Below are 72,089 nucleotides of genomic sequence, written 5' to 3'. Positions count from 1 at the left end.
GTGGGCATGAACAAACGAGCATCGTAAAAGGGTAATCCTTGCTTGATTGATCTTTTCGGATCTGCTTGGGCCCACGCCTGCCATTTTTCAACAGTGAATGAATTGCGGATGTCTTCAAAGAAATCTTCTGTTTTTATGATACATAGGACCTAGTCAGGAGCAATGATAGCTCTGGAGGTTTGAACTGCAGGCAATGTGGTAGACTCTTGGCGGGACAAGGCGTCAGCTTTGCAATTATCTTTACCAGGCCGGAAGGTTACCACAAAATCAAACTCGGCAAAAAACAGCATCCAGCGTAATTGCCGAGGAGTCAAAAGTCTGGCAGAACTCATGAATTGAAGATTGCGATGATCAGTATATACTGTGACAGTATATTTAGCTCCCAACAAATGATGTCTCCATTCTTTAAAGGCGTCACGAATTGCCAGAAGCTCTTTTTCAGCAATGACATAGTTCTGTTCGGATTCGTTCAACTTCCGAGACATGTAAGCTACAGGATGAAGCTGACCAGTGTCTTTGTTTCATTGTGACAAGACTGCTCCTATCGCCACATCTGAAGCATCAGCTTCCACTATGAAAGGTCGATCCGCATCTGGATGAGTCAAGACTGGGGCAGTGGAGAAAGATTCTTTCAAAGTTGAAAAGGCTTGGTCTGCTTCTGGGGACCACACACATTTTTCTTTCTTTCTTAATAACTTAGTAATTGAAGTTACTGTCTGGGAGAAATGATTGATGAACCTCCGGTAAAAATTTGCAAAGCCCAGGAAACATTGTACATCACGAACAGTCTTTGGGATGGGCCATTCAGATACGGCTTCTACTTTCCTTTCTGCCATCACCATACCTTGAGGGGTAAGGATAACCCCTAAAAACTCAACTGTGGTAACATGAAACTCACACTTGGTTAGCTTGCAATATAAATGGTGTTTACGAAGGGCTGTCAAAATTTTCTTGACATGTTGAACATGTTCATTCTCATTGTCTGAGTAGATCAAAATGTCATCACTGTAAACTATGGCAAAGATATCGAGGTACTCTCTAAGAACGTCATTTAAGAAAAATTGAAATGCTGCTGGAGCATTGCACAGACCAAAAGGCATGACGGTGTATTCAAAAAGGCCATATCTTGTTTTGAATGCCGTTTTCCATTCGTCACCCTCTCTCATTCTGACCAAATGGTAAGCACCTCGAAGATCAAGCTTCGTGTAGATTTTTGCTTTCTTTACTTGTTCCAGTAAGACCGGAATTAGAGGCAAAGGATATTTGTTCTTGATGGTGATTTAATTCAAGCCCCTATAGTCGATACAAGTTCAAAGCTTTCCGTTCGCTTTTGGAACAAAAAACAAAAGAGAAGCTGTGGGAGACTTAGAGGGGCGGATAAAATCATTCTCTATGAATTTATCCAAGTATTTTCGTAAATGTTGATTTTCAAATTCTGACAGGGCATACACACGACAGTTGGGAAGTATCCCCCTGGGACTAGATCAATTTGACAGTCATAAGATCTATGAGGAGGTAAGTTCTCTGCTTCCTTCTCATCAAATACATCTTTATAAGACGAATACTGTTTGGGCAACTGAACTTCTTTCTCTGTGGCGGTAGCTATGTAAGAATGGCGAACTTCCGATTCTTGAGTCCTTTGGAGACAATGTTCTTTACATAGCATTGATGAGAACATGATCTTTTGTTCAGCCCAATTAATCTCTGGATTGTGATGAGTTAACCATGGCAAGCCAAGGATGATCCCATACTGGGGAGCATGGATCACGTCAAGGATGAGTTCCTCTTTATGTTTCTTTCTTTGATTTTTACCTTCACAAATTATTATCAAGGGGACAGTCTGAAGAGTTATCAGACCTCCAGTAAAGAGTTTTCCATCAACTGCCTGGATGGTTTCTGGAGTCTTCTTTTCAATACATGAGATCCCCCATGCACGAACCAATTGGGCGTCAACAAAGTTTCCGGTAGCCCCGGAGTCGACTACAGCCTTCTTGAAATAGGTCTTTTTCTTGACCTGAACTCTTATTCCCAATTTTAGATGTTTGGATTGTGAAGGATCCACGGTGAGACCCAAGAGCAACCCTTCTCTGCAACTTGGGTGCTTTAGATTTTCCAACTCGACTGATGCATTGGTTGCAACTTTCTGAACTGGGCTTCACTTGCTCTTTGTTTTGATTGGACAATCTTTGGCGAAATGACCTTTCCACCCACAATAGAGACATTGCCCATTTTTTCTGAGTAGGTCCTTTTCGTCTTTGGTCAAAGGTCTCCTGATGGTTCCAATTTCCATCGGTTCTGGCGTTCTTTCTCTCGGAGTTCTTGAGTCTTTGATATCATGAGCATGCCAAGAATGTTTTTCAGTCTTTTTACGCGTTCCTTTTCGTTCATTTAAATGATGATCAAGCCTCAAGACAAGGTTTATTAAATCTTGACAGTTTGCATGTTGTGGGTCGATTTGCGCTAAGATGTCTTTTAGCTCCTCTTTGAGTCCCCTGTAAAACAAGGCCGCTTGTTTTTCTTCAGGCCACGATGTCTCAGCGACCAGCCGATTAAAGTTGGCTAAATATGACACTAAGGGGGTGATTCTGACCTCAGCGGTAAAATGCCCTTACCACCGGTCAGAAGACCGCCATAACACCGCCGCGGCCGCGGTCAACCGCCACGGTCATTCTGACCCACAACGGCCAAACCTCCAAAAATCCGTCCTCCACTGCAGCCCGCCACATCGGCGGGCAGCGATAAACTGGAGATGACCAAACCTCCACCGTCACGCCAACAGAAATACGCCCATGCCATTACGACCCACGAATCCACACGGCGGTCATTCAAACGCGGTATTCCATTGGCGCTACACACCGCCGCGGTCAGAATACATACACATCACCAAAACACAGCCACATTGGACAATTTGAAAAACACACACCTGATACACATACACACACCACTCCCACACAATCAACCAACTATAAAACACACACCCACATCACCCACAAACCCCTGCGACCCCAATTACTGAGAGAAGGAGAGAGAGGCACAGCAGACAATCCAAAGCAAGACACACTGAGGCACACTACACCATCACACACACCACATAGTAGCACAAAGCACCACTCACCAACACACTCCTCATCACATATACCACCCCACACCTCACCCACACCACCCCATGGCACCCCAAAGGCATCCACGATTTTCGGACCAAGAACTCCGGGTCATGGTGGAGGAAATCCTAAGAGTGGAACCCCAGCTCTTCGGCTCGCAGGTGCAGCACACCAGTATAGCCAGGAAGGCGGAGCTATGGCAGCGGATCGTGGACAGGGTCAACGCGGTGGGACAGCATCCCAGGAATAGGGAGGACATCCGCAAAAGATGGAACGACCTACGGGGGAAGGTCCGGTCGATGGTCTCCAGGCACAACATCGCGGTCCAGAAGACTGGCGGCGGACCCCCACCCACCCCTCCCGAATTTACATCGTGGGAGCAAGAGGTCTTGACCATCCTGCATCCTCAGGGCCTCGCAGGAGTAGCCGGAGGAATGGACTCTGGTAAGTCCCATCTCAACTACTATATCCATCCCAACCCAACAGCATGCCAACCCACACCCCCACCCTCACCCCCAACCCCCCAGCACACATCCTTCCTGACAATGTCTCACCAGCACAACCCACCCATCCCAACACCAACTCCTGCATGCCAACACAAACCATGGGCACCCATCACCTAAGCATGACCACTGCACTAACCCCTCCCCCCCACTAAATACCCTCACAACACCTCCCTCCAGGGAATGCCTGCACTGGGGGACAAGGGCACCCACAACACGCATGCTATTGCACACACAGAAACAATAACCAAACTCTCTTACCCCATGCAGGACCCGAACGACAACACACCAGCCAGGAGGGTCCAGAAGTGTCCATCCCACCACCGGAACAGGCCCACACTGAGGATAGCAGCTCTGTCGACAGTGAACCTGATGACCAGCCCGGACCATCGGGGACCTCTGGGCAGTCGGTTCCCCTCACCCAGACACAGGCCACACCAGACCCGACCCCCTCTGCCGACACCAGCACAGCTCCCACCCAGCGGGCCCATGCCTCTGTCTCTAGGACAGCTCAATCAGCGGTGTGTCTGCCACTACAGGGCACCCAGGCTAACCCGACACCCCAACAATAACAGGGACCTGGGGGCAGTGGGAGCGGGCACACCGGCCAGGGGACAGAGGCCGGGGGAAACCGGGCAGCTCGGAGGGCTGCTGTGTGACAGGGGGGGGAGGAGAGGCCCATGGAACCCACTCTCCGAGAGGCCCTCACCACCCTCATGGGGGCCTACCACCACTCCCAAGAAACGATGGCAACGGTACTGGCCAGGTTCACTGAGATCCAGGCACAGCAGGAGGAACGCTACATGGGGTTCAGGGAGGAGCTGAGAATCATCGGGACCGCAATGGGGACCATCGTCCTGGCCCTCCACAGGATAGAGGACGCGTTGCGGGACCATGGTGCACCACACAGGGCCCCTGTCACTAGGCCGGACCAGGAACAGCCTACCACCTCCGCCGGCGCTAGTGGACAGGAGGTCCCAACACCTCGACAGCCCCCCAGAACCCCACCTCCTGCTGAAGAACAACCACCCCGTAAGAGGAGCCTGAGACCAAAGAAAAAGACAGAGTAGGATGTCAAGACCCCCGCCAGCAGGACATACCCCCTCAAGTCTTCCCACTGTCCCACATTGCCACCCTGTCCAACCATGAACTGCCTATGCTCCATCCTTCCACAGGCAAAAGAACAATGCACCTGTGAGACTGAGAACTGGACTCTGCCATGGATATTCCTCCACCCCCACCCATCACCCTTAGAGTCACATGTACCGGTATCTAGCACTGTAAATAAATAACATTTTGCACACAAACCTGTTTTGAGTCATGCTGTATTATTAACAAAGGGATAACATATTACTGTTCAATTTCTGTTCTGTCAATTAGTCATGACAACATACCAATGTCAATACGCTGTATTTCATGGGCGAACCAAGCAGAAGTCAGGTACTGAGTCAGACAGCACTGAGAAGGGAAGGGAAAGGCATAAATTAATAAAAAACATCTGTGGGGAACTACAGAAAGTACAGATGCAGGAGGCTAGAAGCAATTGTGAAATGGCGTGGGTGATTCTTACCTGGGTGTTACTGGAAATACTGTTGTATCACTCTGTCCCTATTGTCTGTGTCGTCCTCAGAGTCTTCCTCCTCTTCACTCTCCACAGGCTCCACGGCTTCTACAACACCACCATCTGGACCATCCTCCTGCAGGAAAGGCACCTGGCGTCGCAAAGCCAGGTTGTGAAGCATACAGCACGCCACGATGATATGGCACACCTTCTTTGGTGAGTACATTAGGGATCCACCAGTCATATGCAGGCACCTAAACCTGGCCTTCAGGAGGCCAAAGGTTTGCTCAATCACCCTCCTTGTACGCCCATGGGCCTCATTGTAGCGTTCCTCTGCCCTTGTCCGGGGATTCCTTACTGTGGTCAGTAGCCACGGCAGGTTGGGGTAACCAGAGTCACCTATTAGCCACACACGTTGTCTCTGTAGCTGCTCCATCACATAGGGGATGCTGCTATTTCGCATCACATACGCGTCATGCACTGACCCTGGGAACTTGGCATTTACATGGGAGATGTACTGGTCAGCCAAACAGACCACCTGGACATTCATCGAATGATAATTCTTTCTGTTTCGGTACACCTGCTCATCGTCTTTTGGGGGTACCAAAGCCACATGGGTCCCATCAATGGCACCAATGATGTTGGGGATATGTCCATGGGCATAGAAATCACCCTTCAGTGTGGGCAAGTCACCCTCCCCGGGGAAAATGATGTAGCTCCGCATGAGTTTCATCAGGGCAGACAACACTCTGCTCAAAATCATTGAAAACATAGGCTGAGACATTCCAGATGACATGGCCACTGTGGTCTGGAATGACCCACTGGCCAAAAAATGGAGGACTGACAAAACCTGCACCAGAGGGGGAATCCCTGTGGGTTGGCAGATGGGGGACATCAGGGCTGGCTCCAGCTGGGCACACAGTTCATGGATAGTGGCACGGTCAAGTCGGTATCGAAGGATTATATGGCATTCTTCCATTGTCGACAGGTCCACCAGCGGTCGGTACACGCGAGGATTCCTCCTTCTCATCCCAAGTCCCAGCGGACGGTGCCTAGGAAGGACAACATGGAGCACAGAGTCAGCCAAACCACAGGTACGTACAGACAGCTTGCACAGTTAAAGAATGGCAATGGGTTGAAAGGCGTGTATGTGTGGCAATGCAAGGCCTAGGCCTGTGTGTCGCAGTCTAAATTAAGCCATGTGGGCCCTTGAAATGGCGGCTGCCTGACCTGTGAAGTGGGACAATGGGATGTGAGGTCACTGCGCTGGCGGGGCACACCGTGGCGGTAGGCGGTCGAAGACCGCGGCGCAAAGCCGCATTGGTTAACATTGAAGCCTATGGGTTTCAGGAGCCAATAACGAAGTGCGCCGGCGGTCGCGGTACGCACCGCCACGGTACGCACCGCCGCGGACGTGACCGCCATTTTCTATCTGCTTAATCACTCGAGACCTGATCATCCACAGGAGAGGACCTATACTGCAAGTGCTGCTGTGACCTCGGTCTGGAAGATACAATGGCTGCTGTGACTGGGGAAAGGGCCCCTGCCTTCACGTCTGAAGAATTGGACAAGCTCGTGGATGGGGTCCTCCCCCAGTATGCGCTACTCTACGGTCCTCCAGACCAACAAGTGAGTACCCCGGGTGCTAATGGAATGGGCTATGCCTGTGTGGATTGGGGTGGATGTAAGTTGGTGGGGTGGGGGGCGAATGAGGAGTGCAACGCCCGACAGATGAGAGCATGTGCCATATGGCAAAGTGGGTGGGGGGGGGCCAATTACATCTAACATGCAGGCCATTGATGATTTCCTCCTTTCCACCCTGTACATGTCTAATAGGTCAGCGCCCATCAGAAGATCGAGATATGGCGTGCCATCGCCAAGGAAGTCCGGACCTTGGGGGTCCACAACAGACGGGGCACCCACTGCCGCAAGAGGTGGGAGGACATCCGCCGCGGAACAAGGAAGACCGCAGAAACACTGCTGGGGATGGCCTCCCAACCTAGGAGGGGTGCCAGTCGCACCATGACCCCCCTGATGTCCCGGATCCTGGCGGTGGCCTACCCTGAATTGGATGGGCGCTTTAAGACATCACAGCAGACACAAGGGGGTGAGTATCAGCACATTCTCCTATCTTTCTGCGCAGTGGAGGCGTCTGGGTGGGGGAGGAGGGCTGTGGGTGACATTAGGCCAGGGCGCTTTCTGTAGTGTAGTCCTCTCCCTTAGGCAAGGCCCTGTGCCCCCGGCCCCCACCTCTGTAGGGTGACAAGTACAGCCATTGAAGGTCCAGCATCTCCCATGTGCGCGTTTGACGTCTCTTGGCCTGTTGTCTTAGTCAGTAGTACTGAGTAGTGTACCCCGAATGCGCGGCTTAGTGCATTAGGCACCTGTGTCTGTCCTGTCCGCCAACGGTGTTGACATTGCATGCACTCAACCTGGTCTTCTTTTTTCTCCCCCCACCCTTTCTCTTCATCTTCTTGTGCATGTGTGCATTAGCATCATCAGGCGGAGGAGATATGGCATCGGAGCACGAGGGAGCTGCAGGACACAAGGCCCCGGTGGGCCCAGGAACAGACACCGAGGGCACCAGTGATCCGGAGGGCGAGGGGAGCACCACGACGGGGACCGCTGGTGAGAGCAGCGAAAGCGACACGTCCTCGGATGGGAGCTCCCTAGGGGTGGCGGCAACATCCGTGCCCCCCGCCTCTACAGGTACAGCCGCCACCCAGCGCACCAGCCCCGCCCTCCCAGCAGCCCCTCAGTCTTCGCTCCGTGCCGGTTCGCCCAGGAAGGCGTGCGTCTCCTTCGCCCCAGGCACCTCAGCCCCTGCCCCTGTTGCCCCTGCTGCCCTCAGTGCGGAGCTCATTGACCTGGTAAGGACGCTCATTGTTGGGCAGACGACCCTTCTGAATGCCATCCAGGGTGTGCAAAGGGAGGTGCAACAGAGCAATGCGTACCTGGAGGGCATTCATTCGGGTCAGGCTGCCCATCAACGAGCGTTCACTGCTCTGGCCTCAGCACTGACAGCAGCCATTGTCCCTGTTTCCAGCCTCCCTCTTCTGACTGCCTCCAGCCTGTCTCTGTCTCCTGTTCCTCAGCCTATCCCATCCACACCATCAGACCAGCCTGCACACACCTCAACACCCAAGAGCAGCTCATCCAAACACAAGCACCACAGATCCCGCAAACACTCACCCGAGCAACACCCAGATGCAGACATGCCAACCGCCACTGCCACCCCTGTGTCCCCCTCCTCCTCGTCTCCCTCCTCCCTCCCTGTGACGTCTACACTCACACCTGCATGCACCCCAACATCAGCCAGTGCTTCCATCACCACCTCACCCTCCAGTACAGTCCACACTCGTGCAGTCACCACCCCCACTGCCATGTACACGTCCCCTGTGTCCTCTTCCACTGTGTCTGTCACCCCCTCTTCCAAGACACACAAACGCAGGCAGCCACCCACCCAACAGCCATCCACCTCACGACAGCCTACAGCACCAGCACCTTCACCCAATGACAGCACACCTGACTCTCCTACAACCACCTCCTCTACCTCCACTTCTCCTACCCTTTACCTTGGCCCTAAAAAACTTTTCCTGGCTAACGTTAACCTCTTTCCCCCCGATGACCTCCCCCATCCATCTTCAAAGAGTCCCAAGAGCACCGCAGCCACCACCAGCCTAGCTTCGGGTGTCACTGTTGTGCCTGGGTTCTGGAGCCCACCCTTTGCCAGCAGTGACACATCGATCAGCAGCAAGGACACGTCCAGCCCCCCCCCCTGGCAAGAGGACCCGCAAAACCAAGGACCGCCGTGCGAGGACCGACAGGGCTGCCCCCAAGGAGCAATGTGCGGCCACTTCACCACCCACACCATCTGGGGGAGGCAAGGGCCCGAGAGCCCCATCAAAGGAGCGGAAGGGTAGCAGGAGCGCGGAGAAGGTGGACCCCACATGCCACATCCCAGCTGGGAAGGAGGACACTAAGGAGGCCAGGAGTCCGTCCCCGAAGGGTCCAGAAACGTCACGGTCCGAGGACGACTGAACAGGGAGTCCAGGCCAGGTCTGGCTCCCTTGACCTGCTGGATGGGCACCGCTGAACAGGGCCCGCGGTGCAGAAGAGCACCGCTGAACAGGGCCCCGCCGTGGAGATAGGCACCGCTGAACAGGGCCCGCGGTGCAGAAGACCACCGCTGAACAGGGCCCCGCCGTGGAGATAGGCACCGCTGAACAGGGCCCGCGGTGCAGAAGAGCACCGCTGAACAGGGCCCCGCCGTGGAGATAGGCACCGCTGAACAGGGCCCGCGGTGCAGAAGAGCACCGCTGAACAGGGCCTGCGGTGCAGAAGAGTACCGCTGAACAGGACCCCGCCGTCTCAAGCACCGCTCCGCTGGGCCCTTCCTGTCAAGCACCGCTCCGCTGGGACCCGCCGTCTCAAGCACCGCTCCGCTGGGCCCTTCCTGTCAAGCACCGCTCCGCTGGGCCCTTCCTGTCAAGCACCGCTCCGCTGGGCCCTTCCTGTCAAGCACCGCTCCGCTGGGCCCCGCCGTCTCAAGCACCGCTCCGCTGGGCCCTTCCTCTCAAGCACCGCTCCACTGGGCCCTTCCTCTCAAGCACCGCTCCGCTGGGCCCTTCCTCTCAAGCACCACTCCGCTGGGCCCTTCCTGTCAAGCACCGCTCCGCTGGGCCCTTCCTCTCAAGCACCGCTCCGCTGGGCCCCGCCGTCTCAAGCACCGCTCCGCTGGGCCCTTCCTCTCAAGCACCGCTCCGCTGGGCCCTTCCTCTCAAGCACCGCTCCGCTGGGCCCTTCCTCTCAAGCACCGCTCCGCTGGGCCCCGCCGTCTCAAGCACCGCTCCGCTGGGCCCTTCCTCTCAAGCACCGCTCCGCTGGGCCCTTCCTCTCAAGCACCGCTCCGCTGGGCCCTTCCTGTCAAGCACCGCTCCGCTGGGCCCTTCCTCTCAAGCACCGCTCCGCTGGGCCCTTCCTCTCAAGCACCGCTCCGCTGGGCCCTTCCTGTCAAGCACCGCTCCGCTGGGCCCTTCCTCTCAAGCACCGCTCCGCTGGGCCCCGCCGTCTCAAGCACCGCTCCGCTGGGCCCTTCCTCTCAAGCACCGCTCCGCTGTGCCCTTCCTGTCAAGCACTGCTCCGCTGGGCCATTCCTCTCAAGCACCGCTCCGCTGGGCCCCGCCGTCTCAAGCACCGCTCCGCTGGGTCCTTCCTCTCAAGCACCGCTCCGCTGGGCCCTTCCTCTCAAGCACCGCTCCGCTGGGCCCTTCCTCTCAAGCACCGCTCCGCTGGGCCCCGCCGCCTCAAGCACCGCTCCGCTGGGCCCTATCTCTCAAGCACCGCTCCGCTGGGCCCTTCCTGTCAAGCACCGCTCCGCTGGGCCCTTCCTCTCAAGCACCGCTCCGCTGGGCCCCGCCGTCTCAAGCACCGCTCCGCTGGGCCCTTCCTCTCAAGCGCCGCTCCGCTGGGCCCTTCCTGTCAAGCACCGCTCCGCTGGGCCCTTCCTCTCAAGCACCGCTCCGCTGGGCCCTTCCTCTCAAGCACCGCTCCGCTGGGCCCTTCCTGTCAAGCACCGCTCCGCTGGGCCCTTCCTCTCAAGCACCGCTCCGCTGGGCCCCGCCGTCTCAAGCACCGCTCCGCTGGGCCCTTCCTCTCAAGCACCGCTCCGCTGGGCCCTTCCTCTCAAGCACCGCTCCGCTGGGCCCTTCCTCTCAAGCACCGCTCCGCTGGGCCCCGCCGTCTCAAGCACCGCTCCGCTGGTCCCTTCCTCTCAAGCACCGCTCCGCTGGGCCCTTCTTCTCAAGCACCGCTCCGCTGGGCCCTTCCTGTCAAGCACCGCTCCGCTGGGCCCTTCCTCTCAAGCACCGCTCCGCTGGGCCCTTCCTCTCAAACACCGCTCCGCTGGGCCCTTCCTGTCAAGCACCGCTCCGCTGGGCCCTTCCTCTCAAGCACCGCTCCGCTGGGCCCCGCCGTCTCAAGCACCGCTCCGCTGGGCCCTTCCTCTCAAGCACCGCTCCGCTGGGCCCTTCCTGTCAAGCACCGCTCCGCTGGGCCCTTCCTCTCAAGCACCGCTCCGCTGGTCCCCGCCGTCTCAAGCACCGCTCCGCTGGGCCCTTCCTCTCAAGCACCGCTCCGCTGGGCCCTTCCTCTCAAGCACCGCTCCGCTGGGCCCTTCCTCTCAAGCACCGCTCCGCTGGGCCCCGCCGTCTCAAGCACCGCTCCGCTGGGCCCTTCCTGTCAAGCACGGCTCCGCTGGGCCCTTCCTCTCAAGCACCGCTCCGCTGGGCCCTTCCTGTCAAGCACCGCTCCACTGGGCCCTTCCTCTCAAGCACCGCTCCGCTGGGCCCCGCCGTCTCAAGCACCGCTCCGCTGGGCCCTTCCTCTCAAGCACCGCTCCGCTGGGCCCTTCCTCTCAAGCACCGCTCCGCTGGGCCCTTCCTCTCAAGCACCGCTCCGCTGGGCCCTTCCTCTCAAGCACCGCTCCACTGGGCCCCGCCGTCTCAAGCACCGCTCCGCTGGGCCCTTCCTCTCAAGCACCGCTCCGCTGGGCCCTTCCTCTCAAGCACCGCTCCGCTGGGCCCTTCCTCTCAAGCACCGCTCCGCTGGGCCCTTCCTCTCAAGCACCGCTCCGCTGGGCCCCGCCGTCTAAAGCACCGCTGAACAGGGCACCGCCGTCTCAAGCACCGTTGATGGTTCATTGTGCCCACCATGCCTCCTCCTTGACCAGTGGAGACTGTCATCCACCTGATGGACTGTGGCTTTGCACTCCCCAGGATGGTCCAGTGGGCAATCCACCCACTGCAGAGACTTGAGAGACTGTGGCTTTGCACTCCCCAGGATGGCCCAGTGGGCTGCCCACCCACTGTAGAGACATTGAGAGACTGTGGCTTTGCACTCCCCAGGATGGCCCAGTGGGCAGCCCACCCACTGTAGAGACATTGAGAGACTGTGGCTTTGCACTCCCCAGGATGGCCCAGTGGGCAGCCCACCCACTGTAGAGACATTGAGAGACTGTGGCTTTGCACTCCCCAGGATGGTCCAGTGGGCAATCCACCCACTGCAGAGACTTGAGAGACTGTGGCTTTGCACTCCCCAGGATGGTCCCGTGGGCATGGTGGCTCCTCGTGGATCTGGCGCCGTGGACTCATGTGGCTGTGGTGCCCCCCCCTTCCCTTCCCCCTGAGGTGCCTGTAGTTTTTACATCTGATGCCCCTGCAGTGTTCTCTCCAAAGGACTCAGGTCTCCTGTGTGGGCTTTGCCCTTGTTTCTCAAGACTTTGGCCCACGGACATGCTGAATTCGTAGGATGTGCAGGACTTGGTACTTCAGTTATACACTGATGTGTATGTCATTTGTTTTGTTGTGGATATCTTTCATGGTTGTACGCTAATTTTCTGGAGCTTTTTGGTACATAAATATTTATTCCAAATATGATTATGTCCTAGCATTTTTCAGGGGTGTTTGGGTGGTGTCACTGTGACTTGGTGCTCTGCATTGGTGAGTACATGATTGGGGGGGGGGGGGGGTCGCATATGTGTGTGCCCGTAACCTTTCGTCCTCCCCCTCCCGTGTGTCGTAGGTGCAGTACTCACCGTTGTCGTCTGCGCCGGACTTCGTACTCGTGGTAGATGAGAAGGTAAACGAGAGCAGGTAGGATGTTTAATTCGGGTTCCATGCTGTCCTCCGTACTCGTGGAGTGTGTTTTGGTGAGCGTTTTCCCGTTCGTAGTCTGTTTCCGCCGTGTTTTTATCGGCGGTGCTCCCGCCCCGGAAAAGGTGGCGGATTGGTGAGTTATGATAGCGTGGGCGGTACATTGTCTGCCGCCTGCCTGTTGGCGGTGACCGCCGTGCTGTTTGTCTGTACCGCCGCGGCGGTCGGAGTGTTAAGTTGGCGGGCTGTGTTGGCGGTTCCTGCCAGGGTCAGAATTCCATTTTTTGGACCGCCAGCCTGTTGGCGGGTTGGCCGCCACTTTAACACCAACCGCCAGGGTTAGAATCACCCCCTAAGTCCTGATTCCCTTGGCGTAAGTCTAATAATTCACGATCTGCTGACTGTGTTACAGTTCTACGATCGAAAACTCTGTCAAATTCCCGAACAAAATTTTTCCAGTTGTACAACAGGGGACTATTTTTATGCACAAGAGGAATAGCCTAGGAAGCTGCATCTCCAGACAGATATGACAACAAGAAAGCTACTTTAGACTGGGCATCGGGGAAAGTATGTGGTCTGCAGGTGAAGTGAAGTTCCACTTGAACCAGAAACGATTGCGCTTTCAAGGGATCACCTGAGAAGCGTTCTGGGGGAGCTAAAGGAATGGCTGAAGGAACATTGAGGGAAATGTTAGTCGGACTACATCCAGAAGTCTGAGAAGAAGTACCTGGCCAAGACACACCTGTGGGACTTTGTTCCTTCTTCTCAACCTTATTCTGGAACTGACTCACCCTCTCAGCTAGACTATTTGTCAAATCCTTTGATGATACCACTTCTGACTGGAGCTGGGTGATAGCCTTGACTAGCTCGTCCAGTGTGGCCATGCTGAGAACATACACAAACCAGGATAATAATTCGTGGGCTCACTATTCTGTCAGAGTCACCAGATCCTCGGGGTCCGTGCACGTTCCCAACACTTCCACCACAAGACAGCTCCAATACTCTGATTAGATTTATCACAGAGTCTAAGAGAGTCCAAGTGGGGAAAAGGGAATTAGGATGGGAACAGCTGGGAAGGAGACCTGTAGGAAGCAAAAGGTTAAAACACAACAGCAAAATTACATCTCATGAAATCAGTACCATGCTACAACTCTAAGCTTGGTCTTTTCCGAAAAACATGAACAACCCTGGAATAATCCTAAAACTGACTAGGCTTTAGATGACCGAATACCTGAGGAGGAAACAGGAAAAGTTAAATAGGACTTTCAGATTCAAGTACTTTCTTTAGCATGAGAATCAGGAAACACTCTGAGCAATTTCTAAACAACCATATGAATCTCCTTTTATGAATACATATCAGGAACACACAGCATTACATCTAGAACTCTGGTATTGTTGTGTTCATCTCAGAAAAAACATTTGGAAGTAAATTGCGCACATTGCAGATTTTTATATGAGTATTAAACACCATAAAGGTTTGTGCACCATGAAATCACACAACGTAGATTCAAGGAATAAATCATGCGACGTGTCAACTTGAAATGCTACGAAGATAATGTCTTAGAATGGTAGCGCACAGTAACTTACATTATTTATACACGAGGAAAGAATTGCGCGTCTTACCGATTCAAATGCCACCATACAAATGCCAAGAAATAGTAGCACACATTAAACAACATGAAAAGCACTCAGGGAAAGAATTGCGCGTCTTGTCGATTCAAATGCCACCATACAAATGCCATGAAATTGTAGCGCACAATGAATAACATGAAAAAACACTCAAGGAAAGAATCGCGCGTGTTGCAAATTCGAATGCCACCATGTAAATGCCAGAAAATGGTAGCGCACAATGAACAGCATGAATTACACACGAGAAGTGAATCGCGCGTTTCGCCGATTCGAATTCCACCATGTAAATGTCAAGAAAAGGTAGCGCGCAATGAACAACAAAGTTAAATGCTCATGAAACGAGTTGCACGTCTTGCCAACTCGTAAAACATCATGTAAATGTCAAGAAATATCAGCGCGCAATGAACAATAATGTAATAACGAAGTCAAATCTTTATGGAATAAATTGCGCGTCCTCCCTATTTGCAAAGCACTATACAAATGTCAAAAAATGGCAGCGCACAAGTAATCTGTTATTCATTTAAGAATTAAAAGCAAGAATATGAAGATTCTCAATTACGGTGTTGGGAAATGTCCAAACACCGTCTTACCGACTGGAAACAGTGATCACCAATGAGAGATGAGTGCAGAAGACTGGAAAATCCAAATAGGCCGCCGGGACAGGAGCTCAGAAAGAAGCTGCTGCTCTCCACCGGGACCTCTGAATAGTGAGCACTGGAAGTTGGGCTGACTCTCTTTTATAGAGTCTTGGCCCAGCCTAGAACCACGCCCAGGCATGTTGCAGGGAAAGTCTCCAGAAGGCCCTCGAAAAGGACCACACCCTAACACACTCTGAATGTCTGCAGCAATACATTGTAAATGTTCAGTATTTATAAGCACCTTACAAATGAATCTTTTGGATGGAATTCTGCAATGCAAAAGGTTAAACAATAACATATCATCACAATGCATAAATTACTTTATCTTGCAAGTGTTGGGTTTTTGCATTCTAGATGCCCGTAGAGTGCGCACTGCCCTGGTGTTGACACCTTCTCAGTTCCCGCATACGCAAGCAGAATTCGACCCGCAAATCCTACTCTCGACTTGTCAATGGTTTATTCTAGTGCACTATAGAACTTGCCAGATCTCCATCGAAGGTTTCACACACACAATTTTGACTCAAACTCGACTTGTCAACCACACCCGATTGACTAAATAAACTGCACAAATTACAACATAAACCCAAGTGTCTCCTACACTTGTCAATATACTCCGGAGTCTTAGACTACGCCGGGTCCGTACATCACCAACCAACCACGTGGATAATTTTTTAGCACAAAGCGCCACACTCATATGAAGTTCGCCGACTTCCCTACTCTCATACTGCGGAGTAGGCCCACTCCTATTAAAACATCATTACCTGGCCTATATTCACACAAACTTCACAAATCACCTGCAATATGCATAAGCTGAGCAAGCACAAATTCTATACCACACATGCTAAGACGCCGAGAACATTACCAACTCACTTAGGCAGGCTTCCGAGGTCCCAGGAAAGTCATGGGGAATTTAGAAACGCATCATACCTCTAATTTGCATTATCTCAGAAAAACAATTAAACAATAATTCTCCGTCCTAGGGCCCCTAAGGGCCTAAACCATCGCTCTGCTACCAGAACTGCTAACGCGTCCCTTTATGATAAATTATTACACATTGGGACTCGTTTTAGGCCAATGGATCTTTTGACACTGTTGAGAGACACCTTAGGACGAGATAGCTAATCAACATGTCAATTAATATGTCAATAATGTCATCAATATTTATCACAACAATGCATTTCACCTTAGTCAAAGACATTAATCAAACTCAAGACACCACCATGACCTTGCAGTCATGAATAACCACACCAGTTTAGTATGAATTTAGTGATATTTATTCCCTATTGATTACAATACTACTAGCAAGTTTATTAGTCTCAAAACCAAGAAGCACAATAGCATAGTCACAATATGGCAACTCTGATAAGATTTCATCAAAGCAAGAGTCACAAACATTAGAATATAGCACGGCGTGAACATAGACTATCATTAGCAGAGTATAATCAGCGCATTGTTCAACAAAGCATAGATTCAGTCATTTGTCTATTGGCGTCCGCTTAATGACCCCCTCTCAACTAACGTCTAATTAGCATTGGCATGTTGGGCTTCATGCAAAACAATCTAGTAACATCAATTTGGAAAACATCTAACTATGGCTCCTGTCAAAACAAAAGTAGTTGGTACCTAGAAAGGAAAAGCAAACAGACAATCACAATTTCATTGTCATATAGTTACCCTCCAAGTTTGGTCAGCACTCAGGTTCTGTCTTCGTCTTCAGGACATCAGTTGATTCGCAATCAAAAGGGATTCAGCTCCAGCAAAAGGGGAAAAGGGGCACATCCCTCATAAGGAGGTAAAGTGTAAATGGGCAATCTAAGGACAGTATGGTTTTAAGAACCAAACAGCAAAGTCTCTATGCAGAGTGACAAAGGGGGTCATTCCAACCCTGGCGGTCGGTGTTAAAGCGTCGGCCAACCCGCCAACAGGCAGGCGGTGCAAAAAATGGAATTCTGACCCTGGCGGAAATCGCCAACACAGACTGCCACTTTAACACTCCGACCGCCACGGCGGGACAAACAAACAGCGCGGCGGTCACCGCCAACAGACAGGCGGGAGACAATGTACCGCCCACCCTATCACAACCCACCAATCCACCACCTTTTCCGGGGCGGGAGCCCTGCCGATAAAAACACGGCGGAAACAGACTACGAACGGGAAAACGCTCACCTCTACACACTCCACAAGGAATGTGGACAGCATGGAACCAGAACTACACATCCTACCAGCTATTGTCTACCTGCTCCTCTACCAGGAGCACGAACGCCGGCGCAGAAGACAATGGTGAGTACTGCACCTACGACACAGGGGAGGGGGGAGGAGAAAAGATTACGGGCACACACATACGCGACACACCCACCCTCACCCACAACTACCTACACATCAATGCAGAGCAACAACTCAGAGTGACACCCCCAAACCCCCCGGAAGAATGCAAAGACAAAATAAAATGATCATGAAATTCAAATATATTGTAAGGCTACGTAAAACTTTTTTTTCAAACATCTATAACTATATACACATATGTAAATTGTCCTGTCCAAATCGGGTTTTAGTCATTGTACGTGGGCCGATGGGCCTCAACACATGGGGAAAGCCCACACAGGAGACCCGAAGCCATTGGAGAGAACACTGCAGGGGCATCAGATAGAAAAACTACAGGCACCTCAGGGGGAAGGGGAGGCACCTCAGCCACATGAGTCCACAACGCCAGATCCACGAGGGGCCTCCATGCCCACTGTGCCATCCTGGGGAGTGCAAAGCCACAGTCTCACAAGTCTCTACAGTGGGTGGCTTGCCCACTGTGCCATCCTGGGGAGTGCAAAGCCACAGTCTCACAAGTCTCTACAGTGGGTGGCTTGCCCACTGTGCCATCCTGGGGAGTGCAAAGCCACAGTCTCACAAGTCTCTACAGTGGGTGGCTTGCCCACTGTGACATCCAGGGGTGTGCAAAGCCACAGTCTCACTAGTCTCTACAGTGGGTGGCTTGCCCACTGTGCCATCCTGGGGAGTTCAAAGCCACAGTCTCTCAAGTGGATTACAGACTCCACTGGTACTGGAGGAGGCATGGTGCCCAAAGTGCATCGTGCAGCCCTGCCCGACACAGATCCGGCCCTGCCCCTTCTGCCAATGGGCCAGAGGTGCTTGAGACGGCGGTGCCCACCGGAGCTGTGCTTGAGACGGCGGTGCCCAGCGGAGCTGTGCTTGAGATGAAGGGCCCAGCGGAGCGGTGCTTGAGATGAAGGGCCCAGCGGAGCGGTGCATGAGATGAAGGGCCCAGCGGAGCTGTGCTTGAGATGAAGGGCCCAGCGGAGCGGTGCTTGAGATGAAGGGCCCAGCGGAGCGGTGCTTGAGATGAAGGGCCCTGTTCAGCGGTGCCTGTCTTGAAGGGCCCTGTTCAGCGGTTCTTGAGACGGCGGTGCCCTATTCAGCGGTGCCTGTCTTGAAGGGCCCTGTTCAGCGGTGCTTGTCTTGAAGGGCCCTGTTCAGCGGTTCTTGAGACGGCGGTGCCCTGTTCAGCGGTGCCTGTCTTGAAGGGCCCTGTTCAGCGGTTCTTGAGACGGCGGTGCCCTGTTCAGCGGTGCCTGTCTTGAAGGGCCCTGTTCAGCGGTTCTTGAGACGACGGTGCCCTGTTCAGCGGTGCCTGTCTTGAAGGGCCATGTTCAGCGGTTCTTGAGACGGCGGTGCCCTGTTCAGCGGTGCCTGTCTTGAAGGGCCTTGTTCAGCGGTGCTTGTCTTGAAGGGCCCTGTTCAGCGGTGCCTGTCTTGAAGGGCCCTGTTCAGCGCTGCTTGTCTTGAAGGGCCCTGTTCAGCGGTTCTTGACACGGCGGTGCCCTGTTCAGCGGTGCTTGTCTTGAAGGGCCCTGTTCAGCGGTTCTTGACACGGCGGTGCCCTGTTCAGCGGTGCCTGTCTTGAAGGGCCCTGTTCAGCGGTTCTTGACATGTGTCTCCAGTGCACCATATCCGGCCAATATATGGAGTTCACTCGCCATCCGACTTCTCGCTTCCGGGGCCCTCCTGTGCTGGAGTCCCGGGCCCGTGGGTGTCCTCCTTCACACCCGGAATGGGGCTGGTGGGGCCCGCCTGGGCAGCTCGCCTGCTGCCAGACGTGTCAGCCGTGCTGCCCTTGCCATCCTTCCATGGTTCCCTGTGGCCCTTGCCTCCCTTTGTAGATGTGCCAGGTGGCACCCCACATCCTGACGGTGCCAGGGTAGTGCCTTTGGAGGCTGCCGTCTCTGGCCTCTCGTGCCGGGCCTTGCCTTTCTTGGTTTTCTTCCCAGGGGGTGGGCTGGCTGTCCCTTTACTGCTGGCCGATGTTGCTGCCCTTGAAGGTGGTGGACTCCAATATCACTGTACTATTGACCTTGTAGGTCCAGGGGTTGTGGTGGCTGAGGTGCTGATTGGACTCTTACGAGATGGAGGGGGTGGGTCAGGTGATGGAAAGAGGTTAATTTTGGACAGGAAAAACTTTTTAGGAGCAGTGGGAAGGGTAGGTGCAGTGGGTATGGGAGTGGAGGAAGAGGATGTGGTTGTAGGAGAGTCAAGTGTGGTGTCTTTGGGTGCAGGTGCTTGTGACGGAGGCTGTCGTGAGGTGGATGGCTGTTGGGTGGGTGGCTGCCTGCGTTTGTGTGGTTTGTAAGAGGGGGTGACAGACACACTGGGAGAGGACACAGGGGACGTGTAAATGGCAGTGGGGGTGGTGACTGCACGTGTGCGTAGTGTTCTGGTGGGTGTGCTGGTGATGGACGTAGTGGCTGATGATGTTGTGCATGCAAGTGTGAGTGGAGACGTCACAGGGAGGGAGGAGGGAGACGAGGAGGAGGGGGACACAGAGGAGGCAGTGGCTGTTGGTATGTCTGCATGTGGCTGTTGCTTGTGTGAATGCTTGTGTGATGTGTGGTGCTTATGTCTGGATGAGCTGCCCTTGGGTGTTGAGGTGTGTGCAGGCTGGTCTGTAGGTGTGTCTGGGATAGGCAGAGGAACAGGGGAGTGGGACTGGGTGGAGGGAGTTGGAGGAGGGAGGCAGGAGACAGGGACAATGGCTGCCGTCAGTGCTGAGGCCAGAGCGTTGAACGATCGCTGATGGGCAGCCTGACCCGAATGAATGCCCTCCAGGTATGCATTGCTCCCGTGCACCTCCCTTTCTACCCCCTGGATGGCATTCAAAAGGGTAGACTGCCCAACAATGAGCGTGCTGAGGAGGTCAATGACCTCCTCACTGAGGGCAGCAGGGGTAACTGGGGCAGGGCCTGAGGTGCCTGGGGCGAAGGAGATGCCCGCCTTCATGTGCGAGCGGGCACGGGGCGATCGCAGAGAGGCTGCTGGGAAGGCGGAGCTGGTGCGCTGGGTTTGCGGCTGTACCTGTTGTTGCGGTGGGCACGGATGTTGCCGCCACAACAAGGGAGCTCCCTTCCGAGGACGTGTCTGTGTCGCTGATGTCTCCACGTGTCCCCGTTGTGGAGCTCCCCTCGCTCTCCGTCTCACTGGTGAACTCCGAGTCGGTTGCATGGCCCTCCAGGGCCATGTGAGATGCAGCTCCCTCGTGCTCCAATGCCACTTCTCCTCCGCCTGATGATGCTAATGCACACATGAACAGGAAGAGCAGCAAAAAAGGGGGGGGGAAATGAAGACATGTTAAGTGCATCCATTGGCAACACAGTTGGCGGAGAGGACAGACACAGAAGCCCCCTGCACTACGCCGCGCACTTGGGGTACACTACTCAATCATTGGGACTTGGCCTACAAGCCTATGGACGACTACTGCACACATAGGTGACACAGGGCCATGGATAGCTGTACTTGGCACCCTACAGAGGTGGGGGGCGGGGGCACAGGGCCATGCCTTACGGAGGGGCCTAGCCAATAGAAATCGCCCTTGCCTAGGGATACCCACAGCCCTCCTCCCCCACCCAGGCGCCTCCACTGCACGCAAAGTCAGCAGAATGTGTTTGTACTCACCCCCTTGTGTCTGCTGTGATGTCCTCACGCGCCCATCCAAATCGGGGTAGGCCACCACCAGGATCCGGGACATCAGGGGGGTCAATTGTCGACTGGCACCCCTCCTACGTTGGGAGGCCATCCCCAGCAGAGCCTCCGCGGTCTTCCTGCTCCCGCGGTGGATGTCCTCCCACCTCTTGCGGCAGTGGGTGCCCCGTCTGTTGTGGACCCCCAGGGTCCGGACGTCCTTGGCGATGGCACACCAAATGTCGATTTTCTGGTGCGCGCTGACCTACGTGACATGTACAGGGAGAGAAGAATAATCATCACCTTCTGCATGCTCGATGTGAGTGGCCCCCCATCCCCACCCTTGCCATGTGGCACATGCTCTCATCCGTCGTTTGATGCATGCCTCAATCGCTCCCCTCCCCACCATCTTTCATCCACCCGACTCAACACAGGCATTGCCCCCAAAGCATGCTCCCAGTGTACTTACCTGTTAGTCTGGAGGACCGTAGAGTAGCGCATACTGGGGAGGACCCCATTAACGAGTTTCTCCAATTCTTCAGAAGTGAAGGCAGGGGCCCTTTCCCCAGTCGCAGCAGCCATTGTATCTTCCAGACCGAGGTCACAGCATCACTTGCAGTATAGGTCCTCTCCTGTGGATGATCAGGTCTCGAGTGATTAAGCAGATAGAAAATGGCGGTCACGTCCGCGGCGGTGCGTACCGCGGCGGTGCGTACCACGACCGCCGGCGCACTTCGTCATTGGCTCCTGAAACGCATAGGGTTCAATGTTAACCAATGCGGCTTAGCGCAGCGGTCTTCGACCGCCTACCGCCACGGTGTGCCACGCCAGCGCATTGACCTCACATCCCATTGTCGCACTTCACAGGTCAGGCAGCCGCCATTTCAAGGGCCCACATAGCTTAATTTCTGCTGCCTTCACACATGCCTAGGCCTTGCATCGACACTCATACAAGCCATTCAATGCATATAGAATCGTGTACTGTGCAAGCTGTGGGAACTTACCTGTGGGCTGATTGACTCTGTGCTTGCTGTTGTCCTTCCTAGGCACCGTCCGCTGGGACTTGCGAGGAGATGGAGGAATGTTCCCGTGTACAGACCGCTGGTGGACCTGTCGACAATGGAGGAACGACATGTCATTCTGACATACAGGCTTGACCGAGCCACTATACATGAACTGTGTGCCCAGCTGGAGGCAGACCTGATGTCACCCATCCGCCAACCCACAGGGATACCCCCTCTAGTGCAGGTGCTGTTAGTACTCCATTTCTTAGCAAGTGGGTCATTTCAAACAACAATGGCCATTTCATCAGGGATGTCTCAGCCTCTGTTTTCCAAGGTGTTGTCCAGAGTGTTGTCTGCCCTGCTCAAACACATGCGGAGATACATCGTTTTCCCTGAGGTGGGGGATTTGCCTACAGGGAAGGGTGATTTCTATGCCCTTGGACATATTCCCAACATCATTGGTGCAATTGATGGGACACATGTGGCTTTGGTACCCCCCAGTGAAAGTGAACAGGTGTACAGGAACAGAAAAAGTTATCATTCCATGAATGTCCAGGTGGTCTGTTTGGCTGACCAGTACATCTCCCATGTAAATGCCAAGTTCCCTAGGTCAGTGCATGACGCGTACATCATGCGAAATAGCAGCATCCCTTATGTGATGGAACAACTACGGAGACACCGTGTGTGGCTAATTGGTGACTCAGGTTACCCCAACCTGTCGTGGTTACTGACCCCAGTGAGGAATCCCAGGACAAGGGCAGAGGAACGTAACAATGAGGCCCATGGGTGAACAAGGAGGATTATAGAAAGAACCTTCGGCCTCCTGAAGGCCAGGTTTAGGTGCCTGCATATGACAGGTGGATCCCTAATATACTCACCAAAGAAGGTGTGCCAGATCATCGTGGCCTGCTGTATGCTTCACAACCTGGCATTGCGACGCCAGGTGCCTTTTCTGCAGGAGGATGGTCCAGATGGTGGTGTTGTAGCAGCTGTGGAGCCTGCGGAGAGTGAAGAGGAGGAAGACGAAGAGGACGACACAGACAACAGGGACACAGTGATACAGCAGTATTTTCAATAACACACAGGTAAGAATCAACACCTGCATTTTACATTTACTTACAGTCTCCTGCCTCTCTACTGTCTGTCCTCTTCACCCAGTGGATGCTAACAGAGTTGTGACTTTCCCTTCCAATTTCAGAGATGTGGGCCCCACTGCGTGACCTCTGCTTTGTTTGCCCATGGACTACAGCTGTGTGACAGTGGTATGTTGCCATCACAATGTAACTGGTCATTTTTGCACGTTTATGTCTAATACATATTTTCAAAAAAACAGGCAGACTCCAGATTATTTGTGTGCAATAAGTGTGTTTATTAAAGTGCTCAATTTTGGGACATGGTTGAAAATCGGTGATGGGTGATGGTGGAGGAATGTCCATGGCAGAGTCCAGATTCTCAGTCTCACAGGTGCATTGTCCATATGCCTGTGGAAGGTGGAGCAGGGGCAGTTTAAGGTTGGACAGGGTGACAATGTGGGACAGTGGGATGACATCAGGGGGTATCCTTTCCTGGCGGGGGTCTTGGCATCCTACTCTGTCTTCTTCCTAGATCTCAGGCCCCGCTTGCGGGTGGTTCTTCTTCTGCAGGAGGTGGGGTTCTGGTGGCAGGTTGTTGCTGTGTCGGGGCCTCCTGTCCACTAGCGCCGGCGGAGGTGGTAGGCTGTTCCTGGTCCATGCTAGTGACAGGGGCCCTTTGTGGTGCCACATGGTCCCGCAATGTGGTGACAATCTGGTTGAGAGCCACAACGATGGTGCCCATTGCGGAACTAATGTTTCTCAGTTCTTCCCTGAACCCCATAAACTGTTCCTCCTGCAGTACCTGGATCTCCTGGAACCTGGCCAGGACCGTCGCCATCGTCTCCTGGGAGTGGTGGTATGCTCCCATGATGGAGGTGAGGGCCTCGTGGAGAGTGGGTTCCCTGGGCCTGTCCCCCCCTGTCGCACAGCAGCCCTCCCAGTTCCCCTGTTTCCCTGGGCCTCTGTCCCCTGGACCGTGTGCCCACTACCACTGCCCCCAGGTCCCTGTTGTTGTTGGGGTGGTGGGTTCAGCTGGGTGCCCTGTAATGGTGGACACACCGCTGATTGACGTGTCCTGGAGACAGAGGTATGGGCCCGCTGGGTGGGTGCTGTGCTGGTGTTCCCAGAGGGGGGTAGGTCTTCTGTAGCCTGTGGCTGTCTGAGGGGAACCAACTGTCCCGAGGTCCCCGATGGGCCGGGCTGGTCATCTGGGTCCAGGGAGACAGAGCTGCTGTCATCACTGGGGGCCTCTTCTGGGGGTGGGATGGACATTTCTGGACCCTCCTGGGCGGTGTGGTGGCGTTTGGGTCCTGCAGGGGTATAAGAGTATGGTTATTGCTTCTGTGTGTGCCATAGTGTGCAATGGGTGGGTGCCCCGTGTACCCCAGTGCTGGCATTCCTTTGTGGGGGCTGTTGTGACGGCGGTTTGTGGGGGAGATGTGTATGTGCAGTGGGCATGCTTAGGTGATGGCTGTCGATGGTTTGTGGTGGCATGCTGGGTTTGGTGTTGGGATGGGTGGGTTGTGATGGTGAGACATTAGCAAAGAGGATGTGTTATGGTGGTGGGGGGGAAAGTGGGGGTATGAGTTGGCATGCTGGTGGGGTGGGGGGGATGAAGTAGTGGAGATGAGACTTACCAGAGTCCATTCCTCCGCCTACTCCTGCGAGGCCCTCAGGATGCAGGATGTTCAAGACCTGTTCCTCCCATGTTGTAAATTCTGGGGGTTGAGGTGGGGGTCTGCCGCCAGTCCGCTGCACCGCGATGTTGTGCCTGGATACCATGGAACGCACCTTCCCCCGTAGGTCGTTCCACCGCTTCCTGATGTCATCCCGATTTCGTGGATGCTGTCCCACAGCATTGACCCTGTCCACTATTCTTTGCCATAGCTCCATCTTCCTGGCAATGGTGGTGTGCTGCACCTGTGTCCCGAAAAGCTGGGGCTCTACCCGAACTATTTCCTCCACCATGACCTTGAGTTCTGCGTCTGAGAACCTGGGGTGTCTTTGGGGTGCCATGGGGTGGTGTGGATGAGGTGTGGGGTGGTGTTTGCGGGGATGAGTGTGGTGAGTGTAGTGGTGTGTGGTATTTTGTGCGTGGTTGTTGTGTGGGTGATGGTGTAGTGTGCCTCTGTGTGATGGTGTTCTCTATTCTGTGCTGTCTCTCTCTGGGCTTCTTCTCTGATTTGTGGTCGTAGGGGTTTGTGGGTGATGTGGGTGTGTGTTTTATAGTTAATTGGGTGTGTGGGAGTGTTGTGTGTATGTGTCTCAGGTGTGTGTATTTCAAATTGTTCAATGTGGCTGTGTTTTGGAGCTGTATGTGTAATTTGAGCGCAGCGGTGTGTAACGCCAATGGAATACCGCGGTTGAAAGACCGCCGCGTGGATTCGTGGGTCGTAATGGTATGGGCGTTTTTCTGTTGGCGTGACGGTGGAGGTTTGGTCTTCGCCAGTTTAACGCTGACCGTTGGTGTGGCGGACTTTTGTTGATGTCGGGTTTTTGTCGGTTTGCCTCTTGAGGGTCAGAATGACCGTGGCGGTATACCGCGACCGCGGCGGTGTTGTGGCGGCCTTCTGACCAGCGGTAAGCGCCTTTTACCGCCGAGATCAGAGTGACCCCCAAAGTGTCTGGGTCATAGCAAATAAAATCAGCATCTCCCCCTCTCTTAGTCTCCTGCTCCCTAATTCTAATTTACTTCCTGGTGACAAGGGTTTGTGTCCCCTTTTCGTGGTACATTCCCCTAAAATCTAATTGGACGAGGGGTTGCACCCCATTATCTTCAACCAATTAAAAACACATTAGCTCATCAAATTTGTTATCCCATAACAGTTCTCACGTATTTTATTGGTGCTTGTGATTGACGTCTTTAATGGGTGGAATGTCCGGTATGATTTCATCGTCTTGTGGTCTTTTGCACATCTTCGGTCAGTGGCTCCATTGTCCGTACTGGTTTAGGCGACCTTGTACATAATGTTAATCTACACTGTTGCATTCAGCTAAAAATGTTACTACAGGCAGGGTGAATTTCATGAGAACGGATCTACTACAGTTACATTCAGCTTCTAACGTTTGGAAAAACAAGAGTTCATGTCCTTTAGCAAGTCAGCACACTGCAGGTTAGAAAAATACATTTAATATGAGAGTCAGGCAGCTAGGCCTCGACTCATGCTAACTAAGGCCTACTGTTTTATTAGCAAGAACTTAATACATTTAGGGGGTCATTCTGACCCTAGTGGTAAAATCTGCCAGGGCCAACGACTGCGGGAGCACCGCCAACAGGCTGGCGGTGCTCCCATGGGCATTCTGACCGCAGCGGTACAGCCGCGGTCAGAAACGGAAAACCGGCGATGTACCGCCGGTTTCCCGCTGCCCTGGGGAATCCTCCATGGCGGCGCAGCTTGATGCGCCGCCATGGGGATTCCGACCCCCATACCGCCATCCTGTTCCTGGTGGTTTTGGCCGCCAGGAACAGGATGGCGGTAAGGGGTGTTGTGTGGCCCCTGGGGGCCCCTGCAGTGCCCATGCCAATGGCATGGGCACTGCAGGGGCCCCCGTAACAGGGCCCCACCAAGATTTTCAGTGTCTGCCATGCAGACACTGAAAATCGCGACGGGTGCAACTGCACCCGTCGCACCCCTTCCACTCCGCCGGCTCCATTCGGAGCCGGCATCCTCATGGAAGGTTGTTTCCCGCTGGGCTGGCGGGCGGCCTTCTGGCGGTCGCCCGCCAGCCCAGCGGGAAACCCAGAATACCCGCGGCGGTCTTTTGACCGCGCAGCGGTATTCTGGCGGTTCCAGCTAGGCCGGCGGCTTCCGCCTCCGGCCGGGGTCAGAATGACCCCCTTAGACTTTCAACATTAATGTAAAAGCACAATTTTAATAAAACATTTCACCATTATTAGTCAGTTTCATTAGTCCCCGTATACATTGACGGCCACTCCCCGTGGGCACATTTCAAGTGCACGTTTTAGCAAAACATGTTAATACAGTTTCTATGCGGCATCGTTATACATTAGTTCATAAACATTTCATGTTAATATAGATTATATAAGCTACGCTCTCTCACAGCAATCACACTGTACTTACACCACTCACCATGCACTGATGCCTGTCACTCTCCTCTTACCCTGCACTCACACAAGCACACCATTTACCCTGCACACACATAACACTCCACTCACTGCTCATCCTGAACTCCCAGCGATCACACTGTACTTACACAGCTCACCATGCACACTCTGTTCACCCTCCACTTACCTTGCAAACACATGACACTCCACTCACTTGCCACTCTCACCACTCAGACTGCACTCACAGTGATCACACTGCACTTATACAGCTTACCATGGGCTTGTTCCATTCACCCTTCTCTTACTCTGCAGTTACATGAACACATGACTCAGTCACTTGACACTCCACTCACTGTCACTCTCATTGCTCACCCTGCAGCCTCACCCCTCACCCTGCACTCAATCTAAAAAAAGGACATTATCACCATGCATTCAATTTTCCCACTCTGCACTTTAATCCTCACCCAAACCTAAATGGGCATACCACTTACCCTGCACTCACTCCTCTTGCCCTACTTCACATGGACACATGGGTAAGGCACTCCGTTCACTCACACAGTTCACCCTTTACTCACATTGGCACACCACTCACTCTGCACTTTGTCCGCTCACCCTGCACACTCAGGCAGTCTGTTCACCCATCACTCACATTGCTCCCCCTGCTTGCACACAGGCTTAGTAGTCTGCCAGAACTCACTGGGACACAACACTCACTGTGCACTAAACAAACTCATCTCATCATGGCTCACCAGTCACTTCCGTAGCTCACTACGCACTCACGCAGGCACAAAGGTCACTCATCATTCACACAGGAAAACCAATCATCCTGCAATTACCCCATTCACGCCACTGACCCTGCACTCATTCCTCTAAAGCTATACACACTTCTCTCACCCGGCACGCACATGGGCCCTCCATTTACCTTGGACTCATGCAGGTCAACCTGCACACACACCGGCACACCATTCAACCTACATTTGTTTTACTTACGCTGCATTCACTCACAATATTCACCATCACCCAGCACACCTCTTATCCTGCACACATCAAGCATTAGCAAAGTACCTTGTTATTTACACAAGTCTCACAAGAAGTGCATGTGCGAGCAGCACATGCGCTGTCATGGGCAAGAACTAAAAATTTGCTAACTCTCATGAATATATACATTTCTACAAAGGCACCTACAAAATACCTGCTCTTTCTATAGCAGCAGATATATACCTAGTCAGTTCCATCTGCAACTATGTGGTCGGTGCAGGAGGGTAGAGTGGACTGAGGATGTGGGATGGTCAGAGGAGGGAGACCAGGGCTGAGGCTTTGGAGAATAGTGCAGAATTGAGGATTGGCCTAAGGCTGTGGGGATGAGCTGGGAGTGAGGGTTAAGGAGAAAGCAGTCAAAGGCTGCAGAAGGGGGAAGCAGACTTAACAGACTAAAGATGAAGAAATTTGACTGATGTGTGCTGATTAGGGAATCGAATTGGTACTTTAGGCATATGGTGCGTTGTGTGTGGGGGACGCAGCACTGGCTGCAGAATTACTTTTTAATCCTTCACCTAGGCCATCCCCTTGACCTACATAGGGGCCTGGTGTTTTTGTTGCTGCTGATGCCGTGACATAGGTCAGTGTTTGGGCCCTATTGGCCTGCATGATGGCACTGCTCTGTGGAAGCAGGTGGCACAGTGGAAAGCCATCTCAGGATGTGGGCAGGGGCAGAAGCTTCTTTATTACACTGGGGTTCAAGCCCTAATGATATTTTGGCTGACAGCCTGGGACTCATGAAAGCACACCAAAGCCTGGGCTCTGCATGGGAACACAGCATTGAGGTTTACTGTCCATTTTCTCAATTCAAATGACTAGTTGCTTCTGTTACTCAGCATGACCAAAGGAGGGGCAGGGGCTGCAGGTGGTGCTGTAACATTGGCTCTACAGTCCCTTGGGCTGTCATTGTGGTAGGCAGTCATATTTTTAGTAAACTGTAATGTTTTAAAGGAGTTTGAATATGTGACAGTTATTGCTTGAAGTCTAATATCTGCACATGGAATGCAATGTTCGTCCTTTCAACTCTTCATTGATTGTTTATTGTTTGCAAAATGATAGGCTGAAAATCAAATTGAAACTTTATAAACTTTTTACATAGTTGCCCATTGTATTGTGTGACACCTTCAGCCAGTTCTGACTTTTCATTCACCACAATGCTTCGTTTTGGGATGTTTATTTTTTTACATTATAAGTTAGGTCTGACAATCCCAACATGCATGTGACGTGTTACTGGATAAAAACATGTTTGCCAAAGGAGTCATGCATTTCATCAGATCAATTGGATGCTATGATATTCATTTAAAAAAAGTGGATATGTTAACTTCCAATACTGTTGTTGCTGGATTCACATGTGGAACCAAATATAAGCACTATACAGCTATTTCAAGGAAGCACACTTTTTTACTCCCATCATACTTGTCATCAGAGAGACACATTGTACTCATTTTACTGGTGGTGCTGATGACAAAATTCTGACTCTTGTGTACAGAGGTAATTTTAAAAGGTACCCATGACTGTTGAGTGGAGTATCCATGAATCCAGGGCTACATTCTGGCACACTGTACTTAATCCTTGGCAAAAGGGGCTTACAAAGAATGCTGACCTTGGCATATTGAAAGTAATTTGTGACTTATGACATTTGAAATAAGCATTGGCAAAATCAATATGTCTCGCCAATGCAGAGCTATTGGTTTTGCAAGATTGTTTTAGCCATGTTTTACACCAGAGTAAAGTAAACAAGCCCCCTTGGGAAACAGTGCCTGACATTTGACCTTGGTCTCTGAATGTACAGCAAATGTGACAAGAAAAGACCAAGATTCATAGGCCCATTTACAGAAAGGGAGCACTCAGAAAGATACTGTAAATAAGATTTTGGCAAGTGAAGCTACAAACTCAAGCTTGACAACCTCAAACAAAGAGAGCCAGCAAATGGAAAGGAAGAAAACACGTTACAAACCGCAGAGCCAATGGCAAGCAATATGCATAATGCATTCCTAGGTCAATTTTCTGAATGTCCCCAAGTTTCTTTAGACAACCACACAGCTGTTCTGTCCTGGTAGGCGGCGACCTAAAAATGGGAACTACTCATAGGAAAGACCAGGCTTTTTTCACACACCATGAAGTACTGGAATGTTTCATAAATGCCATTTCAGTCATTACGACCCTGGCGGTGAGTAATAAAGTGACAGTAATACCGTCAACAGGCTGGTGGTAAGTTCCGCTAAATTATGGCCATGCAGTGATAACTCCCATAGCCAGCTCATGTACCACACTAACCGCCAGGGCGGAAACAACACTCACCATGGCGGTAGCCACTAACAGCCAGGGGGAAGACAAAGTACCGCCCACCATATTAAGAGACTGCAAACCGCCAACTTTTCTGGGGCAGTACCAACACCATCAAAAGCCTGGCGGAAACAGAGCTCAGAAGTGAAAGGACTCACCATTGGAGACACAGGGAAGAACTACGCCACCATGGAACCCAAACTGCAATTCTTCCCGATTATTTTCTACGTTATGCTCCGCCTGAAACACCAAAGCCGATAAAGACGACGACGGTGAGTACAGCCACCTAGCACACAAGGGAGGGAGGAACACGACAGTGACACACACACGCACAACACACACCATTCACACACACACACCATACACACAACCAGCTGCATACGTAAACCAATGGCACATGACACACGGCATAATAAAACAAGGGCCAGATTTCAGATGTACTGACAATGTATTAGCATAGCAAAACCCACCACACGAACCAAATATATACAAATGTTCATAAAGGGCCAATGCCCAGTTCAAAGTCATAAGGGCACACAAGGCCATAGGGCACAGTCCAAGGACCAACTTGTATCCTGACACATCCGGAGAGAACACTGCAGAGGCATCAGTTTTCAAGTGGGCAGGCACCTCAGGGAGATGGAGGGGCACCTCAGCCGAATACGGGAACTTCCCCACTGGTTCTCGAGGGGGCTCCATGCCCATTTCTCTTTGCTGGGGAGTGCATGGTTACAGTCTCTGAGCTGGGGAACATTCCCACTGGTTCTGGAGGGCGCTTCATGCCCATTTCCCTTTGCTGGGGAGTGCAAGGTTACAGTGTCTGAGCTGGGGAACATGCCCACTGGTTCTGGAGGGGGCTCCATGCCCATTTCTCTTTGCTGGGGAGTGCAAGGTTACAGTCTCTGAGCTGGGGAACATGCCCACCGGTTCTGGAGGGGGCTCCATGCCCATTTCTCTTTGCTGGCAAGTACAAGGTCACAGTCTCTCAGGTGGGGAACATGCCCACTGCCTCTGGAGCGGGACCCTTGTGCAGCAGTTCGTGGCGGGTGGCCTACATGTCCTCTGCTGGCAGTGATAGCTGCACTGCCTCAACTGGTGGGGAGTGTTGCTCCTTGGCAACAGATGACGGTGCCTCCTGGCCTGCCTCTGCTGGTGGTGATATCTGCACTGCCTCAGCTGCTGTAGAGTGCTGCTCTGTGGCAACAGGTGATGGTGCCTCCTGGCCTGCCTCTGCTGGCAGTGATAGCTGCACTGCCTCAGCTGGTGTGGAGTGCTGCTTTGTGGCAACAGATGATGGTGCCTCCTGAGCTGCCTCTGCTGGTGGTGAGGGCTCTGTGACCACAGGTGGTGGCGGTGGTGTTGGTGGTTTCACCCTCCCAGCCTCTGATGGAGTTGAGGGCTTCATTCCCTCCATGGCAGAAGGGGAGGACTCCTTCCCCTTCCTGGCTGTAGTTGTTGTGGACTCCTTTCCCTTTCTGGCTGTAGTTGTTGTGGACTCCTTCCCCTTACTGGCTACAGTAGTTGTGGACTCCTTCCCCTTCCTTGCTGGAGTTGTTGTGGACTCCTTCCCCTTCCTGGCTGTAGTTGTTGTGGGCTCCTTTCCCTTCCTGACTGTGGGTGTTGTGGGCTCCTTTCCCTTCCTGGCTGTCGGTGTTGCGGGCTCTTTTTCCTTCCTGGCTATAGGTGTTGCGGGCTCCTTTCCCTTCCTGGCTGTAGGTGTTGTGGGCTCCTTCTCCTTTCTGGCTGTTGGAGTGGAATCCCTCACAGTACTGCCGCCACGACTAGAAGGTGCCTCCACTGTCCCGTGGACTGTTTGGCTGAGGTGCTGGGCTGGCTGGTTGGCACCCTGGTTCTATGGGCAGGACCTGGGGGAGAGGTCAAGTTGGGCAAGGAAAAGCTTTTTAGGGCCGTTAGGGTGGGAGGAGGGAGAAGGGATGGGAGTGGAGGTGGAGGGAGTGGTTGTTGGAGGTGTACGTCTGCTGGACTTGGCTGCAGGTGCATGGGTAGTGTGCGTGTGTGAGGTGGATGGCTGCTGGGTGTTTGAGTGCTTTTGTTTGTGTCCTTTAGGAGGGGGGACAGACACGGTGGGAGAGGGCACAGGGGACAAGTGGATGGATGTTGTGGAGATGTCTGCTAGTGAGGTGTGTGCACTGCTTGGTGTGGTGATGCTGGTGGTGAATGTTGAGGCAGTGCATGCAGGTGTGAGTGTGGACGTGACTGGGAGGGAGTGTATGTAGTTGTGTCTGCAACTGTCTGGTGTTTGTGTGAGTGCTTATGGGATGAAGTGTGGTGCTTGTGTCTGCCTGTGACACTCTTTGGTGTTGTCGTGTGTGCATGCTCATCTGTATGTGTGCCTGGGATGGGTTGGGGTTGAGGAGAGTGGGACTGGGAAATGGTAGTTGGAGGGGGGATGGTAGGACCAGGGACAATGGTTGCGATCAGTCAGGAGGCCAAAGCCTGAATCGATCTCTGTTGGGCCGCCAATCCACCGTGAATTCCCTCCAGGAATGCATTTCATTCCTCAATCTGAGATGCCAGCCCCTGGTTGGCATTCAAAATGGTTGATTGCAATAGAGGGATGGGTCTCAGGAGGTCAATAGTCTCCTCACTCAGGGCAGTAGGGCTCACTGGGGTAGGGCCTGAGGTGCCTGGGGCGAAGGAGATGCCCACCCTCCTGAACGGGTGGGCATGGGCAACTCGATGAGGGGCTACTGTGAGGGCAGTGCTGGTACGGGGTTGATGGCTGTACCTGCAGCTGGGGTGGTCACAGATATGTCTGCCACCATCAGGAAGCTCCTATCGGAGGAGGCATCTCAGTCTGTGTTGTCTCCTCCAGTCTCCGCCGTGGTGCTCCCCTCGCCCTCTGTCCCACTGGTTCCCTCGGCGTCAGTGGACTCTGCCTCCAGGGTCCTGTGGGATGCAGCTCCCTCTGTCGTCGGTGCCCCTGCTCCTCCGCCAGATGATGCTAATGCACACAAGGACAGGATGACAAAACAAGAAAGGGGGGAGACAAATGATACACTTGGTCAATGACTACACCAACACCATTATTGGCATGCACATCCCCGTCACACACAGGGAACAGGCTTAAGCACTATGCATTGTACTACCAGTGATATGGCTAGTCACTAAGGCAAGATGAGGACCACACACTTCCAACTGCAGCACACCCGGGACCCACAATGCCTTGCCTGAAATAGACTGCTTACAAGCTAGGTTACCTGTATTTGCCATGCACCCATTACACTTCAGTTGACCCACGCTCCAATGTCTGGCCCGGCCTTAGGACTTAGGGGCACCCACTAACACACATCCACCACCCGGATACCACCCCACCAGCCAAAATATGTGATGATATGCACTGTGCTCAACCCTTTGTGGCTGCTGTGATTCCCTCAAGTGCCCATCCAGCTCAGGGTAGGCCACCACCAGTATGCAGGCCATCTGGGGGGTCAGGGTCCGACGGGCACCCCTTCCTCATTGGGATGCCATCCCCAACTGGGCCTCTGCAGTCTTCCGTGCCCAGCATCACAGGTCCTCCCACCGTTTTCAACAGTGGGTGCTCCGCCTGCCATAGACCCCCAGGATCCACACGTTCTTGGCGATGGCACATCATAATCCCTTCCTTTGATGGGCACTGACCTGCAGGGATAAGACAGACAGGAGAACACCATTAAACAAACAGTCCAGCCTGTCACACAATTGGCCCACCATACCTGAATCCATCACCATTGGCACACACATAGGTCAGCGCACAACATGTACACCGCCAACAGACAATCTCCCCACCCACCCTTACACTATGCTTTCACACACATCTCCATGCATCCGTGCCACATGTATTGTGGCCAAAGTGTACTCACCTGTTGGTCTGGAGGCCCATACAGCTGCCTGTACTGGGGTAGGACCCCATCCACCAGTCGCTCCAACTCCTCCGAAGTGTAGGCTGGGGCTCTTTCGAGACACAGGTCACAGCAGCACACACAGTGTAGGCATTCTCCTGTTGAAGGTTAGGAAACAAGTGAGGTATCAGATAGAAAATGGTGGTCACATCCGCGGCGGTGTACACCGTCACCTCCGGCGTAGATCCCCATTGGCTACTGTACTCCATAGAGCCCCATATTATCCAATGAGGAATTGTACGGCGGTGCAAAACCGCCTTCCGCCACAATGGCGAATGTCGGCAGAATTACCTTACTTCCATCTGTCCCTCCATCGAGGCCAGGCAGTCGCCATTTCTGGGGGGGAAACAGGCATATCAACAATTACTGCATCACAGATTAGATTGGCACATACTTCACCATTTACAGTGTCCCAATACATAAGTGCACCATGTGGACTGCAGTTGTGGTTCTGTTGTTCCAATTGTGACAGCCTGCTCACTCTTGTGTCCCTTAGATACTTACCGCTGCGGATGAATAGGAGTTGGAGACATAAGCCTGTGTACAGACCTCTGGTAGACTTGGCTACACTGGAGGAAAGGCACATAATACTGACCTATAGACTGGACAAGGCCATAATTCTTCAGCCTCCTGAAGGCCAGGTTCAGGTGCCTCCATCTGACAGGTGGATCCCTGTGCTACTCACCTGAGAATTTCTGCCAGATAGTAGTGGCATGCTGCATGTTGCATAACCTGGCCCTCAAACACCATGTACCTTTTCTGCAGGAAGAGGAGACTGGAGATGCCCTTTTGGTAGCAGTGGACCCTGAGGACAGTCAGGATGAAGATGCTGAGGATGAGGATGAAGAGGACATCAGCAATCCGTCAGTACTTCCAATGACACACAGGTGAGACAGTGTAGATTAATATTTCTATGACTGTTGGTGTCTTTTGTGTGCCTGTGGCAAGATGGCATTCACTTCCTTTTACCTCTACTTACTGTCACCTATTGTTTGCCATATTGCAGATGTTGGTGACAAAACAACTGTGTACTGATGTGCTGACTATAGCCAGCTACAGGTCATTATTTCTATGCTCTCACAATGTACTGTACATATGCAATGGATGTAACTGTTTCCATGAATACACATTTTCAACACATGACATACAAGTAGTTGAGTTGTGTCCAAGGGTGTTCATTGTAGTGCTAAAAATTGAGAGGAAAGTGCAATGGAATGGGGTGATGATGGAGGAAAGTCCAGGGTATTGTTCCAGCTGTTTGTAGCACAGGTGCAGTGTCCAAGTGGCCATAGGAAGGGGAGCAAAGGCAGTTCGAAGTGGACAAGGTGACAGTGTGGGACACAAGGAGGGCCATCAAGGGAGTCTCATTTCCAGGCAGTGGTCTTAGCAAGTGTCTCTGGCTACTGTCTAGGTTGCAGGGAACTTTGCAGGGTGGTTCACCTTCTGCAGGGAGAGGGATGATGGTGGCCTGTGGGTCCTGTGGCAGGGCCTCCTGCCCACTAGCAGAAGTGGAGGGCTGGTTAATTGACTGGCTAGTGGTAGGGTCCCGCTGGTGTGCTGTTGCCTCCCTCATGATGTTGGCCATGTCTGCCAGTACCCCTGCTATGAAGATCAAGGTGGTGTTGATGGCCTGACAGTCCTCCCTGATCCCCTGATACTGTCCCTCCTGCAGCCGCCTGTTCTCCTGCACGTTGTCAAGGATCTGGCCCGTCGTGTCCTGGGAATGTTGGTAGGCTCCCAGGATCTTGGAGAGTGCCTCCTGGAGAGACCCCCTGTCCTCCCCCTGGCGCACAGCAGTCCTCCCAGTTTCCCTGTTGGCCTGTGCCTCTGTACCCTGAACAGAGTGCCCACTGCCACTGACCCCAGGTCCCTGATTGTCTTGGGGGCGAGGTGTGGCCTGGGGTCCCTGTACAGGTGAGCACACTGCTGATTGATATGTCCTGGGGACAGAGGTGTGGGTACACTGGGTGGGTGATGTGGTGTTGTATCCAGATGGGGAGGCTCTGTGGTGGTCTGTGAGTGGGCTTGGGTGGCCGGCTGTCCAGTGGTCCCTGATGGGCCAGGTAGGTCATCCAGATCCAGAAGACCAGAGTTACTGTCATCACTGGGGGCATTTTCTGTTGGGAGACTGGATAGTTATGGCACCTTCTCTCCACTGACATTGGCTGGGGTACCTGTGGGGATGTAAGTGATGTATTATGCTTCATGTGTATAACATATGGTACATCTGTATCCTCCCCTCTATGGTTGCTGTTGCCCTGCCACCTTTTGTTTGTGTATGGTGATGTATTGTGAGATTGTTTGTTTCCCTAAGCTTTGCAAGCTTTGGTGATGGGTGTCCATGCATTGGTATTGTATGCAGGATTTGGCATTAGGGTTAGTCATATGTGTAGGTGCTGCACGTGGGTTGTAGTGGAGTGAGGACGAGGGTGTGAGATGGCATGTAGGTATGGGGGGTGATAAGTGTTAAATGTTGACTTACCAGTGCCCAGTTCTCCGGCTACTCCAGCGAGTCCCTCAGGATGCAGTAATGCCAGTACTTGCTCCTCCCATGTTATGAGCTGTGGGAGAGGAGGTGGGGTCCACCGCCAGTCCTCTGTATGGTGAGGTGGTGCCTTGTAGCTATGGAACGTACCTTCCCCCGTAGGTCGTTCCACCTCTTCCTGATGTTGTCTCTTGTTCTTGAGTACTGTCCCACGGCTTTCACCCTTTTCACGATTCTCTGCCATAGCTCCATCTTCTGGCAATGGAAATCTGCTGTACCTGTGCTCCAAACAGTTGTGGCTCTACCCTGATAATTTCCTCCACCATGACCCTTAACTCCTCCTCAGTGAAACAGGGGTGTCTTTGTGGTGCCATGGATGTTGTATGTTGTGTGTTGGTGAGAGTGTGTCCAGTGATGTGGGGGTGTGTGTGATGTGGGCTGCATGAGGGATGTATGGGTGTCAGTGATGTGTTTGTAGTTGTCTCTCTGATATCAGTGATTAACTGTTGCAGTCTGTTGGTGTTGGCAAAGGGTTGTGGGTACTGTGGTGTGTGTTTTATAGTGGTGTGGGTGTGATGTGTGTATGGATGTCAGGTGTGTGTCTTTGGTATTGGACAATGTGGTGTTGTTTTGTATGTGGGTGTCCATTCTGAGCGCAGTGGTATGTACTGCTAAAGGTTTACTGCGTTGAATATCCGCTGTGGTGATTCGGGGGTTGTTTTGTTGGCGTAACGTATGGATCTTGGTACCGCCACTTTAGCACTGACCTTTGGGCTGGCGGATTTGTGTGTGTGGCAGTATTCTGTCAGATTGGTGTGTGTGTGTCATAATATGGTTAACGGATATCCACCACCGCGGCGGTATGTTGGCAGCCGTCAGCCACGGGATTTACCGCCAGTGTCAAAATGAGGGTCGTAGTGTTTTAGCAAATTTGACCCAAAATATTTTAAAACATTCTTGGGAGAGGTGCCCACTGTCCCCAAAATCACCAACAAGAAGACTGTTTACTTGTTTTGCTTGCTGAAATTCGGGGGAAATATCACATCCTACCACTTACAAAGATCTTCAGCCAACACTAGTGAGCGGAATCAGCAGGGTGCAGATGTGGCAGTTTAAGAGTAGAGTGCATACCTTGTCTGCAGAAAAGACAGGAGCTGAGATTTCTCAATGAAATAACAGCATTGTCTAATCATAAAAAAGATATAGGGGGTCATTCCGACTCCCGCCGGCGGCGGTAACCGCACGCCCGGCGGGAGCCGCCAAATGACCGCACTGCGGTCAAATGACCGCGGCGGCCATTCTGGCTTTCCCGCTGGGCTGGCGGGCGACCGCCAGAAGGCCGCCCGCCGGCCCAGCGGGAAAGCACCTTCAACGAGGAAGCCGGCTCCGAATGGAGCCGGCGGACTTGAAGGCGTGCTACGGGTGCAGTGGCACCCGTCGCGATTTTCAGTGTCTGCTTGGCAGACACTGAAAATCAATGTGGGGCCCCACGACACCCGTTACCGCCATCCTGTTCCTGGCGGATGGCGGTAAGGGGGTCGGAATCCCCATGGCGGCGCTGCAAGCAGCGCCACCGTGGAGGATTCCCCTGGGGCAGCGGGAAACCGGCGGGACACCGCCGGTTTCCCATTTCTGACCGCGGCTTGTTGCTAAGCTTGTTGCTCTCGTTCCCAACCAGTATTTCTTCCTGTTTTATAGTCAAAACTGGGCCATGTGTTTCAGGCTATCCCAAGAACTCTGAATCGGGCTCGCATGGCTGAGGGAGCTGGCCATGTGAATGCTGCAGCAGATGGGGAGGGAGAACTGAGACATTGTTTTGGTGCAGGAGGAAGGATCAGCATGAGACTGTTGAGGCTACAGCAACTGGCATGTCGATCAGAGTGATTAGATGGGAGGGCAGAATAAACTGCTTATTCTGCACAGCACAAACATAAACATGATAGAAAAACATGCACAAATGCCTTTGCAGCATTTTTGTAGCTGCTACTGCCATTGTGAAAGATGGAACATCCTTTTTAAGAAGCTCTATTTGCCAACAGGATTAGCCTATCAATAAAAACATGGCCCACACTGTAGGTAATGCACACAGTGAGCATGTCATGGCACTCTAGCAATATTATTGGCCAATACTATAGCATGGTAGATGACTCTTTCCACTGCAAACTGCAGAAGCAAGGAGCCTACTGGAGGACGACAGGCAATGTTTCTCAGTATCAGCACACACTCTCTGCCTAATCAAATACTGGACTCAAGGTAACCAATGTGTGGGAGGAGACAAGCCTGCATCACAGCACTATACAAGTATCTTAACTTTTCCAGAATACCACATGGATTTACGTCATAGGTTGCCATGAGACAACTTATTGTCCAGAAGAAGTATGGTGGTTTTATAACACTCATTTTTTTTCAAAATCACATGGTTTACATTTCTTTCAAGCATTCATTGACAATAATCTCACACAATTCCTATCTGAACCAAATGCGCCTTTGACACCCCTTACAATCTTAGTAAGTGAATGACAGTGAATTCATGAAATTAGGTAGTGCACAATTGTCTGGACAGAAAACGTATCCTTTCGAGTAGAGTATATATTTATGCCACAAAATATTTTTCCTAAATTAATATAGGCTCTCTTATGGTGTTTTCACTCCGTACGTGTGCAGTGGACTCCGCTAAATGCATCATTGCAGGGATACTAAGCTGATGTGCTTCAAAGTTTAATTATTAATGAATAAGCAAATTCAATACATATTCTTTCCAATAATCGTCAGTGTTATACAGTACACACCTACACAACTAGCCACTGTTTAACCTTTATATGTGAGCAGAATGGATGTTTCATTTTCTTTTCTCCTGAAGAACAGCACAGGGGTAGGTGGCAGGGAAAGCTGACTGGAGCCAAAATTTCTAAATCCTGCCTCACTTCAGAGGAACCTGCCCTGAAGAGATGACCTATGGCTGAAGGGCAGACCCTACTCAAGAGCCCTGAACACGAGACAGGAGATCTAAATAGGAAGATCTGACAATTAGCCTCAAAAGCAGAAGAATAGATAATCTAGATGAGTTTGCATGAAAAAGGGCTCTCTAACACACAACCTGAAAAAGAAGTACCTTAGGACATACTGATGCTTTGGAGGCATTTGACTGTGCCTTAGAAGCACAGTCAAATGCCTCAAAGGCCTGTACTGTGAGCCTTCCACAGCAGAATTACTTCCAATGCTCCAAATGATTTTAGAACCCTGCTTCACTCTCTATTGCTCAATCATTGCTCAGGTACAATTTCTGCAGTGCTGCACAGTTCACTAAAAAACAAATCATGAAAAAAACTAATCACCTTTAACCTCCTGATCACACAGGACTTTATCAAGGCTGTGAAATCTTGTAGACAAGCATAATGACTGGCAGACCCATGTTGTACACATATATGCAGGAATATACTCATTAATAGCACTGCAGCTAATCTAGTCAGAGGTAGCAACAACTCCTTGGATAAATATCTCTTCTCAAAATAACTCCCTAAAACAAAGAGTTCTTCAAACACGGACTCCTTCTAATCGCAATAACCAACTGTTTCTAGGCAAAACAGCTGAAATATCAGCTTCAAGACAAATAGATACATTCGCTGAAGAAAGCAGCCTTCTCATAGATTCCCAAAACAGATTCAGATATCACTGTGGTACAAAAGCAACACTGACTTTCACAAGGGCTGATTTAAGCACTACAATTGTGTACTGACATGCCTTTTTACTTGACTGCTGCCTTGCCTTTGATTCTGTTGATCTCTACAGGGTCCTGTAAGAGGACAAATCTTCTACAAAAAATAACTTTGTATCTCTAGTTAGCTAGACCTCGAACATTGAGACTGATAACTCTCCCTATAATACTCCCTACAAGGCAATTATTTTTTCCAGCTCATCAATACCAGCCGGGTGCTTTCCTGCATAGATGTGATCAATATGCTACATATGAGCATGGGTCATTGTGGCGTGCTAAAAATAGCTATTGGTTTTTTTTTTTTTTAGTTAGCATAGGTGAGTGGCAGTGCATTTACAGGCAACAATATTACCAACTCTTTGGCACACAATTAACTCAGGAAGAAGGAATGGTATTTTTTTTCAATTAAACCTGTGACTTACCAGTCACATACCCTGACTAAACGTATGGTAGCACACTAAGCAGTCCTAATTTGTAAAATAATAAATGCTGGGCCCAAAGTTTTGCTCAGAAGCCGAAGCCTGGCAATGTCGAGTGTCGGGAGAGCTGAATACCAAGACTGCCTAGTTGTGATTCTACTGTCTGCTGCTTTCATCCACCGCAATGATATTGCATGTGGCCTAAGTTCTAAACAAATAAAAACTTAAAAATGTTGTTACATTAATGATCAATTCTATCTCAATAACATATTCTATCTCTCACTATTCTAGGAATTAAACTGACATTCTGTCTCCCTAGATAGCGACATTAAATAGATTAAGTGGGCTTGTTCACATTGTACACTTGTCGGGCAAAACGAGTCATGTAAGCAATAAATGCTATATTGGCACCCACTTGAGGGAGCGTCACGGATTCTTTGGTCGACTGTGTTATGAATTGATTGCCAGGTTGCTCTGGCAGTGGAGCCGCACCACCCCCCCATGGGTACAAAAATGAATAGGAAAAATGCATTTTGAGACCCTCCCATTTTCTCAGCCCCCGCTTAATGGATCATGCTGAAACTTTCAAGAAAGCAGCTGAACCAAGTAAAGTATCAGCTTTGAAAATGATGTGAATCATTGCATTGCATTGTGAGCAAGATGGGGGGATAAAGCTTTTACGGTGGCTGCTGCTAAAGGCTGGAATTCATTATCGTTGAATATTAGGCAAGAACCAGCCTATTTAAGGTTCAGGAAACTGGCCAAAACTTGACTCTTTCCTCGATAGCCTGCTTTCTACTTGGCCTACTTTTTCCTTAGCAGTATTTCGGTATAACTGATTGGGGCGGGAAGGGGGCTTGATTTGTTTTCGGATTTCTCTCTCACCTTTTACTTTTAGCGCTTCAATGCTCCCTGTGAGTCAGAATGCGCTTTATAAATACCACATACATACATACATACATACATTGTCATGTGGCGCCAAAGATATTAGCAAAACAAACAATACTCTTCCTATGAAATAAAGGTCCTATATATAACTAACTATAGAAACACACAAATAATTTAAAAGTAAAAATTTACTATTCCCACTCCACTCTGTGCAACAGTAGGGAAAGAGTTGGACTGTGAAAGGGTAAAGTTTACAATTCTCACTCCAGTCCGTGCAACCATAGGAAAAGTGTTAGATTTCGGTGGGATTAAATTACTGTTCCCTCTCCAGTCTTTGGACTGGAGAACCATTGGACTTTGAAGGGGTTAAATTTACTATTCACACTCCAGTCCGTGCAACCGTAGGGAAAGCGTTGGACTTCAGATGGATTAGTTTTACTACTCCCGCTCCAGTCTGTGCAAGAATAGGGAAAGTGTTGGACTTCAGAGGGGCAAGATTTACTATTTCCACTCCAGTCTGTGCAACAGTAGGAAAAGCGTTGGACTTTGGAGGAGCTAAATTTACTATTCCCACTCCAACCTGTGCAACAGTAGGGAAAGTACTTCACTTTGAACACAAAACATATCTAAATACCCCTAATAATTTATACCAAATATAAAACTATTAATAGGAAAATTGTTAACTAATCAAAAAGAAAATGATAATAAAAAATAAAAAACAATTAAACAATTTACTAATTAATGATCAATAAAAAAAATGATTTATTGCTTAATTACCTTCCCACAGTATACCCCCACAAACCTAGCAATGCACACATAACATAACTTAACTAAATATGACACAATTACCATAATTAAGAAGCAATCATTATTTATAAATTAATAATTAACTATTGATTATGTTTTTAATAACTTCCCACCCTGTGCCCCTACAAACCCAGCAGCCTCTCACTTAATATATAACGTAAAAACATAATTATTATACAAGTTACATCATTATTAATCAATTATATATTTAATTATTTATTACTTAATTAATTGCCTATCCTGTACTCCAACACACCCAGCAACCGGCACCTAATATTTAGCTAAAAATATAATTGTTACACAATTTACTCAATAATTATTTACAAATTAAGTTAATAATTATTTGGTAAATATTACTTAACTTCCTGCCCTATACCCCTACCAATCAAGCAATCCACACCTAATATTTAATTAAAAATATAATTACACAAATTAAATAATTACTTATCAATTAAATAATTAAACATATATTGATAATTCATTGTTAATTACTGCTTAATTAACTTCCCATCCTCCACCCCTAAGATCCCAGCTACCTGCACCTACAATATGTTAAAAATATAAATATTACATAATATACAGAATTATTAACCAATTCAATAATTAATAATTCATTAAAAATAAATTGTTAATTATATTTAATTAACTTCCCACCCACTACCCCTATAAGCATAGCAGCCAGCTACAGCACTACATATTATTATTTGCAATTAAAACAAAAATTATGACTCACTTAAAATTACAAACTATATTTAAACATATTAACAACAATTATACAAACAATAACATGAAATTAAGATATGAACTAAAAAAGAAAGATAATTAAAAACATTATTTTTCACAACTATACTGTAGAAAACAATAACAAAGATATTTCTGAAAACGATTTTGCTTACCTAAGAAATCAATATTCTTGACAATGATATTTCTGCATCCCAATATTTTTACATTATGATTTTTCCAGAGATTTCTGCAATTTGATGTTTACAACTCAATATTTTGTCTAAATACCCAAAGAGCAGTACACTGGTAGGTATATCCTGATCACAAAGCCTCACTCTGGGGCTCATTTCACATCATGAAATGGCCTCGGAGCATGCACATGCTCATTTTGTGTGTTTCGGCCTTCGTCAAAAACACAACTTCCTATCGGAACTCCAAGGTATACAGGCAGCCTTTTTTCCATTCATTCAATGAGGTTGTAGAACCTGACCTGTACTATTCTGCTTCATTAACTGAGGTTACATCATTTGCTAGGTATCTATACGTATTTTCTGGCATAAATACTCAGCCACCCACTGTCGAGTAGTACTACTCTGCAATCAAGTGTCCTTGAACGTACTATTTTTTAAAGGGTAGTGGACACAATGACAAATAAAAGAGCATGGGAGAGCCATCATGAAGCTCTCTTGAAAAAATAGATAAAGTCAATGTCACAAATAAACTGTGTAGGAACTCTCCTACCTTTCTCAAATGGGATTCAGAAAATTGTCAAATGCCCATGGTGAATTCTGTCATTGGCTGAGAATGACCCCTCCGTTGGTGTAAGTTCAAGAGAGGAAAAAATGAAAAGATGTGTTGGCTTACGCCAGCCTCAGGAATCCTCTGTCTACAAATAAGCACAAAATCCACACATCTGGAACTTATCCCCATTCAAGGCCACTTCCCTTATGACAACGTTGGTATTTGTAAATGCACACAGAAGACAGCAACTGCATCTTGGACTGACATATCTCTAGGCTCAGATATCATATACCAGCTGTACCTTAAAATATGTTATGTATATGACAATGTGCCAATGCTCCAAAAATACAATTGCATGACAACACAGAAAATAAAGAGGAATTCAGAAGCAGCAGAGCAACATTAGATGTTAATGTCTCACTACAGACACACAGTTTGCTGACAAAAACATGCCAGATGATATTCTTTTGACCATTTTGGAGAAAATATATCCAAACTTAGATGAAGAGGCTACCTGGCGACTACTGCATGGTCTTTATGATGAAGTAGATGAGATTTGCTTGTTGGATTTATAGGGTTCGGTATATAAATATCTTATACAATAAGACTACATAAGTGAACCATGGTGATCATGGATACAGAAGTATTAGCAGAATAATTTCCAGAATCGGCTGTATCCCATAACTAAACTCAGAATACTCAAAGGTCAGAAGGAAAGAGGGGAAAACAACTAACACAGCTCAATGAGCAGTGGTGCACTCACCTAGACATATGGGAATGTACATTATCCTAATGGATAATATGGCAACCCTTTTTCATACTGAAGGTAAGGTTATTCATTAATAACTACAGGCAACAGGAGAGCACTGTCCTTAGTCCCCTGTATATTGTGTTGCAAAAGTTACCCTAAAAATGAGGATTCCTGCTGTTCTCTCAATCCAAGGATAACATATTTTACATTCCTTTATGTAGCACCCATGTTGACAGCACTTACATATACACTATCTATCCTGGATATCTGAAATATGCAACCATCATAACTAGTAACCAATAAAACAACCCAGTGTGCAGGTATGAAAGCTCTCAGACCCTATTCTAGAACTGTAACTAACAAAATCCAAAGGCAAGATTAATCGCTTAAAATGTGGATGTGCATTCCTGATCATTTTTTGACATTAAAATATCTCCACATTTTATTTGCCTCTCAAGAAATTGACTTGGGCTATGTGGGCATGTGCACATGCCTAGTGTCAGTAGATGCAGAGTTTTCAAAACAGTTGTTCACTAAAGATGCTGATTTCATGTCAGCTGTCAAGCAGACTGCCAGATTACATTTCTAAGGTCAAAGCAAGAACTCTCTTGAAGGAGCATGTTATACTGTAAGGATCACACACACACACATTCATTCATTAGCTTTATTTCGGTAAGTATAAATACCATAAAAGCACATCACATTTAACAATTTCATAGTAAAAAAAAAGAACAGCAAACTACATAAAAGACAGTTTTAGTCATAAAAGATTAAAAAAGTGTTTGGGCATAAGCATTTCCCTACTGGAAAAATCACACCATATTATAGATTTGCATAAAAATACATAGTAGGTATTAAAAATCAAATACAGACCTGGCCAAACATATAAAATAGAATAAAACATTACTATTTAAAAGTGTAAGAGTATCTAAACAAAACAAATAAAAAGAGAGAAGGGGAGATGCATCTAGGCAATGTAAGATAAAAAGTGCATACAAAGATAGGTTCATCAATGACTGCTCCCCACATCCATTGTTAGCTTTTCCTCTATTTTTTTGAGCGTATTCAGTCTAATGTGCCAGATTGAATCTAAATATTTTGCCAGGCAGCAAGCCACTAAAACAGATGAGTCAGATTTAAAAATTCTCAGAGCCAGTGAGCAGTTTTTAAAACCCATTTTCCTGCATAAAGGAATAATCCAGCTGACTCTTTGTTTGTGGTATGCAGGGCATTGGAAAAGGATGTGAATTATAGATTCTTCTCTGGCACAGCCCATCGGACACATCTTAGAAGTGCAGCTAGAGTTAGACCATTTATATGTAAGGGTACGCAGAGGAAGAGAGCCTACCCTAAATCTAATATATAATGCACGTGCATACGGAGAAGAGACTATGTCCATATATTGTACAAATTCATAGTGGCATTTGAATTGTAGGAAATTGCCCGTCATGGAAGATGGCGAGACAGCAGACAATTGTGAAAGTTGGACATAAAGCCAAAATGCATCCTTTAATATCTGTGTTGCATTTTTTGGGATAAATAGCAGGTCCTTCCAATAAGAGCCCAAGCCAAGTAGTGAGAAGGTCCGTTCTACGTATACACACCACTTGAGTAATGTATCTGGTTATGAGTAAAAAAAGGCAGAAACACAGTGGAGTAGTCCAGTCAGAACCAGTGTTCATAATGTGTCACCTTGGTGCACATATCACCTCTATATCTAAGTGCCAAACTACCCTGAGAAGTAGATATTCAGTGCATTTTTGCAATACTCACATTGCCTATTCAGTGAATAATCAAGCGAGGAGACAACGTTGTTAGACCTGGCATCCTTGCCGTGGTTTCCCCTGTCTTTTTCCTCTGTTTCCTCTATTTTTAACTGTGCGCTGGACTTCATTTTTGCTTGTTTACGTTCTCTGGGCACTTTACTTCTGTGAAAAGTGCTAAAGTGCAAGTGTTCCCTGTATAAATAGTGATTATGATTGGTTTCCCTGATAGGCATATTTGATTTACTAGTAAGTCCCTAGTAATGTGCACTAGAGGTACCCAGGGCCTTTAAATCAAATACTACTACTGGGACTGCAGCACTGATTGTGCGACCCACATGAGTAGCTCTGTAAACATGTCCCAGACCTGCCACTGCAGTCTCCGTGTGTGCAGTCTTGCACTGCCAATTCGACCTGGCAAGTGTACCCACTTGCCAGCCCCAAACCTGCCCTTTTACTACATGTAAGTCACCCCTAACATAGGTGCTAGGTAGACCCATGGACAGGGTGCAGTATATTTAAAAGGTAGGGGATGTAGTGGTGTATTTTACATGTCCTGATAGTGAAATACTGCCTAATTCAGTTTGCAAGGCCTATCTCTCCCATAGGTTAACATAGGAACTGTCTTGAAGTATCTTTTATGTGCAGTTTCCCATTTAGAGCAGATAGAGATATGGAGTTTGGGGTCTCTGAACTCAAAATTTAAAAATACATCTTTTGCTAGTGTTGGATTTAGGTTTTCTGTTTGAAAATGCCACTTTTAGAAAGTGAGCACACTTAGGGGCAACCCAGTATTCCCAAAGGAACTGAATGCAGACAATGTCTCCTAGAGGAATCATTTAGATATGGTATGTGAACATATGATCCAGTCTTCAAATAATGAATGAGGCAACTCCATACTGTTAAAATTCAATATATTACTCAATAGAATTCAGGAAGTTCAAAAAAATGTACAACAATTCCAAAGAATGTCCATATCATAAATGTCCCTATGAGGTAACTGTTCGAATTGGTGTATGGTGGGTGTACAAACGAACATCACTTAAGCCCTCGTATATTGTGGCAAATGTCTTCACATTCACTTTGTCACCTATCAATGGTCCCATCTAGCAGTGAGACTTTAACTCCAGCTGCAGTGTAGCACCAGGCAGCATACCAGCTATGGGGCTATGACTGTCCTCTTGCCACTTCTGTACTGCAATAGATTTATTTATGACCCCAACCCGAGTCTAAAATACAAGTGTTAAATTCAGAGGCTGTAACAAGGACCTAAAATAAATCTAGCCAGTCATTCAAATATAATATTCATATGGTAGAGGTCTCATTGGACATGCAGATGGGCAAGCTTACCTCCAACAAAACAATCATGGGGACAGTGAAGGACAGTACTGTGGAAACAGCTGCCAAGGTGAAATAAATCAAGACAGATATTGCAACATTTCAAACCAGAATGCACATATTGGAATGGAGATTGGAGGCCATAGAACAGCAACTGGAACTTATGAACAGTAAAATAGACTTGGGTCAAAAGTTGTGTAATGGACAAAGAAACTGGTGGACCTGGAAAACAGGAGCTTGCTGGTTCAAATGGGCTTTACAAGAAACCCCGAAGGATTGGAACAGCTAGACATGCTATAGGCCTTAGTGACACTCTTTCCAGAACAGTTGCAGGTTGAGTTTGCCTCACTACTAGAGTTCCAGAAAACTCACAGAATGCACGCCCATCAACCTCAAAAATAAGGTACCATATTTTTACCTGGCACCAATAAGCAAGGAAAATCACCTTATTAGCAAAGGAACATAATGGGCCATTTATGTACCAAAAACACAAGACCCTTACCCCAGTGGAAGCTAATCTGAAAGAAAGCAAATTTCTAGCTCTACATATGCAAATCGGGCAATGGGGCATCACATATGGGTAACTCAACCCAGCCACAATGTTGATCACAATGGATGGCTGGAACAGAGACTTTTACGAATTGGAAGACTTAGATACACTTCTGGAATTTATGGAGGACTCTACAATGAATACTTTACAGAATGTAGTCATTGGATGTTTGGATTGGGGACATGCTTATGTCAGGCATTTACTAAGAGTGAAGAAAGCCTCTCTTCCACCGGCACTCTTAAGTGCTTTCTACAGTTTGCGCATTTTTAAAGTCAGATCCTGAGTGTGGTTTCCTGTGGGGTGAGCAGTAATGGGGGCATTAGCTTGCCTGTTTAAAGAGCAACTTAGAGCCTGAATATTAACAAGTTTTACTCTTTCTGTGTCTATGGAGAAATGCACTGATATATAAAGACCTTAATTTCTCATACTAGGTCTACTTCTAGGATTTGGTCCACATAGACCTCTCTTAACATAAATCTCTGAGTATTGGTACACATGATCTTCAGGCCTCCCTATTCAAAGTAGCTTTTTCCCTTCTTTTCTTTTTCACCCACCCTATTATCATCCCTTCACCTAGTCAAATCTTCAAATTACTTTTTACCCTATGCCTCATCTACTCTATTATACATACTCACAGATTTACAGCATTGAGGTGATAATTTACTCCTGTTGGAGGGAAGGTGAACAAGGGGGTCATCTATGTACCCTATGGATCTTAGTGATATCAGTCAATGTGAATGGCCTTACCTACTACTTCAAAAGCATGAAAATAATAATATCTATGATGTTGAAGTATCCATGTAGTTTTCCTGCAAGAGATAGATTTGTCCCCCATTGAGTCTGCCAAATAAAGAAGACACTGTGTGTTTCAAGAGATCTATGCCAGGAAATTAAATGGCTCACAATCAACCACTGGTGTCTCTAGAGAGAGAAAAGATGGGGCCTGTGCCCCAGCGTTTTACTGTCCCAGATCCCCTTGGGCCCAAAACCCACAAATGTTCAATGTTCCAAGAAATAGCATAGAAACAGAAAAGACCCTGCGCCTTCCCACATACATTAATTTACCCAAATACTTACCAGTGCAAAGCAATGTTGTTTGCTTAAAATGTTTAATTCCAGCTTGGTATGTGCATGTATTACTGATAGATACATCTGAAGATACTGCTATATACACGCATACAAACTCTGATTTAAACATGTTAAGCAAACGTGTGTGTGCATACACACACACACATATAACACACAAAAGGAGAGCACTGGGAGTGTTGCTAGCCCACACCGACTCCCAAAGGAAACTATATCAACACTAAAGGTGTGGGGTAGTGGGAAAAGGGGTGGGCCTAGGTCGATTAACCCAGTGCACCGTGTTGGAGTCGCTTAAGACTCTGAAGTGGGGAAGTCATGGTGGGAAAGAATCCACGTAGGGGGGTGCTATGTAGTTGTACGAGGGGACGGGGGAGTTCCCTTACGGACTAGGTGGTCTCACACACATAATAGTGTCTTGCTTCATCATTTGACCACCTAGCCCCACCCAAGTAAGATGATACTACTTGGGCGGACTCGACCTCTTGGTTAAAAGAACCAGAGGGAGTGCTAAAATTAGACTAACTGGATAATTACAGAGATCCAGATGGGGTGAGAAATAAAATTACCAAGCAAGTCACCAATTACTACTGCTAGTTTTAATGGGGGTGTATGCTGGTAAGGTTAAGAATATAGGGGAACAGACGGCTTATTAGAGGATAATGTCTCTTAGAGTCTAAAAAGAAATACGTATGACCAACATGTTTCTGCCCTCACTAAGTGCTGGTTGGTCAGGGGCATTCGTCAGGGTCGGAGCACACGTAATAAGTGAGGTGCTCAAAGTGAAAAATAAATATAGGGCCTACCTGAACAGGTAGTTCATAGTGGGGTAGGTCTAAAATGGCTAATAAATAAACCAAAGATTATTAACAGTGAAAAAGTGCACACCACTGCACACAACACAGCACAAGTGGAAGTGCGTGGGAGAAATACACACACACATGCAAGCGTGACTTACCCCGTAGTTAGGGGCAATTTGCCTCTGGTCTGGCTAATGCCGGGGGAGGTTTTCCCTTGTAGTCACACTCTAAGGAGATTAGGAGTAGAATGCAGAGGACAAGAAAGTAAAGTAACAGAAAGAGGTAGAACCTGGTAGAAGAGAAGAAACAAGAAGGGAAACCAGAACATCGGGGGGAGACAGGTATACTATAAATAAAGAAAAGAGAAGGGAAAGCAACGAGCAGTAGGGAGAAGAAAAATAGATAGAAGAAAAGAAAGAAGGAGGGAAGGAAAAAGGGGGGGAAAAGGGGGGGAAGAAAAAGAGGGGGGTGAAGGGATCAGGGAGGAGCAGAAGGCAAGTGGCAGGGGGGAGGAAGTGGGAAAAGAAAGAAAAAATTGTAAAATAATATATAAAAAAGCAGGGGGCCCGAGAGCCCGAACTTACCACTCCAAAGGGAATACCATGGGGGGGTACCTACATGCCGGAGCCAGGCCGCTCTGGTCCGGCATGTAGGTACCCCCGGCCTCATTACGATCGGCGATCGGCTACCATAAGTACCAGGCCAGCCACTCAGTCAGTACCAGAGCGGCCTGGCTCCGGCATGTAGGTACCCCCCCATGGTATTCCCTTTGGAGTGGTAAGTTCGGGCTCTCGGGCCCCCCGCTTTTTTATATATTATTTTACTATTTTTTCTTTCTTTTCCCACTTCCTCCCCCCTGCCACTCGCCTTCTGCTCCTCCCTGATCCCTTCACCCCCCTCTTTTTCTTCCCCCCGTTCTCCCCCCCTTTTTTCCTTCCCTCCTTCTTTCTTTTCTTCTATCTATTTTTCTTCTCCCTACTGCTCGTTGCTTTCCCTTCTCTTTTCTTTATTTATAGTATACCTGTCTCCCCCCGATGTTCTGGTTTCCCTTCTTGTTTCTTCTCTTCTACCAGGTTCTACCTCTTTCTGTTACTTTACTTTCTTGTCCTCTGCATTCTACTCCTAATCTCCTTAGAGTGTGACTACAAGGGAAAACCTCCCCCGGCATTAGCCAGACCAGAGGCAAATTGCCCCTAACTACGGGGTAAGTCACGCTTTCATGTGTGTGTGTATTTCTCCCACGCACTTCCACTTGTGCTGTGTTGTGTGCAGTGGTGTGCACTTTTTCACTGTTAATAATCTTTGGTTTATTTATTAGCCATTTTAGACCTACCCCACTATGAACTACCTGTTCAGGTAGGCCCTATATTTATTTTTCACTTTTAGCACCTCACTTATTACGTGTGCTCCGACCCTGACGAATGCCCCTGACCAACCAGCACTTAGTGAGGGCAGAAACATGTTGGTCATACGTATTTCTTTTTAGACTCTAAGAGACATTATCCTCTAATAAGCCGTCTGTTCCCCTATATTCTTAACCTTACCAGCATACACCCCCATTAAAACTAGCAGTAGTAATTGGTGACTTGCTTGGTAATTTTATTTCTCACCCCATCTGGATCTCTGTAATTATCCAGTTAGTCTAATTTTAGCACTCCCTCTGGTTCTTTTAACCAAGAGGTCGAGTCCGCCCAAGTAGTATCATCTTACTTGGGTGGGGCTAGGTGGTCAAATGATGAAGCAAGACACTATTATGTGTGTGAGACCACCTAGTCCGTAAGGGAACTCCCCCGTCCCCTCGTACAACTACATAGCACCCCCCTACTTGGATTCTTTCCCACCATGACTTCCCCACTTCAGAGTCTTAAGCGACTCCAACACGGTGCACTGGGTTAATCGACCTAGGCCCACCCCTTTTCCCACTACCCCACACCTTTAGTGTTGATACACACACACACAGACATTTTGAAATCATATATATAACATAAATGTGTAGCTAATTTTCATAGGAAGAGAGTTTTTTGTTTTGCTAATAACTTTGCTGCCATTTGACGAATCTGCACAAAACATTCTGAAAAATATATCATCCATTGCAGCTTCTTCTTGGAAAGTTTCAGGGTGATCTGTCAAGCAGGGGCAAAAAATGGGAAACTTTCCACCCATTTTAATTCCCATAGGAAGCTTTATATCACAGCCACAGAAAAAATGGTATAACATAATTACGCCAAACTTGGCAGGAAGTTAGAGCTTTATTCCAAAAATGTGCTTTTCATAATTTGGTTTAAATCTGTTCAGTCATTTTCAACAAATGTGCATTTAAAGAGATGCTTGGCAAGATCATGAATGGGCTAAAAAGTTAGACATATCTGGACTGGTGATGTCCAGTTAAGCTCTGATTGAGCACTTTAAAGCTGACTAGTCAATCCTGATTAGCTGGCCACAACCTTAAAAAAATATGTTGTGGCAGCCATTACAGAATTCAGAGACATGGTCTGTGTTTCCTTAAAAATAATAAAATATTCTGATATGCTCAGATTGGCCACTTTAAAGGGGACTAGGCAATCCCGATTAGTGGTTCACAACATGGACAATCTATTGTGGCAGCCATTACACAACTCAGGGACATGTTTTCCACTGAAATTCATTCTAGTGAATGCTATGTTCTAAGGGTCCCAAAAAGAATCACATTAAAAGAATGATAAAGTATTTTAACCACAATATAAATCACGTGCTGGTGGTACCATACTAATTTTAGGACCTCTGCTGCATTCTAAGTAATTTTATACTGTGCAATATGCTGATCATCTGCTGGGATTTTGTGCACCATGTTTGGAAGAAAACAGTTTTCTTTCATGATTTTTTCATTCAGGTTATGGAAAGTTTTCCAGAAGCTAAAATGAGAATGGATTTTCCATAAGGTCCCACTATCTCCCTTAGCCATGTGGGAAAATATCTCATATTCTGAGTAGCACATGTACTTTCAAGAGCAGCTACAGCCTTTCAGTTGATTTAACCAGTGTTCTACTTCAACTTGCCACCATTTTCTAATGAACAACTTGAGCAGTGATGATCTGTTTTTAAGATAAGACCCTGATACACCTGAAAGTCATGGTGATGGAATCAAAGATTCATTACCAAATGCATTTCCATTAGAAATTAACAAAATGAGGGTGTTCATTTTGTCACAGAAATTATGGTTTGTGTAGAAAGCTGAAATTAGGACACTTTTTCTATGAGTTCTCAAAAATCTTTCTCATCCATGGCAGTAAACCATTCTGACATGCTGTGGAAACATGCACTTTCAACACCAGAAGCAGTCTGTCAGTTAACTCTCCAATGTTGTACTGGGGCTTCCCCTAGTGTAATAATGGGCAACTATAGTGCTGACATTCTTTATTTATGAGCACAGTGTGGCACACCTGAATCCGTCTTGATGTAATTAAAATTCAGAGCAAGAACAGCTTCCTCTCAACCAAATGTGAGCAAGTATGTAATAAAAGGTGAGTCTTCTTCAATGAATAAAAAGTCTATTTCCTTGGAAAGATCATCTTTGGGTGAATGCCTTTGGCAGTAAGGGAGACTACAACAGAAAGATTTAAAATGATTCACCCATTAGTGCGGTTTAACACGTACCTGCAAGCTTGGATCATCGTAGTCCATTTATTAATCTGTAGAAAGCTCGTTACTCAACAGAACTACAGTAGAAGGTGAATATAATCATCCAAAGCTTTTTTCCTGAAATACCTGGTTCTTAGTACCTAACATTAGTTTATACTCAACTCGGCAACCCTGAAGAACCAAGTAGGTTATGACACATAGAGATGTCTGAGCAATTACCTTACGCAGAATATAATCAAGGCAAACTGCTTTTTGGCTCAACCACCAATGATTATCAATTAAAATGTCTATTCATAGTCTTCAGTTGTTGGACAACTTGAGAGTAGAACTAATCCAAAGACTCATAGCTAGTCGCCTGTGATCCCTATAGATACTGTTCACTACTTCAAATTTGCAGACATTATCCAATAAATGAGTAGGGGCCCATATTTAATTAACTGTTCTGCTTTTGCTGAGTATATTGGTTGTTAAGGTTCCAATTAGATAAAATCTCCAGCAATTTAAAACACCAATGGTCAGTGGTTTTAAATAAAATAGGAGCTGAAGTATTGAAATTATCAATGCACACTGAGTGAAAAAATCTACTTGACTAAGCATCAGGTTTTAACTTAAGATCACTAACTAGCACTATATTTGGAACACATATATTGGTAATAGCATTATAGGATTCAGATCATTAGAAGTTTGGAAATTAGCATTATAAACTTTAAAAACTAACAGGCGGTCCAACTTCCTAAAAGTCAGTTTTTTAATGTAAGGCACTTCAGAATTGACTTATTCGATGAAACAGTCAAAATTCAGTGCAACCTAAATCAGGAACACCCCATTTGGTTCTCCCTGAGGAGGGAGATCAACCGGACATGACTGCCATACACCCATTAATATCAATAACATTCCCTTCCATGTTTCTTGTAACACACCTCTATGAAATTGTTTAATGAAATTCATCCAATCAGTGTCAACTAACTCCGAATGAATACATGAAACATTTCAGGACATTTTCCTAATAACCTAAATGCGTTTATTATCATTATGAGGGGTTACATAACAGTTATTCAAGTTATTTTCAAATTTCTTATATACCCCATTTATAGTAAGGCAGCTAAATCCTGAGTAGTTAGTTTGAAATACTAAAATTAACACCATAATCATGTGAATTCGCAGAAGCTCCAGGAGGTCTTCGTTTACCAATAATTCAAGTACCAGACTGCATAGGTGACGTTGAGACTAATGGAATATAGTTAACAGATGGAGTATTAGCAGCCACTGAGTGAAAATCCAGTTAGTCAACCTAAGTAGCTTGGCCATGAGTAACGGATGCAGCATTGTGAGAACAAACACATGATAACTATTGTTCAGTGCAATTCAACTGCACTGAAATATAGGTACTCATACTGACTTAAATACATTTACTATCTAATCAGCAAGAAGGGTGTTTGGAAAAAGTATCAAGTTGTAAATATTAGGAGACACAAGTATCTGAAAACTATGGTAACACAAAAATATTGTGATGCAATAGTATTGTTGTCAAGAATATTTATGTTTAGGTAAGTAACATTGATTTTAAGGATATTGTTGTTTTGAATATTGTTTTCAATAATATAGTTGTAAAAATATTGTTTTATAATTATTTAATGTGTTTTAGTTCATATATTTGATGTTGACTATTGTCTGTGTGATTGTGTACATTTTTTAAATATAGTTTCAAATTTTAAGTGATTTGGATGTTTTAATTTACTTGTTCATAATAATTTATTGCGTTATAGCAGTTTGTTGGGTTGTGGGAGGGTAGGGTGGTAAGTTAATTAAGCAAAAATGAATTAAGAACTAATTAATAATTTTTAGTTAATTTTGTGATTGATATTCATTATGTAATACAGACTTATTTTAGTTATATTTTAGGTGTGGAATGCTACGTTCGAAGAAGTTTAGTGTGGGAAATTTACTATGTAATAATTAATGTACAATTAAATATTATTTTATTAATAATACATAATTATTTAGTTAATTATTATGTGTTAAATTGTGTAATAATTATGTACACATCCTCTCCTAAATACAGGGCATCCAGTGATGAGAAAAGAAGTAGGCAGCACAGCAATTCATAAAGTGGGTGAAAAAGTAAAAAATAAATTCTCAATGTAAGTATAGCTGATGTGTTTTAGCAATGCGCCTCATTATGAGTGTGTGCGGTGGTGCTCTGGACTGCTGCATATCACGTGGTCTGACCACCACATAGCAACCCTGGTGGTTTGACCACTAGGGAAACGCAGCTCCACCAGGATCTTGAATCCCAGTGGTCTGGTGGTGGCAGAGATCCTAATCCACCAGGGCAACGCTGCAAGCAGCACTGCCCTGCAGATTACGATCTTGTTCTCTGACAGACTTTTCATGGTGGAGAACACGTGCAGGGGGCCCAAGGGGCAGTGCAGGGCCCCCCCTGCGCTGCACCTATGCCATGTTTGCTTTGCAGACAGTGAACATTTCAAGGGTGCTGGTGCACTCTGCTGGCTACAGCATTGCCGGCTATTTCCCGCTATGCCAGCGGGCGAAAACATAGGTTTCCGCCCGCAAACCTAGCAGGAAATTCTTAATGACTCTGGCGGGGAGGTCGCCACATATTCACTGGCCACCCTGTCTGGAGTTTGGCAGACTGTGTTTTCTGTTCACCAAACTCTTAATGAGGCCCATGTGTGCAGAGTGTGAATTTAAAGGAGTAACTGTACCTACCACCACCATACTTAAAAACACTTGAAAGCACATTGTTCACTGTTTGGTTGACCATTAATATCAGCCATTACATATTCATTAGTACGGTTTTATAAGTGATATTTATTAACCAAACATAATACCTCATTGCAGAATATGGCAAGATTCATAAACATCAAAATTTAACAACTTATTTTTTCTCATAGTTATCAACAAGAAATACTGGATAAACTACCAGCTTTGTCAGCTTACAGAACAGAACTACCAGGTGAACTACCAAAAGTTTACATAAGTACACAACTAGAAAAACATCAATCAAACATTCAAAATAAAATTGCATATATCTAATAATCAAGTAGCTTTAGAGACTGAGGTTATCATTATGAGTCTGGCCGTCTTGAGACCGGCAGACTCGCCGTAGCGGTCTCACCCCCGCAGAGCCAGCGGTGAAGGCCGTTGTATTAGGAGTTGTGGGGTTTGGACGAAGCCAAACCTCCACAACTCCACCTGGCCCTCGAATCCGGCAGCAGGTCTCAGGCCGTCATACGGATTACGAGGTTGCACACCGCCAGACTTTCTGTGGTGGTCACCCTGCCATGAAAAGCCTGGCGGTCATGCAACCGGCGACAGGAATCTTCAGTGCTGTCGCTGGCACACACACATGTCACACACATGCACACATCCCACCCACCTGTCCATACACTCACAGGTAACCCCACCCCTTCACGCACGCATGCATTCACATACACACCCATTTAGCACACGCATACATGCACTCAGACACACCCACTCACAGGCATTCATCCATATAGACACCCCCATACACGCGCACATACACTCACACACACATAAATACACTCGCGAACATGCACATATTCAGCACCCCCTCCGCAATCACACACACACACATGCACCCAAACACACCACAGACCCCCTCCACCCTTTTGGATGCCCACATACCTCTTCCGTCATAGAGGAACTCTGGGAGGGGATGGGTCCTGGTGGTCTTTCCTCTCCGCCACCACCACGCCAGCAGGATACCGCCGAGCCGTATTATGGCTTGTAATACGGAGGGCGGAGTCATGCTGCCGTGGCGATTCTGGCAAGGGAACAGCCTCTGCACCGACAACCGCCAGAATGAATGATGGCTGCTCTTCGCCTCAAAAATGGCAGTGAGCAGTCACCACTCATAATATGGCAGTCTGCTGACTGCCAGCACTGGCAGTCGAATGGCGGGTTCGGCTTTGATGGTAAATAGAATTGACCACCAAAATCATAATGAGGGCCTGAATTTCTTAGAACTTCCACAGTCAATACATATATAGAATTAAAAATATAATGAAACAGGAGTTTTTGTCCGTCATAGATGTAAGACTGGTTATCTATAAGAAGTCATATTTTGCATGTATAACAACAATATCTTTCACTTGTGAAGTACAAAAATGTTAACGTGCAGAATGTTCGCCTTTGAGGTAGAGTAGTAGAGTAGGCTACCTTCAAAAGTTACTACCCCACATAGTGTGAATATGTGAATATGCTTAGATCAGATGATGTAGGCTATCTTCTTAAGGTGCAATTGCAAAACTTAGAATTTACAAAAATATGTAAAGTGTTCCTCTATAAAATAGAGTAGGCTACCTCTATAAAGTGCAATTGTAAAAAATGCAGAAGATGCCAATGTCCCTAAGTAGGACAGAGTAAGCTTTTCTTATGAAGTGCAACTGCAATTCCAAATGTGCTTATGTGTAGGTTTTTAAACCATCAATGAAATTACAAAGTAATTGGTGTATGATTGTCTCTACATGCGATTATATACCAATAATGAACCCCTTCCCCTTGTGAGGTGCAAATGTAATAAATACAAACATACGATGTTCCTACACAAAAAGGGGTTAGCTATCCTTATGTGTCAAACAATATTGTTCAACTCAATATTGTGTCAGTAATCCACTAGAAGAGATATACCCAGGGAACTAGGAGACAGCATGTGTTTACTTTTGCTAGTCTTTCTCTGATCACATTGACCAATTAAAGACAAATAAAGATCATTTAATTCAATGTCAGTGTACAAATCATGCATGGGTCTGTGAAAATCCTCAGTAACTGTAATCATAAAACTGCAATTAATTGAATGAATCAGTAACATTAATTATCATAGGATCACTATCACCAATAGAAATGATAACGATGTCACCCTATTCATCACTTCCTTCTTGAACAGCATTAATGTGGGAAGTAGTTTGTGCAGTCGCTTTATATAGCACTTGTACTGCTTTTTCCAATAAGTCAATAATAGTAAAAGAGTAGCATTTCTTCCCAGCAAACAAAGTTGAGCACAGTGATGTAGCCTTGTGTTTACCCATAATAAAATTTTGGCCAGGCAGAGAGATATCAAAGGGAGCAAGAGATTCAGTTGCAAGAGTAAGAGATTGAACCATGCACAGCTTCTTCTGGCCAGGCTGCAGATGGACCCACCTTTAGCCTGGGCTTGCATGAACGACACTGGATGCCACTAATCCTACAACACTTTAACTTGAGTCCAAGCTAGGATTGCTGGTAGGGTGGTCATATGGAGGGTGGCATTTTACTTATTTTGTGACCCTATATGTTATTAAACCACTATGGAGGTGCACTCCATGAAGCTTTAAAGATCTCAGATGGATGTAATTTTCGAATTGACATGGGCCATCACAATATTGCAGGATGTCTTCAAGATCTTGGGTATGACATCATATTGGACATTGTGGTTTGCAACATTCCTAGATTAAGGAGGTGAAAATTCACAATTTGACCATCTAAAGCTCACTGGTTCATGGAGATAGGCGATCTGGTGGTCCATGAGAGATTTCTATACAAATTGTGTGTCCAATTGGAGTGTTTACAAAGTTTGTGGATCCTTTTTCAATCCCAGACACACTTTAATACTACCTTTGTTAAATAAAAATGCTGGGTCTGGCTTCCCAGTGCCCTTTTGGTGTCAAAAACACTTTTTCATCTAGCAATTTCTGTTTATTCCAACATTGTGGGGCATCTTATTGGAACCAGTTAGGAGGAAGGAACATAGTGGTTTTTAACTATATTCGTAGTTTGCTCTATTATATATTTTTTGCACTGTAGAATGTATAATTTTATTTCATTGGAGTACCATATTTGTTGTGTATTTGTAAAGCATACCTCTCTTGGAAGTAGTTATTGACATATTGGATTGAATAGAAGGATAAGGTTCTGCCTCAGTGCAAATGGGTAGAATTAATTCATGTGTGCCTAACTTTGTCATCATTACATCCTTGCCTTCATGAGTGGGGAATTTTGAGGTTAGGTGGGCTGATGGTATGGCATTGGTGATACAAATGAGGCTAATTGTTTAAAATGTCTTACCCCCATCCCTCTCTTCTATGCCTTATTACTTCTTATCCTGTCACTGTTTTGCAATTGGCACTCCACTACCTCTGTATAGATGGCTTAAATTTTATTTGCAATTTGTCATCTATTTCTTAAGATTAATTAATAGTTGATATTTTCTCAGTGATACCTGCCATAAGACTTCTAAATATTTAACATCTAAGCATATTATCTTTCTGAGTATGTGCAAGCAAATTGGCATAACTGTTTATATGAGGTTGAAAATATTTGTTAGTACTTTACACGTGTTGTAATGCTTACTAAAGAATTGATTCAACAAATGAATGTTACTTTATCAAATTTACCTTGCGCAACGAAGTGCATGTACTTAGCTATTTGAGGCTTGGTTAACATTATATATAATCATTTTTCCATCTCTAACTTTACTGAATCAATATATTTAAGTCTGCTGCAAAGTTAGTTTGAATGTTCAGCATCTAGGAAATAGATGATCACAATTTCCAAGTGGTTTCTTTATATATTCATGCAACAGGTTTACTGGGCATAAAAAAAGTTTAATATACATTTTTGCTGTTTTCAACCTTGAGCAAAAGGAACAAAATTATTAGGTGCTAATCTGACATGATTTTAGACTAAGATGGATAGTACATGTACACATTTTGGGTAGCTGATGTTTACAAAAATTGAGGAAGGTTCAGGTTGTGAATGCAAACAAGAAGTTAGGAGTTAGGTAATACTCTATTACCACTATCAGACACAGCACAATGAGCATCTTCCCAAAAATAAGACTTAACACTGTGGTCCTCATTTTTCTCTTTTTTTCCTCTCTTATTTTGAGGATTGTCCATAGCAGAAGAAAAAAGATTAACTAAGCAACGGCACGTGCAACAAGTTTTCCCATCTCACCTTTTAGGCATTTGAAATAACAATATTTTTATGCTATTCTTGATTGTGGGTGACCTTGATGAATGATATACCATTAAGGTGCTTCCTCTATTAGTTTTGAGGGACAAAAAGATCATCTTCAACTGGTGTACAGAGGTAGAAATGCCTTATCCGAAGTTCTAAATGACATTCATGCATCACAGCAATTAACCCAACCATTAATGTAACATTATCTAGCCAAATTAATACACTATGAAAATTAGTTGAATGATTTACTTCCATTAAAAGGGAACATCTCAGATGTAAGGGGTGAGAGCCATGTCTGTCTCATGATTTGTTCTTAAAGAGGAAAGACATTTGGAATCTCAAGAAAATGTGGAACTCTAATGAAACACCAAAAAAGGCACTCTGCATGCATGGAAGAAATAACAGCTCGATTTCATCACCACTACAGATCAATATTTAACAACCCAGCTGCTTAACTTACTCAACATACCAAATGAATTACTCCACTTAATGAAAATCAATTGGAAATCACCATTTGTATATCACTTATCCTAATCTGATTACAAACATAAAAAATTTTAGACTGCAGAAATGATCTAGTTAGGTGACAAATGACCACAAAAGTCACACCCCTACTTGAAGATTCTAAACTATGACCCATAATAATGAATGGGACAGATTTAAATGAATCTTGGAAGAACGCTTCAAAAAGCTCATTAAACCATCAATATATCAAAGCATACGTTCTTCCATCGTGATAACACCTGGGTATATTTGCCCAAAAAAACTTTCAGCCCTACAGCAAACAAAAACAAATGCCACAGTAGACACAGACCAGCCATATGTAAATCAGTCTTGGTCCTGCTCCAGTATGAACAGTCTAGCATGCACTGCTAGGCTAAGTGTCCTCCAGATGGAAACCAAAGAAATCTCAGACCAATTTCATAAAGGTTGCAGCTCTAAAGCAGCCAAAGAAAATATGTGTTTGACAAAAACTGCATGTCCATAGCAGAAGACAAAGACAATGTGAGTTTTTGTGTTTTTCTTGATTTTTCATTTGCTCTAAGTACAGTTGATCAATACAGGTTCTTTTGCATCCTTGATATCTGTATGTGCTTCAAATAGGAATTTCTTAGTTGATTCACTTCCTTTCTAATTAATCACAAATATCTGGTTGAAATGCCAATCTATCTAAATGTGTCATCCTTCCAAAATATGCACATATATTTAGTCTACCAAAAGTGATATCAATCAACGTTCTCAGGGTTCAAAAACACTAAGGATCTCATTTACAAGCCCTTTGCGCCACTGATGTATCATTTGTTTTTTGATACAGTGGTGGCGCTAGCAGTGCACTACACTGCTCTATATTGACAAACTGATGCTTTGGGTCCAATGGTCAGTTTCTAAAGCCCTGCATCACATTAAGGGGGTCATTACAACCTTTGCGGGCGGCTACGGCCGCCCGCCAGGCGGTAACCGCTGTGCGGCCACACTTACGCAGCCCCCATTATGACATTCCCGCTGGGCCGGCGGGCACAAAACAAGTTTGCGCCCGCCGGCCCAGCGGGAATGAGGCCGCAACATAGGAGCCGGCTCCTAATGGAGCCGGCGGTGTTGCGGCCGTGCGACGGGTGCAGTTGCACCCGTCGCGCTTTTCACTGTCTGCTATGCAGACAGTGAAAAGATGGCCGGGGCCCTGTTAGGGGGCCCCTGCACTGCCCATGCCAGTGGCATGGGCAGTGCAGGGGCTCCCAGGAGCCCCAGGACACCCCTTACCGGCAGCCTCTTCCTGGCGGTGCAAACCGCCAGAAACAGGCTGGCGGTAGGGGGGTCATAATCCCCAGGGCAGCGCTGCTTGCAGCGCTGCCTTGGCGGATTATCACCGCCGGGGCTAAAACGGCGGGAAACCGCCAGCCCCGGCGGTGCGACCGCGGCTCTACCGCCGCGGTCGTAATAAGGGCCTCATTACCGCCAGCCTGTTGGCGGTACGGACGCCACATTACCCCTCGCAGTCTCTGACCGCCAGGGTCGTAATGACCACCTATATCTGTGCCAGGTATAATGTAAGCAGGGTAGGCGTTGTTGGAAAATGGGTTATTGGTAGGGCAGGTTGGTACCTACACCTAGCAACAAGCCACAAACCTCCACATAAGTACAGTTAGGTCTCAGTAAATTAATCCCAGCTCTACCCTTGGTAGCTTGGCATCGAGCGTCAAGGCTTAACTTAGGAGACAAAGTGTAAAGCATTCAAATATCACAAAACAGTAATTAAATAAAACACAGGAAACAGTTTAAAAATCCAAAACCAATTTATAAAAATAGCTTATATTTTTATCTTTAAAATGACACAAAAACTATTAAAATCGGTTCAGGGGAACCGGAGATATGAATTTTTAAAGTATTATTATTTTCTAGCGCTTAGAAACAAAAAGCGCCAATAGGGTCATCTGGTTGCACCAGGACTGGGGCAAAGTCAAACTTTCAGGCCGACCGCGATGGAGCCCTGCTCGGCTACAAGTCGCGGGAGGCCTCGGTTAAAAAGTTACCTTCTGACTTAGGGGGTCATTCTAACTCTGGCGGGCAGCGGAGGCCGCCCGCCAGAGTTCCCCCCTCCGAAATACCGCTCCGCGGTCGAAAGACCGCGGAGGGTATTCTAAGTTTTTCCCTGGGCTGGCGGGCGGTCGCCAAAAGACCGCCCGCCAGCCCAGGGAAAAACTCCCTTCCCACGAGGATGCCGGCTCGTAATCGAGCCGGCGGAGTGGGAAGGTGCGACGGGTGCTGTTGCACCCGTCGCGTATTTCACTGTCTGCCAAGCAGACAGTGAAATACTCGTAGGGGCCCTCTTACGGGGGCCCCTGCAGTGCCCATGCCAGTGGCATGGGCACTGCAGGGGCCCCCAGGGGCCCCGCGACCCCCCCTACCGCCATCCGGTTCCCGGCGGGCGGACCGCCGGGAACTGGATGGCGGTAGGGGGGGTCGGAATCCCCTCGGCGGCGCAGCTAGCTGCGCCGCCTTGGAGGATTCAGAAGGGCGGCGGTACTCTGGCGGGAGACCGCCAGTGTTGCCGGTCTGACCGCGGCTTTACTGCCGCGGTCAGAATGCCCTGCGGGGCACCGCCGGCCTGTCGGCGGTGCTCCCGCCGACCCTGGCCCCGGCGGTCTAAGACCGCCGGGGTCAGAATGACCCCCTTAGTCTCTTTTTTGATGTTTTTCTTCCCCGGGACGAACCTGCCAGTTGGATCCGACCTCCTGGAGCCCTTGTCCGGATACGCGAAGTCGGTTTCCTCGGTGGTGATTTTTACCTTCGGACTTAGTCGTTTTTTCGAGATGAAAATCCTTCGACCGGGGTAAACCTGGATCTTGATCCGACGTCCGTGGAGCCCTTCTCGGATACGATGGCTGGAAGGTCCCGGTCAACTTTTTACGTTCGGACTTAGTCTCTTTTTTGGATGTTTTTCTTTACCGGGACGAACCACGAAGTCAGGCCGGGTCGCGGTTGAGGCAAGCCGGCTAGAATTTCCGCGTCGGGTCGGTCACTTTATGGAGCTTTTTTTCAAAAATTCTCCAATCTTTTCCAAACTTCTGGGGCTTCACCCAGATGTTCTTTTAAGGTTCTTTTGGGGTCCACAGCTCACCCCAAGGGTCCAGAAGTTCTGTGATGGTCCTTGGGAAGTGCAGACTTCAACTCCCAGAATACACCTGGCGCAAACTCCTTTTTGGCCACTGGACAGTGGTCAGCTGGTCACTTTTTCAGGAGTTGGTGCAGGGGACTCTGGATAGCAATTTTTCACCTGTAGCAAACAGGGAGTCCCTCCTTGAACCAGTGGAAGCCAGGCAAAGTCCTTCTTGTGGTGAAGCCCAAGTGTGCAGCTGGTGCAGTCTTTCTGAGTGCAGGGTCCAGGTGCAGGCCAGGGGTCCAGCAGGGCAGTCCTTCTTCTCCTTGTAGTTCCTTCTTCTTGAAATTTGGTGGGGATCTGAGGCGTGGGTGCAGGTCTGCCAGTTTTATCCTTGCTCCTGGGTGAAAAGCAGGGGGGCCCTGGTTCTCCAATCAGGGACAGGGTCGTCCCCCTGTGATGACCACTTCCTGGGAAGTGTGGCAAAAATCCATCCCAGAAGGCAACAGTCTCTAAAAATCCAAAATGGATGAATCTGATTTTTGGAGGAGAGATCTGGCTGAGCGCACCCACTGGTGTGGCTAAAAATCATAAACACACCCCTCTCCTGCCCTCTCCTAATCTAATCAAGGGGGCACCTAGCTGTCTGGGGTTGCAGGATGTGGGGGTGTTGCTGGGTGCTCCAGATGTCCTTCTCTGCCTTTGAAGACCAGTTTGGCAGCCCTCCCCCTTCCTGCCTCACCATCTGCTGAGGGGAGATTCTCTCCCCCAAGCACATTCCTTTGTGTGAAGCCAGGCCACTTCACACCTCATTAAAGTAGCCTGGCAGAAGCTGCTGCAGGCTGGCCAATCAGAGCACAGCAGCAAAAACAATGCAGAGCTGAAATTGGCAACTTTTTAGGTAAAGTCTAAACTTTTTACCTGCACTAGTTATATTAAATCCAACAACTGGAAGTTGTGGGATTTATTATAACAATCAATTTGATACCAAATTCTTGGTATGTAACATTTAAGGAGACTTTAAAATTTAAAATAAAGTCTGCCCATTCTAGCCTATGAAGGCCATTTACTTCAATGAGGGAAAAACGAATTTGGCTGTTTTTACCTCACCAGGGCTTATAAATCTATTTTTATAAAGTCCCTGCTTATAGTTACATGGCACCCAGCCCTAGGGGCACATAGGGCACACCTTAGGGGTGACTTATATGTAAAAATAAGGTAGTTTAAGACTTTGGAAGTACCTTTAATTCCAAAGTCGAATTTCCATATAACTTTAATTTAAAAGCAGCCAGCAAGGCAGGCTTGCTTTTAAAATGACACTGGGCACCTCAGCAATGCACCTAGGTGTGCACCACCTATGCTGTGGTCCCTAAACCTACATGCCCTACCATATACTAGGGACTTATAGGTAGGTTAACTTAGCCAATTATAATTAGCCTAATTTGCATATCCATTTTACACATAGCACTGGCCCTGGGACTGGTAAGCAGTACCCAGGGCACAGCCAAGAATCAGTAACCACCAGTACCTATCCAGAAAGAGTGGGGGTGATCAGGCAAAAAAAAAAGGACTTTCCTACACTGCCCCCCCCAGATGAAAGGTGATGGGTACTAACCTACACCCTGGTAGTCCTCATCAGCTAAGTGGAAAAACCTGGAAAGGCCATCTGCATTGGCATGGGAAGTCCCAGGTCTGTGCTCCACTGTGAAGTCCATCCCCTGTAGGGAAATGGACCACCTTAACAGTTTTGGGTTCTCCCCCCTCATCTGCATCAACCATCTGAGAGGTCTGTGGTCAGTTTGTACACGGAAGTGAGTGCCAAACAAGTAAGGCCTCAACTTCTTCAGGGACCAAACCACAGCAAAGGCCTCCCTCTCAATGGCACTCCATTTTTTCTCTCTGGGGAGTAGTCGCCTGCTGATGAAGGCAACTGGGTGATCATGGCCCTCTTCATTAACTTGTGCTAACACTGCCCCAATCCCTTCCTCTGAAGCATCTGTTTGCACTACAAACTCCTTGCTATAGTCAGGGGCCAGTAACACTGGTGCTGAACATATCGCCTGTTTTAGGGTGTCAAAAGCTTTCTGACACTCTGGGGTCCAAATGACCTTCTTGGGTTGTTTCTTGGAGGTAAGCTCAGTCAGAGGGGCCACTATGGTCCCAAAATTTTGAACAAACCTCCTGTAATACCCAGTCAGGCCAAGAAAGGCCCTGACCTGAGTCTGGGTTTTTGGAGCCTCCCAATCCAGGATAGTCTGGATCTTGGGCTGGAGAGGTTGTACATGGCCTCCACCAACAAGGTGGCCCAGGTACACAACAGAACTTTGCCCTATCTGGCACTTGCTTGCCTTGATAGTCAGGCCTGCTTGAAGCAGGGCCTGAAGCACTTCCTTCAGGTGGACCAGGTGGTCCCTCCAGGTGGAACTAAATACAGCTATATCATCCAGATAAGCTGCACTAAAAGATTCCAACCCAGATAGGACTCTATTCACCAACCGTTGGAAGGTGGCAGGAACATTTTTCATGCCAAAGGGCATCACCTTGAACTGAAAGTGGCCTCTGGTGTGGAAAATGCTGACCTCTCCTTAGCTCTTGGACTTAAGGCAATCTGCCAATATCCTGAGGTCAGATCAAATGTGCTCAGGAATTTGGCAGCCCCCAACCTGTCAATGAGCTCATCAGCTCTAGGTATGGGGTGAGCATCAGTCCTAGTGACTGCATTTAGACCTCTGTAGTCCACACAGAATCTTAATTCTTTCTTCCCACCTTGGGGATTAGCTTTGGGCACCAGTACCACTGGACTGGACCAAGGACTAACAGAGGGCTCAATTACCTTCAGGTCCAACATCTTAGCCACTTCAGCTTTGATGTTGGCCTTGACCTGGTCAGACAGCCTGTACAGCTTGTTCTTGACAGGCAAGCTGTCACCAGTGTCAACATCATGGACACACCAATTGGTGAGTCCAGGGGTCAGAGAGAACAGACTAGCAAACTGTCCCAAGACTTGCTTACAGTCTTGTTGTTGCTGATCTGTCAATTTGGGAGAGAGTACCACTCCCTCCACTGACCCTCTTTTGCCTTTGAGGACAGGAGATCTGGCAGAGGTTCACCCTCCTCCTCCTTCCCTTCATCAGTGACCATCAGCATGGTCATGTCTGCCCTGTCCTGGTGGGGTTTCATCCTGTTTACATGTAGGATCCTGTGAGGATTCCTGGGGGTGCCAAGGTCCACCAAGTAGGTGACCTCACCTTTTTTCTCTAGGATTGGATAGGGCCCAGTCCATTTGGCCTGTAGTGCCCTAGGAGCCATGGGCTCCAAAACCCACACCAGTTGTCCTGGGTGATACTCAGGCATGGTAGCCTTTTGATCATGCCAGAGCTTCATGAGCTCCTGACTGGCCTCCAGGTTTCTGCTTGCCTTCTTCATATACTCAGCCATGCGAGACCGCAGGCCTAGTACATAATCCAGCACATTCTCCTTGGATTCCTTGAGAGGCTTTTCCCAAGACTCTCTCACCAAGCACAATGGGCCTCTTACAGGGTGCCCAAACTGTAACTCAAAGGGGCTGAATCCAACCCCCTTCTGTGGCACCTCCCTGTAGGCAAACAGCAGGCATGGGAGGAGGACATCCCATCTCCTCCTGAGTTTGTCAGACAAACCCATGATCATGCCCTTCAGGGTCTTATTGAATCTTTCCACCAGACCATTGGTCTGTGGATGGTAGGGTGTGCTGAACTTATAAGTAACACCACACTCCTCCCACATGGCTTTCAGATAGGCTGACATAAAGTTTGTGCCCCTATCTGAGACCACCTCCTTTGGGAATCCCACTCTGGTGAACACACCAAGTAGGGCCCTAGCCACTGTGGGAGCAGTGACTGTCCGGAGGGGTATTGCCTCAGGGTACCTGGTGGCATGGTCCACTACCACCACAATGTACCTGTTACCTGAAGCAGTTGGTGGGTCTAGGGGACCAACAATGTCAATCCCCACCCTCTCAAAGGGAGTCCCAACCACTGGCAGTGGAATCAAGGGAGCCTTTGGTTTGCCCCCTGTCTTGCCACTGGCTTGACAGGTGACACAGGAGCTGCAAAACTCCCTGACTTTTTCTGACATTTCGGGCCAATAAAAATGGTTGACCAGCCTGTTCCAGGTCTTGGTCTGTCCCAAATGACCAGCTAAGGGGATATCATGGCTTAAGGTAAGGAGGAATTCTCTATACTTTTGGGGGACCACTACTCTCCTAGTAGCCCCTTCTTTAAGGGCCCTTGCCTCAGTGTAGAGAACTCCATCCTCCCAGTAAACCTTGTGGGTACCACTGGTATCCCCTTGTTCTTGCCTGGCAGCAGTCTGCCTCAGGCCCTCAAGAGTGGGACACTCTCTTTGTCCCTGGCACAAATCTTCTCTGGTGGGCCCACCTGCCCCTTGCAGTTCTGCCAAGTCAGGCAGAGTTTGCAGGGAAGGTGTCCCTCCCTCAGAGTTCAGATCCTCCCCCTCAGGGTTGGATTCTTCCTGACCCTCTGTACTTGTTGGGGATGGCAAGCCAGACCCAGTGCCTTTTCTCTTTTTCTTGGAGGCTTGGCCCATTGTTCCAGGGTCCAAGTGTCCAGCATTCCCCTGTTGTGCCGCCTGTGACCTGGTCACAGCACACACCCATTCAGGGAGGTCCAGCATCTGTGCATGGACTCTTCTTTCCACTTCTGACCACTCAGATGCTTCAAGATCATTCCCCAGTAGACACTCTACTGGGAGGGCAGGAGCTACAGCTACTTTTTTAGGGCCAGTCACACCTCCCCATTCCAGACTCACCATAGCCATGGGATGGAGTTTGGTTCTGGTATCTGCATAAGTCACCTGGTGGAAGACACCAGGTAAGACCTGCTCTGGAGAAACCAGCTTTTCTGCGACCATTGTCACACTGGCTCCTGTATCTCTCAGAGCTTCCACTTCAGTCCCATTGACTTTAGGCCTCTGCCTATACCTCTCCATGATGGGAGGTAAGGTGGCCATAGTTGCAATGTCCACCCCACCCACGGATACTAAGGTGACCTCAGTGTACCCTGATTCCACCCTTGGGCCAACTTCCACCCCCAACCCTACACTAGCAATCCCCTGGGATTGCCCACCAGTGGGGGGCTTCTTGGTGCAGATAGCATCTCCTCTTTTATGTCCTGGCTGATGACAGTCAAAACACTTGCCGGCCTTAGCAAGCTCCTGAAACTTTCCTGCCTTAGCAGGATCATAATTCTTTCCCTGATACCCTTTCCCTTTAAAAGTGAATTGGCTCGGGGCTCCCCCTCCCTGAGAAGTTTTTGGGGACTCTTGTGAGGACTCTTTGGGTTTTTTGTCATCTTTCCCCTGGTTCTTCCCCTGAGAAGAACCATGTCCTCCCTTTTTCTGATCACCCCCTGGGGGTTTCTGGTTAACCCTAGTTCTTAACCAGTCATCTGCTGCCTCCCCCAGCTCTCTGGGGTTGGTCAACCTAGAGTCTACTAGATACTGGCGGAGCCTCTCTTGGACACAATTAGTTAGAAGGTGCTCCCTCATAATCAAATTGTACAGCCCCTCAAAGGTACTTACCCTGTTGCCCTGTATCCAGCCCTCCAGTGCTTTTACTGAAATGTCCACAAAGTCCACCCAGGACTGGGTGCTTGTCTTTTGGGTGTCCCTAAACTTAAGCCTATACTGCTCTGGGGTTAGACCAAACTTTTTAGTCAAGCAACTCTTCATACTGGGGTATGAGTCTGCATCCTCCCCACTCATGGTTAGGAGCCTATCCCTCCCAGAGTTGGGAACTAACTCCCAAAGGAGTGAACCCCAGTACTGAGGCTTGACTTTCCTCATCTGGAGGGCCCTCTCAAAGGCCCCCAGCCACTTATCTATGTCATCCCCCTCTATATAGGCAGGAACCACCCCTTTGGGTAATCTGGGGGCAAAACCCCCACCCAGGGACACCTCAGTTTCTTTCTCGCTGCCTCCATCTTTTTTTTCTTTGCTTGCCCACTTTTTCTTTTCTAGGGCAAGCTTATCTGCTTCCAAAGCTATGTAGGCTAGCTGGGCTTCCAGCTCTCTTTCTCTGATGGATGGGTTCTCTCCTCCTGAAAGGACCCCCTTCCTACCACTAGCTTTGGGTCTGCCCCTAGTGACTGTATCCACTGAGGACCGTTCCTCCTCTTCCTCACTTAGGCTCGGACGCCTTCCCTCCCCTGAGTGGTTAGAGTTAGCATCTTCCCCTTTTTCTTCCTCCTCTGGAGCTTCCTCTGTCTCTACCTCTTGGGCCTCAGCCCATGCTGTCAGGGATTTAATCAGGATTTGCTTCCTGAGATCAGTGGTTGCAGGCAACCCTCTCTCAATACACAACCCCCTAAGCTGGACTACTGTCAGTGTGGGTAGGCTAGCCAGATAAAAGCTCCATGGTTCCCTTGTTTTGTGTCAACAAAAACTTTTTGCAAAAATTGGTAACAAGAATTTAGAAAAATTACAAAAATTCAATAATTGAAATTAATCCAAATTAATAAAAAAAATTAAAATTAAAAATTAAAAACAATTTTTGCACTAGGACAATTTAAAGGATTTTTAATTTGTTTTATCTAAAACTGTAACGTGATATTGAACACAAGTACAGGATCCCGTCGCTGCTTCCAATTATGTTGGAAAATGGGTTATTGGTAGGGCAGGTTGGTACCTACACCTAGCAACAAGCCACAAACCTCCACATAAGTACAGTTAGGTCTCAGTAAATTAATCCCAGCTCTACCCTTGGTAGCTTGGCATCGAGCGTCAAGGCTTAACTTAGGAGACAAAGTGTAAAGCATTCAAATATCACAAAACAGTAATTAAATAAAACACAGGAAACAGTTTAAAAATCCAAAACCAATTTATAAAAATAGCTTATATTTTTATCTTTAAAATGACACAAAAACGATTAAAATCGGTTCAGGGGAACCGGAGATATGAATTTTTAAAGTATTATTATTTTCTAGCGCTTAGAAACAAAAAGCGCCAATCGGGTCATCTGGTTGCACCAGGACCGGGGCAAAGTCAAACTTTCAGGCCGACCGCGATGGAGCCCTGCTCGGCTACAAGTCGCGGAAGGCCTCGGTTAAAAAGTTACCTTCTGACTTAGTCTCTTTTTTGATGTTTTTCTTCCCCGGGACGAACCTGCCAGTTGGATCCGACCTCCTGGAGCCCTTGTCCGGATACGCGAAGTCGGTTTCCTCGGTGGTGATTTTTACCTTCGGACTTAGTCGTTTTTTCGAGATGAAAATCCTTCGACCGGGGTAAACCTGGATCTTGATCCGACGTCCGTGGAGCCCTTCTCGGATACGATGGCTGGAAGGTCCCGGTCAACTTTTTACGTTCGGACTTAGTCTCTTTTTTGGATGTTTTTCTTTACCGGGACGAACCACGAAGTC

The sequence above is a fragment of the Pleurodeles waltl genome, chromosome 12, assembly GCF_031143425.1.
Source record: "Pleurodeles waltl isolate 20211129_DDA chromosome 12, aPleWal1.hap1.20221129, whole genome shotgun sequence".
Taxonomy (NCBI): Eukaryota; Metazoa; Chordata; class Amphibia; order Caudata; family Salamandridae; genus Pleurodeles; species Pleurodeles waltl.
Note: the sequence above shows the minus strand (reverse complement) of the source record.